Source organism: Dermacentor silvarum, chromosome 10 (genome assembly GCF_013339745.2).
Source record: "Dermacentor silvarum isolate Dsil-2018 chromosome 10, BIME_Dsil_1.4, whole genome shotgun sequence".
Classification (NCBI taxonomy): Eukaryota; Metazoa; Arthropoda; class Arachnida; order Ixodida; family Ixodidae; genus Dermacentor; species Dermacentor silvarum.
The window spans coordinates 69,053,361-69,125,449 of NC_051163.1; the positions used below are offsets into that span (position 1 = coordinate 69,053,361).

General features: G+C 44.5%; 2 long non-coding RNA genes across 2 annotated transcripts; both read left to right on the top strand.

Moving 5' to 3' along the window:
- The first annotated feature begins 33,784 nt into the window (after positions 1 to 33,784).
- On the top strand, positions 33,785 to 43,670 carry LOC125940579 (uncharacterized). The gene is made up of 4 exons (XR_007463770.1): positions 33,785 to 34,884; positions 36,673 to 36,975; positions 40,390 to 40,554; positions 42,188 to 43,670. It is a non-coding gene; the product is annotated as an uncharacterized LOC125940579 (long non-coding RNA).
- A 9,890-nt stretch (positions 43,671 to 53,560) lies between these two features.
- On the top strand, positions 53,561 to 66,881 carry LOC125940708 (uncharacterized). Its single transcript, XR_007463910.1, has 2 exons — positions 53,561 to 54,292; positions 65,047 to 66,881. It is a non-coding gene; the product is annotated as an uncharacterized LOC125940708 (long non-coding RNA).
- Positions 66,882 to 72,089: the final 5,208 nt, after the last annotated feature.

Below are 72,089 nucleotides of genomic sequence, written 5' to 3' on the forward strand. Positions count from 1 at the left end.
CCCTCATTAACATGACGTGATCACTAGTGACTCATGCGACGTCACCACGGACGTACTCTTCTACCCTGTCAATATGAGTTTCAGAAGAAATGGTTTTCAGATTGTGACTGGTTGCTCAATATTATTTAGAAACATTATTAACGGCGCTGCATGAAACTGGGGTTATCCATTCAAGAATCGAAACGATTCGCGAAAGAAAAAACAACCGGGTGTCTGACGTCGACCGAGCAAGAATCATCGAAGCCTCTAGGCGTGGTGGAGATTTGAAACAACTCGCCGAGACGCTCGGCCTAAAGGTAAAAACTGCGAGGTCAATTGCCGCGACAGGCCGTGAAGTGTCTCTGAAAACGGGGGGCTCCGTCAGAAAGTTTGGCGCCGACGTTGTAACAAGAACTGTCAACGAGCATCCAACGTTCACGCTGAAACAAATGCGGACCGTTGAATGCCTGGTCTCACCATAAGCACTAGTTCTACTGACTGCCTCCTCGACGTACACATCTGCTCCATAAAGCTAGCAACCCAGAGGCCGGTGGACCGCAACCGCTTTGATGTGAAGAGGAAGCGAAAAGAGTATGCGCAGTGGTTACAGGACCAATGGGCCCCGGGTTTGCTGCTTTTACATAGATGAAACAAATTACAATATATGGTGTTCAAGAAAATTCGGCCGCGCAAAAAAGGGCACGGCAGCGCTCCAGACGACGACTTAGACTAAAGGTGCGAACATCAACATCATTCCCTACATGTCGGCTAACGGCGTGCTGCAGTGGCACATTGTTGAAAGGGTCCATTGGATCGTGTTCAATGACTATCACTGACGTGTCTGCCGAGGTTGACTCCGAGGAGGCGGAAACAGAGTCCGTCTTCATTTTCGACAACGCTTCCACTCACAAGCACGCAGAACAGGCAAATCTGGGCAACTCGAACCATTCCATCAAGGTGCTGCAGCCATACAGTCCCTTTTTTAATCCAATTGAGGAAGTTTTCTTCGAATTCAAATGTCAACTTAAAGAGTACTTCAGTGAGAAGCATGACTCGGTGCTGATGACTCCACAAGGAGTCACACAAGGAGCACAGGCGCTCGTTGCTTGTGAATGCCGCACAACACGCAATGCCACTTGTTCTACGCGTATGTTGCGCGGCATTCGATAGGCACAAGATTTATTTTGTTCAAGCTACGCTCAGAGAGGAGGACATGTAGTCGTTCTCTGTTTGTTTGTATAAACCCATCAAGAAAGTGCCCTGGTCTCTTGTGCAGTCAGATACTGCATTGAATAAATTACGTTTTTGTTCAGGGGATCTCACCATATCTTTATACTATGTTGTCGAGGGAGATGTCTTATTAAATACATCACGACGCTATTTTGTAGGTGACCTTCTGGCACTCCATCCTTGATCTTTATATGAAAAGAATGCGTACTCAGTCGCACACGTTTGAGATTCAGCTAGGCTCTAGTTTCCCATTCATATTTGACTAAACCGCGGCAATCAACAAAATATCATTGCATTGACTTACACTCTGATATGCAGGTCGGTAGCATATAAAGAAGTTGCTGATCATAATAGAACAACGGTCAACGATGCTTCCCCCCGCAGGGACGCCTGCGTAAGCAGGCGTTTGGTGGGTTGCGACACCACGGACCCGAGCACATGGGGGTCGGACCCTCCCACGCTTAACCGTGCGTGGCTTAGCCGTGTCCGGGGAAAAGGGGATCCTGGGGGTTGAGCCAATGCTGAGTGCTTGGACCTTTATGGCCCCTCGGTGGAGGCAACACACCTCTTTGGCCTCCGCTTCACGTAGACGGCACCCCCGGACTGACCCACCCGGGGGAAAACGGTAGTTGCCTTTTCCTGTCTCTCTCTCTCCAATCTTCGCCTATCCCTCTCACCTTCAATCTTTCCTGTCTTCTTCTCTCTTCCATTTACTTCCAACATTCCTGGCAGCAAGGGTTAACCTTGTGTGTTATGATCTACCTTGATTATAACATATGCGGTTATAGTAACAATGTACAGTTGGCATGGCAGTGCTTGCTTCATAACAATCTCTGCCGTGTCCCCTCGTTGGGCTCGGTGGTGGGTGACTGGCATTGATACCGAACAAACAACTCATTCCATGGGACCCTCGAAACCCTTCTCACCTGATCGTCCCCCAAAAAGGGGGCGCACCGATGCAACCTTCGAATTCTTTTTGAAGAAACGAGACACATTCCCAAAGTATCATGTGATTCACTGTGAAAGCACTGATAAAAAAGCAACAAACATTTCACCCTTCTTGGTGTCAAAATGTCTCACGGAGGTAATTGGAAGTGGCTACAAAGCCACCAAGATGGCAACTGGGGACCTTCTCATTGAAGTAAAAGACAAGATGCAGTGCGAGAAACTAACAAACCTGGTGGCATTTGGCGATAAAACCATATCTGTTAGTCCACACCGAACAATGAACACCGTCAAGGGTGTGGTTTCAGACGACGACCTCATGGATTTGACTGATGAAGAACTCCTGAATGGATGGAAAGAAGAAAATGTTATAAATGTACAACGCATAAAAATCAGGCGCGATAACAAAGAACTACCAACCAAACACATAGTACTTACTTTTGGCTCTAGCACACTCCCGGATGCAATCGAAACAGGCTACCTCAAACTGCGTGTTAGACCCTACATCCCAAATCCACGACGCTGCTACAAGTGTCAGAGGTTTGGTCATGCCTCTCAAAGCTGCCGAGGACGACTAACTTGTGCGAAATGTGCTACAAAAGATCACTCTGCTGATGACTGTACTGCTGAGGCCCATTGCGCGAACTGCGATGGCAGCCACCCTGCATATTCCAGATCTTGCGTAGCCTGGAAGAAAGAAAAGGAGATCATTACTATCAAAGTCAAAGAAAATATCAGTTTCCGGGAAGCACGACAGCGTCTTTCACCTGCATTTTCGATGAAAACTTCTTTTGCCGAAGTGGTGCAACAGGGGGCAGCACCACGACGGACCCCGGCGGTCGCCCAAGGCACGCGCAGCGTATTGAGGCGACTTCCACCCGCCCCCATGGTGGGAGCAGCTGAGGCTGCCCTGCCTCCCTCGAAATCGGCCACACCAGAGGCCTCTACTAGCGCTGGCAGCAGCCATCGCAGCTCAGAGGCTAAGGAGGTTCCATCGGCCTCCGGGCTGGTGAGGCCACAGCCTTCGTCCCTCGAGGCGAAGGCTACACGACGTACACATCGCTCGTTAGAGCGAGTGTCCAGCGCTTCACAAGAGGCTATGGACACTACCCCAAGCAAGGTGGTGCAACCAGCACCTAAAGAGCGGCCAAATTCTTTGGACCGCTCTAGAAAAGACAAAACCAAAATTACAGGGCCGCAAACGGCTCTGTAATCTAAGGCAACACTTCCTTTTGTCCACACAGCACCAATTTACTTTCATTATGGATACACAAATCATTCAATGGAACGTCAGAGGCCTTATTAGGAACCTCGACGATGTCCAAGAACTTCTTTACCAACACAATCCAAAAGTGCTGTGTGTACAGGAAACGCACTTAAAATCGAAACATACAAATTTTCTCCGACAGTATGTTACGTTTCGTAAAGATCGCGATGATGCTCTCGCATCATCAGGCGGTGTTGCCATTGTAATTCACAAAAGCATAGCATGTCAACGTTTGCAGCTACAAACGCCCCTTGAAGCAGTGGCAGTTCGACTTGTCCTTCTGAACAAACTCATCACCATTTGCTCGCTTTACATACCCCCACATTACCACTTACACAAACATGAATTTCAGTCCTTTATAGACTAATTGCCAGAACCTTATCTTGTTCTTGGCGATTTCAATGCACACAGCAGTCTGTGGGGCGACTCTCGTATCGATGCGCGAGGCCGTCTTGTTGAACAATTTCTTTTTTCCTCTGGTGCGTGTCTCCTGAATAAGAAGGAACCTACATTTTACTGTATCGCAAATAGAACCTTTTCTTCTATTGATCTTAGCATAGCTTCCCCGTCTCTATTTTCAGAACTTGAATGGGAAGTTATAAAAAACCCTTACGGGAGCGACCATTTCCCAGTACTGCTGAGAGCAACAAGACAATATGAGTCACCACCACATGCCCCCCGGTGGAAGGTTGATGCAGCGGTCTGGGATAAATTCCAAACTCTTACCAGTAAACTCTCGTGGGCTGACATTTCATCGCTCGGAATTGATGGTGCCGTCGAGTATTTTACTAAATTCATAATTGATGCAGCCTCTAAGTGTATTCCCCAAACAAGTGGACTTTCTAGCAAACGTCGTGTTCCGTGGTGGAATGAACAATGCCGGAATGCACGTAGGCAGCAGAACAAAGCATGGAGGCAGCTTCGCGATTATCCTACTGCTGAAAACCTTGTAAATTTCAAGAAAATCAAGTCCCAAGGTAGGAGAACACGCAGACAAGCCAGGAGAGACAGCTGGAAAACATTTTTATCAAGTATCAACTCGTACACGGATGAGGCCAAGGTTTGGAGCAGGGTCAATAGAGTAAGAGGACGACAAACACATCCACCTCCCCTGGTACACACGCAGGGAGACAGCCTTGAGGACCAAGCGAACCATCTGGGTGCACATTTTCAACATGTGTCCAGTTCCTCACACTATTCACCAGCATTTATAAGATATAAAACAGCTATAGAAAAACAAAAAATAGACCGAAAGAGCACTGGGAACGAGCCATATAACCTACCTTTCTCCCTAGCAGAGCTGCATGCATCACTCACCTGTTGCAAGCAATCTGCCCCAGGCCCTGACCGTATACTATATGACATGTTGAAAAACCTACCCTCTGAAACGAAGAAAACCCTTCTCTGTCTCTATAATTCTATATGGACCTCCGGCGAGATCCCCTCTGCCTGGAAAGAGGCCATAGTGCTCCCCATCCTGAAGCAGGGCAAGGATCCATCGTCCGTATCGAGTTACAGGCCCATAGCTCTAACAAGCTGCCTCTGCAAGGTCTTCGAGAAGATGATAAACCGCCGTCTGATACATTTCCTAGAATCAAACAAGCTCCTTGACCCATACCAGTGCGGTTTTCGCGAAGGTCGATCCACCACTGACCATCTGATACGTATTGAGGCACAGATACGTGAAGCTTTTGTTCACAAACAATTCTTTTTATCTGTGTTCCTAGACATGGAAAAGGCCTACGACACCACATGGCGGTTTGGTATATTGAGAGACCTTTCCCACTTTGGTATACGTGGTAATATGTTAAATGTCATTGAAAGTTACCTGCTGAATCGCACATTCCGTGTTCGGGTTGGCAGCGCTTTATCACGACCTTTTGTGCAGGAAACTGGAGTCCCACAGGGTGGGGTGCTCAGTTGCACTCTCTTCATTATAAAAATGAATTCCTTGCGCCTATACATACCACGCAACATGTTTTATTCAACGTACGTCGATGATGTACAGATTGGATTTAAATCATGCAACCTTGCAATCTGTGAGCGGCAGGTTCAGCTTGGTCTCAACAGGGTGGCTAAATGGGCAGACGAGAATGGGTTCTGCCTAAATCCACAAAAGAGCACCTGCGTCCTTTTTTCTCGAAAGAGAGGACTGTACCCTGACCCCGACATTGACCTGCAAGGACAGAGTCTACCTGTAAAAACGGAACACAAATTCTTAGGCATAATTCTTGACACAAAGCTAACATTCATACCACACCTAAAACATCTAAAAAACAAATGCATGAAAACAATGAATATTTTAAAAGTGTTGTCACGCACTACATGGGGTAGTGACAGAAAGTGTCTGTTAAATTTGTATAAAAGCCTCATACGAACACGCCTAGACTACGGGGCCATAATTTATCAGTCAGCCACCCCAACCGCGTTGAAGATGCTGGACCCCATCCACCATCTAGGTATTCGATTGTCTACAGGTGCCTTTAGGACAAGCCCTGTGGAAAGCCTTTACGTGGAATCCAATGAGTGGTCCCTCCACTTGCAGAGGACATACACAGCTTTCATGTATTTTCTTAGAGTGAATGCAAACAGTGAACATCCCTCATATTCCACCGTAAATGATTTGTCCAGCTCCCACCTCTTTCATAACCGACCTGCAGTAAGAAAGCCCTTCTCGTTGCGTGTGAGAAGTCTGGCTGAGGAAATGGATGTCCCACTCTTTGAACATCGTCTAATGACACCCACTATACAGGTCTCACCGTGGCAGTGGCAGATTGTCGACTGTGATTTGTCATTTTTACATGTTACGAAGCACGCCCCGGTTGCACACATTCGAATGCATTTCCTCGAACTGCAGCATAAATACTCCTGTCCGGAATTTTACACCGATGCATCAAAGTCTCATGCTGGCGTCTCTTATGCAGCGGTTGGCCCATCATTTTCAGATGCCGACGCCCTGCACCCACAAACGAGCATTTTTACAGCAGAGGCTTATGCAATACTGTCGGCTCTTAAACATATCAAGGACTCTAAAATACCCAAAGCAATCATTTACACAGACTCGCTGAGCGTAGTAAAAGCTTTAAAATCTCTTAAAAGGCACAAAAATCCCGTAATAGTATCGCTTTATTCATTCATATGTAGTATTTATGCGTCTGGGCAGCATGTTGTGGTGTGCTGGGTGCCAGGACACCGAGACATCGAGGGAAATGTACTGGCAGACCAGCTTGCCACATCCATCGAGGCAAAAGCTGGCAACACATCTATGCCCGTCACTGTTCATGATATGAAGCCATATCTACGCAAGAGACTTCGGGTCCATTGGCAGAGTTTGTGGGACGGCCAGACTCATAACAAGCTCCATTTAATTAAGCCCCATTTAGGAAACTGGCCATCAACCACGAAATCTAGAAGAAATGATGTCCTATTCTGTAGGCTCAGAATAGGACACACTTACAGCACGCATAATTACCTGCTGTCTGGAGGCGAACCACCAACCTGTACTAGATGCGGGGAAGCACTTACTGTACTTCACATCCTAGTACAGTGTCCATTAATAGAACCTGAAAGAAAAAAGCACTTTGTTCAAGCCTATAAAGAGAATATACCCCTTCACCCAGCTATGTTTTTACATAATGACCCGATATTTCCGCACGATTCAGTTTTAGCCTTTTTAAACGACCTCGACATTTTGCAAGTTTTTCGCCCGAGAGATTCGTAGTGGCATCCTCTTTCAGAGGACGCCGCTGCGACAGCATATTTGAAATGCACTCTCCTCCAGGCCCTTGCTTCTAAGGGTCCCTGTGAGGCAGTAGTGCCTTGTATCCCTTGCAACTTTTTTATACTATATTATATTCATTGCGCCTCTATCACGTCATTGTCATGATCTTAGTATTTTGTCTTTTACGCACCTTTAGTGCGCAGGATTTTAGGCCCCTTTACAGCCACCCTACACCTATCCACTGTCACTGATCATACCATTGCTCACTCAGTACACCACGTCTTGGCGCTCTTTGGCCATAGCTGGCCCTTGCGCCACAAAACAACATATATCATCATCATCATCAACGATGCTTCAATTCATTTGTAGGAAAAACGTATTACTAAATGCATCTATGTTGCCCTGTAAAAATTATTTTTATATCGATGCAGTCTTTATGGGAGAGTGCGTACTAAGTATTTTTCAAGAGGACGTCATGTGAGTCACCATGGCAATACGGATTGCGCCTGTAAATTTGCCACTCTTCTAGCCCGGTCCCTACTGCAAGCGCCCAGGAGCAGGACACCATATGTAACCGTCTGCATGTTCGATCACTACAATCGACGCGTCATGCCTGGCATTTTTCTTTGGGTCATGACACCGCACCGACACCAAGTGCCTTTTACCCGTCGCCCTCTTTGCATTTCAGTCAAGCGCCATCACGTCGTCCTCATTCAGCGCCGTGTGGGGCACTACGAGAGGTGGAGGAAGAGGGAGGGGGGAGCAGCCTGTATGGTCAAGCTTGTGGAAAGCGTCGGCCTATGCGGTGGTGCCGCATCACAGCAACCTTGAGATCAGGGGCGCATCTGACGTATGTAATAACAAGGGCGCAAAACGCACATCGACTCTGTCATTTTTAACTACTCTAGCCGTGTAAGCACGCAGTTATTGTTCCCTCTTCGGCGGGCTACGCTACCACGATTTGAACAGGTGTCACCCCAGTCTAGGCTGTTGGGTTAATACAGGCCCCCAAACGATAGAATAATATTGCTCTGGTAATGGCACTCTGAGAATTGCTTTTCTGGATATGAATAGAGGACTGCACACTAAAGTGTAAGTATGATGACACGGTTGATTTACTAGTGGTTCAGTAGTTCAGTCACTAGTGACTCAACAGCAAATCCAGCTCGTGACGTTTTGTTTGATTTACATGTAACAGTCTAGGAGAGTGCAAGCTAAGGCAAAAGTGTAGTGATGTCACCTGAGCCACTACGGCTACCAGCTACCTGCCTTTTGAAAACCATTTCGTTTGATATGCATGCCAGCAGGTAAAGGGAGTTGATGCTCGGGTGCGACTGTGGTGACGTCACTAACGGTCATGTAACGGGACTGAGTGATAGTGAGCAAGGTTGTTCACCTTTGAAAGCCATTTTGTTTGATATGCTAGTTTTGTTTGAGATACTAGGAATCCCACCGATGCTCCAAGAAAACCACCACCAAGGTGTATGCTTTGCTAGTGCCTGGGGCTTCAAGCTCATGAATGTCGCAACCCAGCTAAAGAAGTGACGAAGTGCAAGTTCTGTGGGAAAGTTGGTCACAAGAGCGATGACTGCTGGAGCACGAAGGTGCAGAAAGAGAAAAGTTCAGCCTGCGTGGTCAACGAAAACCGCTATGATTTTCCTTTGTGTGACCAAACTGGAAAACACAAGAAAGGGGAAAGTCATGACACTTTTCATAAAAAAAACGGATGAAAGAAAACCCATTTTTCTGGTGGAAGGAATGTCAGTAGTTGAAGGGCAAGTGCTCAGTCGAACAATTGGGGTTCTTCGTGATACGTGCAGCAAGACTGAAATTATCCGAAGAGAGTTCCCGATCAGCGTTTAACCAAAAAGATTGGCAGAGTCCTGCTTATCGATAGCTCTGTAATTGATGTACCAGAGGCTAAACTCCACGTAAATACACCCTATTTACTGGAGAAATAACAGCCTTATATATGAACAAGCCGCTTTATGATCTTGTGCTCGGAAACCTACCGGGTGTCAGACGACTTCGCGAGCCAGATATTAACTGGAAGCACGCTTCAGTCAACAAGAGACACTGCGTCGCTAAACTCCAGTGTGCAAGTGATACCTGTGGAGCACCCTCAATATGTTTCCGCCATGGTCAAGCCACAAGAGGATAAGATCACTCCATTGTTTGCACCAAAGATAAAGTGGTGCGACGTTACCAAAGACCAATTTGCAGAGGAACAGCACAATGACAAACTTTGAAATCTGTGTTTGCTAAAGTCGACAGAAAGTTCAAGTCACTAAAAGGCCACTGCTACTCGTTCCTTGAAAAAGTTAGGCTTCTCTACCGACAGTACTGTCTTGCTACCGGCAGGACATTTAACCAGCTCGTCGTGCCAAAGATGTTTAGAAGACCTATCCTTGAAGTCGCACACGAAGGTCTTATGGCCGGACATCAAGGCATTCGGCGCACGACAGATCGAGTCTTGGCGGATTTTTACTGACCAGATCTGCATGGCGACGTGAAACGTTTCGTCAAGTCCTGCGACAAGTGCCAGCGAACTACACTAAAGGCAAAATTGGTGTTGCGCCTCTGGGCAACATGCCTATCATACGTACACCTTTTGAGTGCGTTGCGGTCGATTTAATCGGTCTTTTCTCACCGAAATCGGACCGTGGCAACCGTTATATTCTCACCCTCATAGATTTTGCCACTCGATATGCGGATGCCATTGCTCTCCCTCCACTTGATGCGGTGCACATGGCAGAGGGAATGATTGAGATTTTCTCTCACATTGGTCTACCGAAAGAGATCAGTAAGCGACCAAGGAACAAGTTTCACAGCGGAACTCATGGAAGAGGGGGGGGAGGGGGTCTACTCGCCATCAGGTTTCTTCGAACTGACTCCCTATCATACCATGGCAAATGGGCTCTTTGAGAAGTTCAACGGGACCCTGAAGACCATGCTGAAGAGGATGTGCCGGGACAAACCTCGATCCTGGGAGAGGTACTTTGCTCCACTGCTATTCGCCTACAGAGAGGTGCCGCAAGCAAGCCTGGGCTTTTGCCTTTTCAGTTGATTTATGGTCGACACGTACGAGGACCACTGACGGTGCTCAAGGAGCTGTGGACCAATGAAGATATCGACGGCGAAACTCGCACAACCTACACCTATCTTGTCGATCTTCAAGATCGCCTTGAGGAGAACTGCAAGCTCGCCCATAACGAGTTCAAGAGGGCACGCACAAAGCATAAAACCTACTTTGACCGGAAGAGCCATCCTCGCAAGTTAAACGGCGATAAAGTACTTCTACTGCCGACTGATTCCTACAAATTACTAATGCACTGGAAAGGTCCATTTGAAGTTGTCGAACGGAAGAATGAGGTCGACTACATTTTGAACATAAGTGGAAAAAGAAATATATTCCACATCAATATGCTTAAGAAGTATGAGGAACGCGAACCTTTACCAGTGCAGCAGGTCTCTGTTATAACCGAGATCGAACCAAGGCCCGTCAGGAAGCAAATGAGGAGCCGTTAAGTGAAGAATGTTCACACGAGATTCCCTCCCCTAAGTCTCTTCCATACACAAACAGCGGCTGATGTGAAGTTATCTACGAACCTAAGTGCTGAACAACGTTCAGAGGTGCTTGCCTTGTTTGAAGAACTTGAGAATATCTTTTATGACCTACCAGGAAAGACTGAACTCATTCAGTGCGTACTACGCTTGACCTCTGATAAGCCAATCCATGTTCCCCAGTATCCTATCCCACTAGCTTTATGAGAAAGCGTCGAGAAGTAAGTGCAAGAAATGCTAAAATTGGGCGTCGTTGAAAAGTCGCAGTCACCCTATCATGCTCCCATCGTAGTTGTCAAGAAACCCGACAATGCGATCCGTTTATGTATAGGCTTCAGGGAGCTTAATAAGACCTTGACTGCTGACAGTGAGCCCACATCGCGCATCGACGTGGTTCTTGCCCTTGCTGGTCAGTGCAAGTATTTCTCGAGAAAAAACAGCATTTTCCAGCACATCTGACCTGTATCACTTTGTATACATGCCGTTTGGTATCAAGACAGCTCCGGCTGTTTTCGCACGCCTCATGCGAGCCGTTCTTGGTGACCTACAAAATGTTCATTATTTTGACAACGTTGTCATTGCTACAAATACGTGGAATGAGCATTTGGTCACTCTGCAGCGTGTGTTTGAGCGAATCCAACAGGCCAAGTTAACGATCAAACCCAGCAAGTGTGAGATAGGAGAGCAGACCATCTTTTTCCTGGGATATCAAATCGGAGACGGTAAAGTTGAACCTCTTCTGAAGACCCTAGACAAGATTCTCGCAGTCAAAAGACCTAAGACGAAAAAGACCCTCCAGTCTTTTCTAGGTCTTAGTGGCTACTATAGGAAATTGATCCCTAACTATACTGAGATCACCAAGCCTTTGACTGATCTCACACGGAAAGGACAGAACAACATTCTTGCTTGGGGACCGGCTTAAGAGCAAGCTTTCACCATTCTGAAGAATAAGCTTGGCGACGCTCCCATTCTACAAGCACCCAATATGAGAAAGGAATTTGTCCTCCGCACCGATGTCCTCAAGCACTAGTCTTGGTGCCGTACTGCTCCAACTAGGAGAGGATCAGGTCTTGCATCCTGTTGCCTATGCTAGCTGCAACCTGTTGCCTCGAGAAACAAGGTATTCCACCATTGAACGGGAATGCTTGGCACTTGTATTGGCAGTACAAACATTCCATTTGCACTTGTACGGCAAACAATTTGTCATACAATCCGGCCTTTACAATACTTGCAGTCCGCCAAACACCTTAACAACAGAGTTTTGTGATGAAGCTTACTCTTGCAAGAGTACTCCTTTGCCGTTGATTACATCAAAGAGTCGGATAACGTCAGAGCTGTGTTTAAATCACTGAACTAACAAGTGTATATTACCATAGAGTTGAAATTTTTAACCTTTGGAGTACGGAATGAAAAGAAGGCATTTACCGACTTTGCTTTTAAAACAATAGTTGTATATGTAGTGAACTCGTTTTGAATGTGGACCTTCATGCAACACGTTGGCATTTGTTTTCCGCCTTCTGACCCATTAGAAAAGTTGAGAACAACTTTCTTAAAACCGGGGGTTGTCATGATATGTCCGTAAGCACGCGAAAAACAAAAAGACATTGCCGTGTTCGCCGTGCGGGGGCGATGACGAAGTGGTGTGGCGCTGTAGCGTATGGCGCGTGCGAGTGTTTTGAGCTGCTCGGCGTTGAAGGCCAGCCGGTTCTCACTGGACGCCCGGTCCAGAGAACCCAGATCGCCCACTACACTGTCCTCGGACGCAAAGGACCTAAGTTCCTGCTGGGCAACCGGTCCAGGGAGCCAGGCGAACGGGGCAACTCGGTCTCGGATGCCAATGACCTGCTTTCCTGCTGGGCAACCGGTCCAGAGAGCCAGGCGAGCGGGACAACCGTTAGAGAGAGCCAGACGAGTGGAGCAACCGGTCCAGGGAGCCTCAAGGGCCTGTGTTCCTGCTGGACAACCGGTGCAGGGAGGCAGGCGAGGTGGTCATTTTCCCGGGCCACTGCCACGACCAGCCTGCTGCCGGAGGCGAGCAGTAGCGAGAGCAGTAGCGAGAGCTGTTGCATGGCTACCATGGCTGTGTCTGCTATCGTTGCCTCTACAGCTGCAGATCCCATGATGCCATGGGTAGGCCCATGGTGACGTCGTCCAGCCATCAGCCGACCCTTCGGGACCAACATCGGACTCTACGCGTCAACGGGCTCCACGCAAAGGGAACGCACGGCGAGAGACTTTATATTATATAACAGGACACTCTAGTAGCAACTTTGGGACTGCATGCGTTAGCATAACTTAAGTACATGGCCATCGTGAAGTCTGTACGTCTTTGTGCTGTTAATATATATTCTGTGTTTGTGTGCACTCGAGTGGTCGATTGTGTTCCTTGGTGAGTGGTCCTTGGCCCAAACATCATTACATTTTTCATCACAATCTAACATCATTACATTTTTTCATCACAATCTGGCGCACGTGCCACACGATCACACCACTTCGTCATCGACCCCTGCACAGCGAACACGGCAATGTCTTTTTTGTTTTTCGCGCGCTTCCGTACATATCTTGGTAAACTTCGTACACTTGTCTTGGTAAAGTTTCTTTCACATGCGAAAAGAAAAATATGGAATACTGGTGTCATGCAGTGCACAAGGAAACAAACTAAGTAAGAACTGAAACTAAACTGAACTGCAATAGGTAATATCAGAAAATAACAGGCATGTCAGAAAGTTTTTCCCTTTCTTTCCTTTTTCCCCCTTTCCCTTCATTTATTTTTCCTTCCCCCTTTTTTTTTACAAACAAGGCATACAAAAACATCAGTGTCACAGTAATGTTTTTTTCACGTGCGAAAAGAAAAACATAGAATGCTGTGTGATGCATGCAGTATACAAGGAAACGAACTAAGAAATGCAAAAAGACTTCTGGGTTCAAAATGGTATCCAGACGTCTGTATCTAGATTCAACTTATGTGGTGTTGCGCTGCTAAGCACGAGGTCACGGGATCAAATCCCGGCCACGACGGCTGCATTTCGGTGGGGGCGAAATGCAAAAACGTCTGTTTCTCGTTAGCTAAGGAAACCCTGCACAATGTAAAATTTGCCACATGACTACACACCTGCGCTCAGAGACGACAGCTCTCTTTAACGAGCACAGTGGGAAAGTAAAAGTCTTGACTCTAGTGTGTCATCCTGCATAGCGTGTCGTGTTTCGGCTGGTTCTGCAGCGTGGGGCACGTGCCAATGCTGCATGCATGGCTAACTGGTGTGTCACGAGCAGTGTTAGTGAAACATCAGAATTCATCATAGAGCTTTGCAATCTTTACTTTTTTGCCTACATGTTGCATAAAAACCATGCGCCATGCTGTTCGCATTTGAACAAGTGCCTGCTAGTAGTTAATGTTTGCGCATTTCCTTCATCAATATTACTATTGAATAAAGGGTTGTATCATTTAAATTATGTGTCTGTGGTCAGCATTCTTTTTAGTACATTCTGCATAACTGACCTCAAAAATGTTTGATAATTTGTGCAGAAAATTCGCATGTAAATAATGCTGCCCTCTCTAGTTGGCTATTAATATATTGGTGCAGATGCATGTGTGACAAGCACAGCATTGTTCCTCATTCTAGCGGCCTCACTTTCTTTCTTCTTGCCTTTTCTGTTTTAGTTTAGTGGCATGGACTTGCATTATAAAGCTCTTTGGTAGTGCTAGAAAAAGTTTTTGTTTGATCGATAGGTGCATCTCTCTTGCCGTATAACTTAGGCCATGCCGTGCCATATAAAATTACGTGTTGCCTAAAAACATAGCCTTGATCATATTATTGTCTGGCCTGCAAGGTTAAAGTATTTGTTAAGACAAGTACCAGGTGATGAGCTAATATGCTTTGTCATGTGCATACATAAATGTGTTACCTTGTGATTTGTACCCGCCGCAGTGGCTGAAATGCTGTTGCAGCTGCGAAGCACAAAGTCATGGGATCAAATCGCGGCCGCGACGGCTGCATTTCGATGGGGGCAAAATGCAAAAACACGTGTTTCCCGTGCATTGGGAGCATTTTAAAGATCCCCTTGTGGTCAAAATTAATCTGAAGTCCCCCATTACGGCATGCCTCATAACCAAATCGTGGTTTTGGCATGTAAAACCCCAGAATTCAATTGTAAGTTTGTGCGACAATGTTGCTGTGTTGCATTATCCATACCTAATTTCGTTGCCTCTTCAATTATTACTTAACTGGTCACTACAAAAGTGGCTCAGTTAGCTGTTTTCTGATTATTTTTGCTGTGCACATCTCAAGTGATGTGCTTACTCAATTATACGCACCTGTCAATAGAAAACATGGAAAGATAGGAGACATAGAAGTTGATGTAAACGTACGTTTAACACAATTGTGCAACACCGAATGAACCTGATGCTATCATCCAATGTTTCTAGGTTGCTAGAATGTGTCAGAGGTTGCTATGGCTTTTAGTAATTATCTCACTCCTCAAGTGAAGCAATGTTGAGAGGAAATGTCCATAAGAGAGCCTCGTCTTTTTCCTCTACATGTTAGTCATTGCTGTGTTTTGCTGGGAAGTGTTGTGGCTGGTGAAGTTCTTTCAGCCATGATTTTATTGATATCAATCGTAATTGCCAAGAACTGCCGAGCTGGTTTTTATGTCATTGTGTATCCTTTTAATTGCAATCGCAATTGTGTGGACACTTAAGGTGCTGTACTGCCACCCTACTGTCAACCGCTTGATGACACATGCCCCGCCGATGTGTGAAAGATTAGGTCTCTAAGGCACGAGAGATTCACAGTGTGTTTTTCTGCAATAAACGAGGAAGTCGAGTAGGCGCGCTGTGCAGTGGAGCCAGGGCAGCATTCTGTCCTCCCACTGCGGGATAGAGTGTTGTGTACACAAGGGTTCCTGCTGAGGAGCTGTGCGCATACCACACTGTGCATACAGTGGTCTTAGCGGGGCTGACAATATACTTGAAGCTGCAGATGCTGATGGTTCTCCTTTGGTCTCATTTTCGTGTACCATTAAGGTGCAATGCCTGCAACGCTGGTGACGGCACACCTCAACATTGCAGCATTGTGAGATTCCTAGTAGCTGCCGGAGTGCTGTTTCTGCTACACAACAGCAGTAGCATGGTATGCTGTTTTGCGGCATCATGTCGCCTCCCGTATTCTACGGCACTGTTCGAGAGGCATGAGTGCAATACTTAACCTTGCTATTCTTTTCAATGCTGTGCCCCTTGGGCTAAACTCCCCCCCTTCTTTTTTTTTTATTTGAGCATTTGTTTAATTTTATGATGACCTGGACTTCAACCAAAGAAAATATGTTATATAATATGGCAAACATGCTTTGAAATCTCAAAATTTTTTATAATGGAATATCTTGATAACAATGACTGCAGATAGAGACACTGACAGAACTAGCCCATAATCAAAGGTTACATGGTTACTTTACAGGTATGATGCATATATGTTGCTCGTTTGGTGAAGTGTTCGGAGGCTGGTATTAGCTTCATGTTTTCAATTTAACTCTGCCAGTGGTCTCCATATGTTTGTGTCTTTGCTAGCATTGGTAACAATAATTTTGCGCGCACTGTGCCACAAGGTACGCCACTCTGAAATTCTCAGTTAAGGTTAATCGCTAACAGTTAATCGCTAACAATAGCTAACAGTAAAGTTAATCGGATACGATTTTGATGACTGTGTACAAAGGTACTGAATTGGTAGGGTAGGTCCTTCTGATCATTAAGAAACAGATTTAGGCACTCCGTTCATGTAATTATTAAGGTTCTAAAAATGTGCTTCGCTACCGATCACATCAGCGATGCTCTTCTATGTTTTTAGCTGCCCCTTCTCATGCTACGTAGCAGGGGAGAATGATGTCACTCGAGCGAGCGATCCAATTGGGCTACCCGCATCGAAACGTGCCGCTTCATTAAGGTTATTTTTAGTACCATATATTCATACTAACTTGTGTACCTTTAAAAATACGTACACAAATGCAGTGAATAGAGATGTTTCATCAAACCAGTGGCCCACTTCCGCCTGAGAATGTAGATTGTTTGTTAAAGCTCTGGCAGTGGGATGTGGAGGGGTTCTCGCATGGAAATAGGAGCAGCAATGTCTTCTGTGGTGGCAGAAACATGAATGGTACAGCTCTGTATTACATTCATCTTGCACTACTGGTGGTGGAGGGAGTAAACTGCAGCAACTGCACGCTCTAGAAGACGTGAGTGCTGCATGTCAATGTCAACACCGACATCTTCGGTCAACACAGCGATCACCTGCAGTTTTGAAAAGAAAGGCATTTTCAGTGGCAACCGCAGGTTCCGCATTTTTTAGAAAGCCAAGTTTTGCGTATAATTTGCCTAGAATCGTAGGAGAAAAATATGCTAACAAACCGATACCTGTGAAAAAAAGCATTGCAAAGGCAATTAAACGTGCGTCAAACGATTCAAAACGTCCACCAAAAAGCCGCCGTCTGGAGTTAGACCTTTGTGTAGTGGTACTTTCGCAGCCTACCACGCAGAAAGTGCGAGTTCGATTCCCTATGTTGATGTACTTTTTTTTTCTTGGGTATAGGAAACGTCATAAATAGCCCATTTCACCACATTCACAAGTTAGCAGCAGCTGTTGTCTAGTTGCGGCAGCGCTTATTTTTTTCTGCCGATGGCTACAGAGAACTCTTAAAAGTGTAATTTAGAGACATTCGTATATTTACTTATTAAATATTTGCATGTTATCAGGGGTTTATCAAACCGCAATAGCACTGGAAACAGCTACTTTGTAGTTTGTACATTGAACATATGCTTGCAGCAATGCGTGAGCACCTGCAGTGGCATCTGTCTTTTTTCGATTCATGTGGTGCAAGCCCAACAGTTGCATCATAGCATGAAGGAGGCAGAACGTAGTGATAGCTGCACAGTGTAAAAGTCAGGGAAGTCGTATTTTTAATAAATGTGGACAGCAGTAAATTTGACGAGAACTTTTGTCCAAACTGCAAGGTCAGTGATAGCTGTTCATTCTTGTTCGAGGACCATTTTTCTGGGTGATTTATGGGGTGTCGCATTCGTTTACTCTAGAAAAGCCTTCAACAGTCCTGACTCATCACATTTTTAATCCACTGAATGAATGCTAGCAGCAGTATGTTGAGACGTAATGCTATAATTCAAGCTTCAACCCACACTTCTTTATGGGGCATGTGTTTCAAGGAGGGGACATTGTAATGAACACTCTGGGCAGATAGAAATATGTATTCAGGAAAAAAAATAATTACTCCAACCCTATTAAGGAGGTTTGGCATGATTAAATAATAGTGTGTAGTAAATAGATGGCGTCACATATTGGGGAGTATAACACTGAATATGTTTATTGATAGAAAGGGAAAATGCTTGTTTGAATGTACTGTTATTTTTTGTGCTGGATTTGAACAGTGATCTTGGTGCTGTTACAGATGTGTCCATCCCTCCTACAGGGCGTTCAAGTGCTTCGGAGACTTAGCCAGGAATCCAGCTCACCAGATTATTTTTGGGAAGCATCCACTTGTTTGCCCTGCAACATGACGTAGCAGTTTGATTTATTATTGATTTAACACTGTGACGGTGATGTGACTTTGTTTACGGACTGCCATCTCAGCTTGGTTTGTATGCAATTAGTGAAATTGAAAATCTGCTTGCTCCCCTGTCTATTGGAATCATGAAAGAGAAGAGCTGGTTTTATTTCAAGTGACTAAGGTGTAATCATCTGGGTAATGATGAAAGGCAGTGCAATGTACTGTTTGAGAATCTAGGTTCCTCGAGGTAACACATGGGACGGAATTGTGTCCGTCTTCATAGACTTGTGCAACAGAGATGTGCAAGTGGTCACAGAGGTTTGCGTGGAAGTGTCGCCGTGAAAAACTAATTGCAGATAAGTTACCTCAGCACTCTGTAGCAACATTTTACTCTCTCTGCACTTATGAAAAAATGACAATGCAAGAAGTTTACAGTATTTACCAATGACAGGGAAAGATACACACAGGCATAGCCCTGTTTATTGCTTTGCTGACATTGATTTCGAGTACATTGGGCCTAAATGTTCCTGACATTCCTTCACTATAGTGGGTGCGGTAATTCATTGCACACATTGTCCTGTAAACTTGTGTCTCTGTTATTGTTGTTTGTGCTGTGCTTGAGTCGGGGCATCCTCAAAATTAACATCAATCAACTAGCTTCGTTTATTTCTCTGTTTGCATTGCCACTAATGGGCAAGCAATCATTTCCCTGATGCACAGATAGGTGTCTGTACTCTCCTCCACCATCAAACCTAAGGACGTTCTCACATCAATGAACACTTGTTCTTTTTTTTTTTCCATTGTCTCTTGTATTATTTCATGTTCATTTCTTTCACATGCTTTCATATGGTTATATATCAGTTGGTGCTTTTGTAGTGTTGCATAGTTAAATACTGCAAAACCTGAAGAGTATGTTGTAGAATAGGTGAGTTAAATAGATTGCTACACATACAAAGTACTTTGACCATTTAGGCATGTTTAAAAATTGCATGCCAGATATGACCTCTATGTATTGCCAACACAAGTTTGTATTAAGGTTAGTTATTTACGCACAGACAGATAGAAACTTGTGCGAGATATGCGCTGCATAAGTGCACTGCTGTCCCAACAGTAATGCTACTTGGTTTGAATAGTCCCAGATTATCACACATTTTGCCTACAAGTGTGGCCATTCTTTTTTAATTGCCAGCTGTGGCACTTTAGTTATGTGTTGGAACTAAACATTGCCATTGGAACATCACATTGCCTTTCTCTGCTTCATGCAACTTTGTAGGTTCCTTGCCATCGGGATCCCTGGAGCAGGATCAGATGCCCATGTCTGTGCGTGGCACGCTGCATTCCTGCCGGCTTTGCCTCTATGTGACTGAGAGCAAAGGGCACATGAAGATGCACCTCCGCACACACACGGGCGAGCGCCCTTTCAAATGCCACCTCTGCCCGACCACGTTCACTCAGAGCTCCAGTTTGGCACGGCATGTGCGCAGTCACACCGGAGAACGTCCCTTTTCCTGTGTGCATTGTGGTGCATCCTTTACGCGGAAGAACAACCTCTCCAACCACTTGTCCTGTCATGCATGGAAGAATCCATAACAATCATAGGCGGACAGCCTTTTTTTTTGTAGATCAACTGATAAATAAAGTTTTAATGGCAGATGGGGATTTATGAACTGCATTGAAAGGTTTCCCACTCAGCCATAGTTTGTCATAATGTATTACATACAGGGACGTGCACATTTCACTTAAAGTGTTCGAAAAAAGATTTTGTGCTTACCACGGCACTGTTTTTACTCAAATTTCACAGAAAGGTTGCATTTTAGGGTCTACGTCATTTGGTGTAACATTTGACACAGTCACTTGCCTGTTTTTTTTTTTTAAGGAAGGAATGATAAACTGTTTTATTCTGTGAGGAAAATGGCTTCTGAGGAGACGGCACTAGCGCAAACGTGTTGCCGCTTGCCGGCAGCTGCAAAAAGCAGCCGTTCAGGGAGGGTTGCCATGTGTTTCAGGGGAGTGGGCAACACTTAAGTGTGATGCCCGCTCACAAGTAACTGTGCCAAGTGTTACACTGAATGATGTAGACTCTGAAACGCGATATTTCTGAGAAATTTGAGCAAGAGCAGTGCAGCAGTAAGCGTAAAATCTGTTTTCTAACACTTCAAGCGAAATATGCACGTCCCTGTAAAGGGGAGTTGACTCCACCATTTATGAGAATTTAATAAAGAGAGTGCCTTAATGTGACTTCACAGCTACGCCAGCCAGCATATTGAAGATTTGGCTTAGTTTTAGTAGATTGGCCTAAAATGTGCCTAAAATATAGTTTGTTACATTGTGAATTTCATTAAATCGAGGTTCGTTATATTGAGGTTTGACTGTAGTAGCATGGGCCAAATTTCTTGTCTTTCCTGCAAATTTATGAACCAATTGATGATAGTTTCCATTTGCCATTATTCTGCTTTCACATTAATTTGCTTACATGTTAATAGCAAGTTCTTATTTATTAATTCTGGAATACATGTTAGATATGTTAAACAGCAAGACATCGGTTGAGCATTAGCAAACTCCATGATACTGATTGGCATCAACACACTAAGGCAATGACATGATCAAGTTGGCACTCTTGAGAAGCCATCGGTGATGTTTAGTGACGTCATGTGTAGATACCAACTCAAGCTGGTATTAGGTCTTGAAATGTTTTAATGGATGTTGCCTTAGGCCAGAATCAGCTGCCGAGATATCCAGATATGCAGGCTGGCAAACAAGGTGTTGTGGAGGCTTACTGGTGCCAGCACTTTAATTAAGTTCAGGACTTCAATTAAATTAGGAGCTGGATCGAACCTATCCCTTTGTGTAACATACCACACTTATCTAATTATCACTCAGAGCTGCTCAGAGAAAAAAAAAACATGGAAAAGTAAGAATCCATCAGCAGTGTGTGGAATGGGCACTGTGTAGACTGATATTCAGCACTGCTTTTATAAGCATTCATTCAGTCATATGACTGGTGTTCACAGGCTGAGATGAACTGCATGCCTATCACCTACTCAAGGCTGCAGTTTCTCTACAATGTTTTCCCCTCACTTTGACTTAATTGCGTTTAGTTCCCTTCTATGTAGGTAGAATGTGATGTGCAAGTAGCATGTAATCCGTCCAAGCAAGAAAACAACCTTTCTTTTTACACTTTACTTTTTCATCCAGTGTCACAATCGTGATGTACCTTTACTGAGGCTGAAGGCTTGGCTTTGAACTTACAATTCTTGTGCTGCTGTCGATTAACCTGCCATATAGTGGGCACAGCATGAGGCTCTGGAAGGCAGTTGTGTGACACTATTTTATAACGTGTGCACTTGAAGGAGTTGACATATCTCTGTGGCAGAGCACTTGGCTGGCATGCAATGAACCAAGGTTGTAATCTTGGGGCAGTTTGTCATCTTTTTTTAAAAGGGAAAGGCATTCTAGCAGCCATTGTCATCTTCCTCGGCCGCCTTTTATATATGGTACGCTCCAGTGTGTGTGTCTTGTGCCTCGTGCTGCAAGCTGCGATGTTAGAAGGAAAAGGAAGAAGAATAAAAGAGAGCTTCTGCTCCTGCCATTGGTCCGAACAGTTCTCAGGTCTTTCGCTCGCCGACTCACACATTGTAGTGGACCTAACCTCGGTACCTATAATGTGGTGACCTGGACATGATACGTACTGTGAGCACGACGTCATGGACGAGGCCACGAGCAAGAGACTGACGACCAGTGCAGAGGTCTCACCGCAGTGCAGATTCACCTGCCCTCCTTTTGGCCACAATATCCTGCAGCCTGGTTTATTCAGGTGGAGGCCATCTTCGACCTTCGGCATATTACCTCACAGCACGCGAGGTTCTTCCATGCTGTCTGGCACTCTCTACAAGGTGGTTGATGAGTTCCAAGACGTGGATGCACCCCACGACACCACCCCCATGAGCAATTCAAAACAATGGTGCTGAAACGCAAGTCCGTGTCTGTGAGCAGGTGCCTCCTGCAGCTTCTTAACGAAGAGGAGCTCGGCGACCATCGACCGTTGAAACTTCTACGTAGTATGCGGTGGCTTCTTATTGACCGTAGGCTGGACGCGAAAGCCCGCTGCTGCGTGAACTGTTCCTTCAGAGGCTGCCGCAGAATCTGGTGGTCGCCTTGGCTACCACACCAGAAGACATGTTCCTCAACAACCTTGCCAAGCTGGCTGACCGCATTGCTGACTATTCAGCTAGAGGTACTGTGGCAACACCAATCGTTCCATTGTCACACCTCGAGCATCGGCAGTCTCGCCTTGAGCAAATGATTGACAAACATGCTGAGACCGTTACTGCACTACGGTAATTGCCCCACCGTTGTCAGCGCGATCGCCATTGCTGTTCCAGATTTCCTTTTCGGTCCAGCTCCTGCTCTGGCCCTCGTCACGGCGCATACCGCTGTATCGGTGCCAGCGCACTCAAGTGCTGTTCCCCTTGCAGCTGGCAGGGAAACTTGCTGCAGAGTCACTGATGGCCAGTGACTCTTGCCGTACGACAAGACTTTTGTTCTATGTTAATGACAGGATTGCTGAACAGTGATGTCTTGTTCACACAGGTGCAGAGGTCAGTGTTGTTGCTGCCGCGCGTCAAAACCAGCAGCATGCTCAAAAAACCGTGCCCCTTCAAGCATCCAAAAGCTCTTCTATCACCACATATGGCCAGTGCTCTCTTACCATTGACTTGGGTCTCCGATGCACATTGCAATGGGTGTTCATTGTTGCATGACCATATTGGGTGCAGATTTTCTGACCTACTTCACTGTTAGTGTTGACCTCCGCGCTCGTCGCCTTGTGGACACGACGACTATGCTGTCTATACAAAGCATCCTCATGCCTATGACATCAACCACTAGAACGGTACCCCAGATACCATCATCTGTGTTCACCTCAATTCTGTCAGACTTTCCAGCCATCACGAAACCTTCTAATCTTGAGCTGCCAGTATGTTACAATGTCACGCATCATGTTGTCACCACAGGCCCCCCAGTGTTCCGACTGCCCGGATGCATTGCTGGTGACCACCTTGTCATTGCAAGGGGGAAATTCGACCACATGCTGCAACTGGGCAGCATCCGTCCTTCGTCGAGCAGTTGGTCTTCTACTCTGCTCATGGTACCAAAGCTTGACCCAGGGGATTGGCACCCGTGTGGCAACTACCGTGTGCTCAATGCGTGCACTGTCCCTGATCGCTATCATGCACGACTTTGCTGCTAACCTAGCTGGAATGGTAATATTCAGCAACATCGATTTAGTGAAGGCCTGCATCAAATCTCTATTGAGCCAGTGGACATCCCAAAGACTGCAATTGCCATACCATTCGGGCTTTTCGAGTACGTCTGCATACCGTTCGGACTGAGAAACCCTGCTCAGACGTTCCGGAGGTTTATCAACGAGGGCATTCGGGGACTCCCCTTCATCTTTGCATACCTCAGTGACCTCCAGGTGGCTAGTATTTCCCCCGAGCAGCATAGCAACCATTTTCACCTGTTATTTTCTTGGCTCCAGGAACATGGCCTTCTCATTCATCCCGCAAAGTGTGTCTTTGGTGTCCACGACATTGAGTTCCTCGGACACCGCGTGACTCCTGAAGGAATCGCACTGTTGGAAAAGGAAGTTCAAGTCTTGTGCGAGTTCCCTTGACCAATGTCACTACGAAAGCTCTGTGAGTTCCTTAGGCTACTCAACTTCAACCGTCGTTTTCTTCCCAACATCGCCTGAATTATTATACCACTGACTGAGCTTCTCAAGACCACTAAAGCTCCATCCTCTACACTGTCTTGGACATCTTGACACCGAAGAGCCCTTCCAAGCTGCCAAAAATGCATAGGCAGATGCCACCCTGCTTGTGCATCCTCTACATGTTTCACCAATGCGTCTCATCACCGATGCATCTAGTGCAGCTCTCGGCGTCATTTTACAACAATAGCATATTTGGCTACCCTACCTAACGGATAGATTTAATTTTGAAGCAATTTAATTTCGAAAAATTGCAAGCGGCAATGGTGGGCAAATGCTGCTAACCATGCCGCCGAGCCAACTCAAGATATCAAGCGCAAGCAATAACGGCGGACTGCGAGCATACCGTCAGTGACGTCATCCTCTCCGTCGTGTGTGTAACCTCGTGTGTGTGATCTCGTAATTGAAAAACGCGTGTGTAAGCTCATAATTGAAAAATACTTCAATAAACCCTCTGGATTAACCCAGTGATAAACACCGGGGCCACACGTTTCAGCTTTGCTGGTTAACCATCTTCACAGAGTGGAAGGGCCGACAAATTTTTTAACGTGTAGCATTTGTTGGCTACGTGCCTGGGGTCATTTTTGGCTCCGTTTCGTTTGGCCTTCCGTTTTGTGTACTAAAAGACTTGTACTGCTATCTAGGCTTGAATAGGTTAATTTCTGTGACTACTCAAACTTCCGTATGCTTACCACCGCCTACTCCTGGTGTCACGAACCTCGAACACAATATTTTGTAAGCCAGCATGGGAGTGATGGTTAATAGTACATATATTTGCCTAAACTTCGTCCTCCTGGCTTCAAACGACTTTCTAATATTGTCATTTTAAACCAAGTACTGTTTCATAAATAATTAAATAAACTCCATTAAAATTGTCCGACTGCAGGATTTGAGCACACGACATCTAGTATAGAAGCCCAATATTGAAACCATTACGCCACAGATGCAGTGCATCGACAGGCTGCATAGAACACCCGTATGATTTCCTCGTAGGCAAGCGAGCGCATTGAGATGCTTGGTGCATATCGATTTCGCCTTACTGAGGCACAGTTAGAATGTAGATGACAGTTCGCATGGGCAAGGAACACATGGATAACGCAACTAACCAGAGAATTGCGTCTGCAACAACAAAGAGAAGCTTCTGAAGAGGACGCGTTGGAACGAAGGTGGAGGTGTCGGCGGGCAAATTATGCGAGAAAAAAAGCACTACAGCAACATTTCTTTCATTTACCAAACACTAGATTGGCAGTAAAAATGAGTTTGCTGCGGAGAATTGTCATAGCATGCATAGTACTCTGTGCAGTTTTTTCCTCTTAAAATATGGCAGTCTTGGTTTCAGAGGTACAGTATAGGCTTCATAAGTAATGATTACAAAGAATGCTACGTACTATATTACAATTCCCCAGTGGGGAGTTTCTGCCTAAATTTGTTAATGGTAGCAGGTGATTTTAAACTTCAAGAGGGAAGTTAACGTCACTTTCTATGAGAATTTTTCAGAGTGTCTTCATGTGACTTTGCAGGTATGCCAGCACATTGAACAATTTTTTTACCGTGAATGTGGATTGACCTAAAATATGTTTATGACTGTGGAAATAAGTTTATTGAAAATACACATAATATAAGAAGTTAGTATAGAAAAACAGAAATGTACAATGGAGACCAGGACTCTGTAGTATGTGCCACATTTCCCGTCCTACCTGCAAGTTTATCAACACATCGGGGTACAGTTCACATTTGATATAGCTGTGCGTCCTAGTTCAGGTGCTTATGTTTTAATATCTTAATTGCTAATACAGCAAGACTACCATGTTACACACTGTGTTAGTACAGACTAAATCACTGTGCAGCTTTATTGCTCTCAAGCTGCTCACAAGGTGCAGTGCATAGCTTAAGTGCAGTTTGTTCTTGGGCTCAAAATGTCCAGTATCAGTGTTGTGGTTGAGCATTAGCAAACCCCCATAATACCGGTCGGAATTTGCGCACCAAGGCAACCACATGCTCGAGCAAGTGGGTACTGGAACTCTTGAGAAGCCTGGCTTGAAATGGTGTAGTGGGTGATGCCTGTGGCCTGAGTCACCTGCCGAGATATCCAGATATGTAGACTGGTGTACAAGATGTTGTGCAAGCTTACTGCCCTCACATGGCTCACATAAAGTGATGACAGTATCATGTTTCTCTCAAGTTTACTACTTAAAAGCACACGAAGATTATCATAATGTAGCATACCACAGCTATCGGGGTTGCTGTGTGGACTATGCAGTGCTGTGAGAAGCACACTGCACCAGTTTTGCCAACCTTCGAAACCAGTTTTCCCCTTACTTGAATTTTTGAAATTCTCTAGGTTTCCCTAGATGTTCGCAAGATGCGGTTGTTCAGTTTGCTAATATGGTTCCTGTGAAGATAAATTTGGCCATCCCTAACCCTTGCACCATAAAACCGCATATATCATCATCATCATTATTGGTTTATGTATTAAAAGAAATGTGCCTGCATCCAGTCGTCAGCATCAACTCCTTATCAGTAACCCATCCAGACAACAGCATTTAACTTGCAATTCTAGTTTCTGAACAGTGTTATGGAACCATATCGGGTGCTCCAGTCCAAACCTTGCAAAATATTGCCTAGTGGTATGAATTTAACTGCACGATTGTGTGTCCACTTTAGTGATTCATACATCTCGAGGGCCAACAGGCTAAAAATCTATGACAAGCAACTAGAGTATTAGGCAAACTATTAATCAGAAGTGGCAAGCCGGAATGAGCTTATATCAAACAAGACTGTTCAGTCTTGTTTAAAGCTTCCCTTGTACCCCTTGTGATGTTATAAATGGTTTTCCCAATTCTGTTGATCTGTGTGTATAGAATATCTGGAATTTATGGATCTACCAATCTTTAACTTCTAAGATCTTTATGTCCTAAGGGTGTCTTGTTTTCGGTCACATTAGATCCACCTCACCCTAAACAGTGTTGAGTATCTTGGGCATGGGCAACACGAAGTGCATACTTGGCTGTGAAGCCAGCTTCAGTATTATAGCAGATGATTTCCTTGAATTATCTGTTAAATAGTTCCTTATGGCAGACCAGGGGTCAGAGGCATGTTGGGACACATTCTTTCACCCTAGCCTTTCCATCACAGCAAATATACAGTTTCCATGATCTTGTCAGAAAAACAGCGCTTAACATGTGTGGCTGTGTGTATTTTTAGGCCTCAGAGTAAAACCGCATGAGAGGCGTTGCACAGGAATGACCAATTTCAAGAAATGGACTCTGGTTTGAAGTGGTTTTAGCCATGATCAAGCTGGTTATCGGAGTCCGGCCTATACTCTCTAGAGAAAAAAAGAGTTTTAGAATAGGGGCCCCGAAGGTTTTGGGGCCCCAAAGAAATAGTGTCGTAGACACTGTACATGCGCGAGACGCAAGCTGTGTTTGGGTTTTTTCGTCGGGCACGCTATTTCACTGATTTAGCGGGAGCCCCAAAAGCTGCCCCAAGAGCTTTGCATCAACAAACATGGCGGCACCCATCGAAGCGACGGTTCTAACCGAGCACCAAACTGGGCTCGATTCGTGGTAACGCGTGAAGTTCGTAAGCTAGGAGAAGTGACTGTGGTTATCGCTTTCTTTCAACTAACGTATGTAATGAAGGTTGATTCATTAGACGCCACTGATTCCGAATTTGATTGTTGATTTCATGGCTCGTAGGCCTAATGTGGATTAGCTTGGCTGGTGAAGGCACATAAAGTTGGTTACTCAAAATTAAGCGCAACAAATCGCTTGCTGCTGATAACCTCTAAATCATAATTAAGTGCAAAAAACGAAATTCAAAATTACTCTTCTTATTATAAAATGGTATAGTTTATTTTAATATTTACAATAATTTTTCTTTCACACCGTATAGTGGCACTGCTAGTCCAAGACAGCTATTCGCAAAAGCAAAGCCCTAATCTAAAACTTTTCATTCCTGCATGCCCCAACGTTAACACCTGCAAAGCTCTTTGGGGCCCCTATTCTAAATTTCTCTAACATTGCAGTTAGCAAACTGTTTTTTTACCAAAGTTGCTAAAATTGTCATCCCAAGATTAGAGCATGTTGTGCTAAAAATACATCTATTGATGGATATGTTTTACGCTGACATGAAAAATAAAGTATTGTGGAAGAAAGCTTGCGCAGAATAACGATGATTATAAGTAGTAGCAGTAGTAGTGCTACATTTTATTTTTTTTGAAAGCAGTGCATCATCCATATGAATGCTTCAGAGAACAGCTAGGCTATTCTGGCCAGCCTAGGGCTGTTGAACGTTCATTAGATTTTACGAAAATACAGTGAAGTGGGGCATTTCAGTTGCATGTGAACCAGTGAAACTTACTATGGCAGTGTTGCAATCAATGTGAACTGGAGAGCATTGCCAGGAACTTTTTGTTGGTTAAGCATGTATATTTTATAACTTTCTAGGCTACAGATATGTCGAAAAGGTGTTTAACTGAGCGAGTTTTTTCATTCTTCGAGGTTTGTAAATTGTGGAACACAGAAAGGAACAAACCGACATGGACATAGCTGCACTGTCAACTGATATGTCAACTGATGTCTGGAGGTGGGCCAACAGACATGTCCTGTTGACTGGTGTTTTCAAGCTAGCAACAGCAACACCTGTGTACTATGTTTGGGCCTACTGTGCACACATTATATCATGTTTGGACTGCAAAAGGTAATGCACGTGTGGTATTAATGCGTTTAGCATTCTTTGGCGAGTACCTCAGCCCCTGTCTCGTAAAAATTGTAATGCCTTGTATCTGCACAAAAATGCTTCATTTTCAAAGTTGAGACATTTAATCATTTTAATAGCGTAAATGTAGATGATTGGTAGCTTTGTAAGCTATAAGGAACAATTTAAACAAACCAAGAAATTTATCACAGAGTATTGACCCTTTTCGCAGAGCAATTTGTTTCAGAGAAACAAGATGGCGCTCACGGCGGCGCGCCATACCTCTCTCCTCAGCGACCGCACACGAATACGAAACCATTACCGCTTCTACCTCGCTTCTGTGCAATCAGCTGTCGGAAATGCAAATGAGTTTTCGCTAACACACTGTGCTCCAATCATGCTAGATTGAATCACGTGGATTGAAGACGTGTCCAGTAGTTGGCTGCAAAAATAGTGACTGGCATGTTAAGGAATAGAATGAATCTGTGTGGCCAAGTTCGCGGACCGCTGCTGCAACTGTCCGAACGTGTTACCGGCACCTCGTGATGTACGGCTTTCCTCGAGGATACAGAAATTTGCTCATCCCCCAGCCTTGTATCGCTAACCTTCAAAGAAAGGGCTTCATCCCCAGAACGTCGGCAAGAGTGAGTACCACTTGTTAAACAATGATAACGGGAGTAGCGCCGCCTTCTGTCATAGTAGGTTTCGCGCACGGTATTTACACACATCTACCCCAACCAGCACGGAAACTTACACCCACTTTTTCGCCAACGTGTCAAGAATAAGTGAATGGGCGCACACTTTAATATATGCGCACTGTACACGCACAATAAATGACGGACTACACCTATGGCGCACGAATGGTCGAAGCTGAATGTTTCATGACGGTCCACAAGAGTAAGCGAGTTACTAGCTGTAATATATATTTGCTACAAGGTATTACAATGTACAAAACAGCTACGTTTCAAGCATTGTGCGCAGCAAGAACAAATCTATCGGAACTGACCACACCCGCGAGCGATTAGGCAGAAAATAATCAGATAGTGGCCGCACCGAGGAACTTCACTTAGTCAGAAACTGACAAGCCACTGCTTCAAAATATTTGCCGAATAAAGAACAAAGAGCAAAACACATTAATCCTGACTGAATTCATAATAGGAAAGCTGGGATAGCTTGGAATACATATTTAGCCCCACTTTTAGAACAAGCACCATATACGCTGCTTGCGCCGTTTGGACATAGCTTAATCAGCTCCGAAAGCACTTTTGCATGTTCTCTGAAGCTGTGATCAAAGCTTCGTGTGGTCCACTTAGTCACCGTCTACGATATCTCCGAAAACAGAGGTTTTCTAAGCCGTGCCGGCGTCATACACTTCCATTGTAAACAAGGAGGCAACGGAGGCAGTTGAGGCAAGCAATGGATGCATCACCACGTGACCAAACATGGCAGCGCCCATGGGATCGCCGCGAAAAGGGTCAATACCCATAGGGCTCCATTGAAAATGCATGGGGAAGCTCATAGAAGGGTCGGCCAACTGAAATTTGGGGTTGGGTTAACTTAAAATTTGATGAAGGGCCAACTTGAAATTTGGGGGTGGGCCAACTGAAATTTAGGGGTGGTCAACTTAAAATTTGGGAGTTGACCAACTTAAATTTGGGGATGGGCCAACTGTATTTGAGGATGGGTTAAATTGAAATTTGGATGAGGTTCAAACTTGATATTTATGGGTGGGCCAGCCTAAATTTGAGGATGGGGCAACTTAAATTTTTGGATAGGCTAACTTGAAATCTGGGGGTGGGCTAACTTAAATTTGGGGCGGATCAACTTGAAATTTACTCTACGAAGTAAATTTCTGGCTACGTATGCCACTGGCATTTAGGGAGGTACACAAAATAAAGTAAGTCACTTGTTGCAATCAAAATTTGGAATTTTACTTAGACATGGTTTATTACCTTGTACAAAACGAATCTTGTAACATTTTCCTTTGTAACTGCCGGTAATTGGGGCTGCCGAAGGTTTGCGGCCCGAGTCGGGGGGGCGAAGCCTCCTCCCCCTGGATAAGTTCAGAGGCGGCGATGAGCAACCCCCCTTGTTCGTAATTGATTTTCTGATGGTAGGGGTTCTGAAACTGGGTATTGCAGAACACTGGGTTTCGCGAACGGCATTTTAGGTTTCCGCAATCCAATCAGAACGAATCTGACCCCATCCCGTTTTAGAGCGCAGCTCTTAGGCGACCGTTCCTGCATTGAGCATTGGCGTTGTCCCTTGGTGTAACCAATCGAACGAGCACAGTGAAGAATGAAAGAGCGAATGCGGAGCACAGCAGGCGATGAAAGACGGCGATGGCGAAGAGAGCGCGAGGATTGAGGATGGTGCAGCCAGGGCCTCGTGCAGCAGAACCATGAGGCGGAAAGTGGAGGTGGAGGGTATGGCGAAAGCGTGAGAAGAAAAGCATACTGCCGCGCAAGACAGGTTTTGCGTCCACGACCGCTACGAGATGGCACCAGAGTAGCGCGCTGTCATCTGTTCACTGATGGCATGCGGCGAGTGCTTCCAATGATACATGGAAACAAAGTGCTGCATGAGCGAAAGGGTGTCTGTGGCGGCTGCTGTGAATCACGCCCACGCGCTACCTCTCGCGATCTTCCGATTAGCAAGGCAGTCGCGCCATATTTCACTCCGTTTGCAACGTGCCGCACGAGACAGATCGTCCGCACCAGCCAATATAACTCGAAATGAAAACACGTATAAAGCTGCACTCAAATTTCGCATGAGGGAGTATATCGTTGGGGAATTTTTAATGCTTAAGCGTTCTTGGGAGAGTACCCCAGCCCCGTCACGCGAAAAGTGTAATGCCTCATATCTGCACAAAAATAGCGTGAATATAGATGATTGATAGCTTTATGAGCGATAAGGGACAATTAAAAAAAAATACCCATAGGGATACAGAGGGCTCCTTAGAAAATGCACGGGGAAACTTACAGTAGGGGTGGGCCGACTGAAATTTGGGGTTGGGTCAACTTGAAATTTGGGAATGGGCCAACTTTAATTTGGGGCAGGCCAAATTGAAATAATTAGGGGTGAGCGAACTGAAATTTGGAGTTATGCTTACGCATACTTAATTAACTCCAGTGAGATTTCTACATTCTTTCCCCCATTCATTTACCAAATTTTTAAATTTGTAGCATAAATATTGCATTGCATTTCAGATTTAATTAAGCCATCGTGCATACGTATATGTCACATGCGTACTTCGATCGGTGCAGTTTGTGTGAGAGACCCACCGGGCACGGCGTGCCAGAGGTATCACTGCTAATCACTACGATTTGCGGGCAGACGGTGTCCACGCTGAGGGCTTCTGTTTCACATTCGTGCTCGCGAGGGCGGCGGTTCGAAACATGTGCAGTGGGGATCGACTCGGAAGTTTACGAGGTTGGGCTAAAGTCCCTCCATAGTACTACTGCCGTGAGCTGATGGAGAGGCTTTAGGTTGGGCCACTCCTGCTTGGTCTACTCTGTTTCTGATGGAACGGTCACGCTGATGGAACTGCATTTGTTAACTAGGGCGTCCATGGCAGGGGGGGGGATTATGTGCGTCGGCGTCGGCACGGCGCAGGTCCAAACCGGAAGAGATAGCTGATTGGCTGTTTGAACATGCAAAACCACTCGAACAATACAACGCGCCATGTACTACGTCACACGAAAGTGATGCAGTTCTGCGTTCTCGAAGTGTGCAGAAAGGCGCGCCCGTAAAGCTCAACTGCTACTATACACCCCCCCCCCCCCTAACATTTGTCGTTTTGCTTGTGTTACCGAAGTAGGTTTCATCGTTCATTGTGTTCGGTTAAATGTAGTTAAACTCGTGCGACACGCGTTTCGATGCACGGGCAGGGCAAGTGCAGGGCGGCGTGGGCGTTTAGGCTTTTAGGGGCGAAGCACCATAGGGCCGAGCCTTGTCCCTCCCTCGTCGTCCGTAGCTCTGGTTTGCATGGAGACTGCTAGGGGCGCTGCGGTGCACAAGGGCGTTCGTTCCTGACACGCGCTCTCTTTCTCTCTCGTCCGTAGCTCTGGTTTGCATGGAGTCCGCCAGGGGCGCTGCGGTGCAAAAGGGCTAGGAAGCCTACATGCAAGTGCTGTTTTAAAAAAACGGCGTTGCATGTAGGCTCCCTACAACGGCGTGGGTGCGACTGTTTTCACAACAAATCCTTCTAGGGGCGGAGCCTCGCCTCGATGACGTATCACCATTTTCTTTTTTTTTCCCTCTCTGTTTGGCGGCGCGGTCGGTGTGCGGCGCCTCAGTCCGGATCAGCTCATTCCACGTGAGCGAGAAGTTGGCGCGCGTATCATATTCGCGGCGTGCGTTGTTTTGTTTCGCTTGTGAAAGCGCGGAATGCAACGATGAGCGAGCCTCCTGAGCAACAGAAGGTGATCGAAAAGTACCTCCAAGGGTTACATCATCATGAAGACGGCTACTCCCATGGCTATCTGAAGTCAGACGATGAGCTTAAGCTTTTTGAGAGGTCCTTGGCTGCCGTCGAGAAGTATGCTGTGCGGACATCAAGGGACCTGAACAAGCCGTCTAAATGTAAGGATGTATCGACTGCTTCTTAATGTTTCGCTCTGCACGTAGATTTATCATTGAAAAACGCAGTAGTAATTTTAACCAGGGACTCAACCCGGCAGAACGACTTGTTTTCAGTTAAAAAAAAAAAAAAAAAGCTTTTCGATCACATTCTGTCGCTCAGGAGGCTCGCTCATCGTTGCATTCCGCGCTTTCACAAGCGAAACAAAAGAACGCACGCCGCAAATATGATACGCGCGCCAACTTCTCGCTCACGTGGAATGAGCTGATCCGAACTGAGGCGCCGTACACCGACCGCGCCGCCAAACAAAGGGGAAAAAAAAAAGAAAATGGTGATATGTCATCGAGGCGAGGACCCGCCCCTAGACGGATTTGTTGTGAAAACAGTCGCACCCCTAGGCCGTTCGTTCCCAACGCACGCTCTCTTTCTCTCTTCAGCTACGGCGCTTCAGCCATGGAAGATAACGGTCGCTTCTGATAACGGCGCGCCCGCTATGTATGAAAAGGCGAGAGTGGCGGCTCAACTGCAAGCGGAGTCGAGGGCTCGCAAAGCTGCTGCAGCACGGCGACGCAGACAATTTATTAACAAGCGGACCCGGAGTCTAGGCATAGCCTATGGTCTAGGGCGCCGGGAATTAAGCTGCAGCAGCACGGCAACGCCGGCATGCAGACCCGGACCTGAGGGCTCGCAAAGCTGCAGCAGTGCGGCAACGCCGGCAAGCGGACCCGGAGCTGAGGGCTCGCGAAGCTCGCGCTTGAACCGAGCATCGGCGCCATCAACCTCAAGTAGAGAACGCTTCCGGCGTTTTGCCGCCGTTTCCCGCGCTCTCGCCGACTCTGGGTCCGCATGCCGCATGCCGGCGTCGCGCTTGAACCGAGCATCGACGCCACCAACCTCAGGTAGAGAACGCTTCCGGCGTTTTGCCGCCGCTTCCCGTGCTCTCGCTGCCTCTGGGTCCGCTTGCCGGCGTCAGGGGATTCACGGTTAACCGAATGATTCCCCGGTGCTTCGCCCACTCATCATCATTCACTTCGTGGATATGCGGTGATTTTTTCTGGTGACTTGTGAAATGCGTATGCCAAAAATAAAATAAGCTTTCGTGCGTTCGACCCATGCGCGCAGCATGGGAACTGTACGTGTGCAGATTGGCTCAAAAAGATACCTTGTCTATCGTATCACCCCCTCCTTTGTCGGTATTGGTGTTATCTTGAGTTCCTCATCAGTAGCGATGGCCGTTGAGGTTAAAGATAACACGCCGAACTGTAAACGTCAACAGGCCACACGCAGGCGCGCGGCGGCGGTGCTGCGCTTCGGCTATCCCGTTCACGTAGTGACTGCAGATCCAGATGGGATTATTGTGAGTTCCTCGTCAGGTAGCGATGACCTTCGAGATGTAAGATAACACGCCGAACCGTAAACGTCGGAGGCCACAAGCGGACGCCCCGGCAGTGTTGCTTGGGTTATCTCCATCACGCAGGATCTTGAGGGGAGGCCCTGCGGTCACTGCCCCCCATTCCCGCCTTCCTGGACGCTACCCTGGATCCGCCCCCCTGTTCAATAGGCTACAGATGCTCAAACTTCAGGTGAAATTTATTTAAACGCGTTCATGGCGCAACATGATAGTCATCCAGAGGTTCAATGAAGGCATGTGCAAATATTTTCACTTTTAAAATACACGTATAAACCTCAGTATCATCTAGCAAGGAGCTCACTCAATGCTGATTTCTTGTTTATAGATATCCAGTAATTTAATTCTGCTCTTTTTTGTTCTCAATTTTTAATTATGTACCACATTGTAGCCAGTAGCGCACCCAGGATCTCTGCCAGGGGGGGGTTGACAGTTTGCCAATACCATCTAAACAGCACTAATTTCAATTTCTTCATGGGAAATTGTCAAAAAATGCACTTTTTGCGAGTGTGCAGACGCTTGTGTGTCTTACATCTTAGTTTCAGTACTCAAATGCGCAAGGAAAGAAAAGAGGTTAAGCAAAAGGCGGGGTTAAGTCGGCCTCAGGGCGGGGGTTACAACCCCCGAAACCGCCCCCCGTCGGTGCGCCACTGATTGTAGCCATATTTGGTTGATTCATTGAAACACTTGTATAGGTGGAAAGAAGGCGTGGTCCTCTGAGGTCAGAAAGTTTGAGGACCCTTACAGGAATAATTCATACGCTTATTGGAAGGGTATTAGTTTCATTTACTTCACTATCAGCTTACTTGCTGCTCATGAAACTTCATGCAAGTTTCTGAAATGTGTTACGCATGTGTAACTGCATCACTCGGAAGTTGAATATGTTGTAAAAGGTGATACTGGACGACCAGGTCAAGTTTTCAGAGAACTTCTTTCTGGGTCCATTCTCTAAATCGCTGGCACTATATGGCACCGGCTGATCACGACTGTGGTCGGTTTGACAGCTATAGATGATGATTTTGTGGATGGCCCTCACAGACACCGCTTGAGAGGAAGCTTTAGCTCAGGAGCTGCTATCTGAATACATGGGAACGGAGAAATCATTTTTCTTGGCAACCACTGCACCGAATTTGATTGTTTGTTGCATTTAAAAGAAAAAATCCGCTTCCTACAATGTAGTATTGTAGGAAGCGGATTTTTTGTTTAGGCTGGCAGTCTTCTTACAAAAATTTTTTATTATAGCAAAATAAAAAAATCTCAAGTATCAAGTTTAAGCTGTGTGACTCGGCAATAAAAAAAGACTCAATTCTGTTAACTTCACCTAATAATATAGCTGAAGCGAACAAAATTGATGTATTGTACACCGCTCTGAAATGTGCCACTAATTTGTGAGTAGGACTTTTGCAAAATGCTTGTAAACATATTGTAACAATTTTACCTAAGTTGTAAACTTGCCTTAGATGCTCTAAAAGACACAGTTTACAGAACTGCAGTACATGTTATTGATGCAAAGTAATGGGTTTGTAAATTTCTTGCTTCAATTTTTGCATATTACCATGTTTTGATAAGCTTTGTAAAAAAATCCAGGCCTGAAATTAGAATTCTGCTTGTTACAGTCACTAGAAATTAACTTTCTGAAATGCAGCCAGTTTAATTCAAGTCAGTGTTGGCCTCGAACTAAACCTTCCTCTTGTGAGTATGGGCGAATATCAAGGTATGCAACAGTGACTCTTAAGTCAGTATAGATCATTTGACAAGTGCATATTCATAAAGAATGTGTAGTTGTGTAATCTAGGAGCAAGTGTGTTGTGATGATACTTATTTTCAGTTTTCATGAAAGCGAAAAAAAAAATCATAGCAGCTGTGGGAAAAAAGTGATCCCTGCTTTGTCTGGCACGTAAAGTTTTTTGTGTTGCCTATCTTTTGGCACGTGTAAACACTGCTAACTGGATTCTTCACGCAGGTGCAGCCAGCAGTATTGCAACTTCCAAACCCTGTCCGAACAATCCAGTGACTTCAGAGAGACTGCAAGTGCATGCCCACCAAGCCTCCACAGCTGCATGTAAAGCTTTGGTGAAGGCGACAGCCATGACCACAGCCGAAGCCACAGCCTGAGTTGCAACACGTAACAAAGCACATCCTCTCTGACATGCTGCCGCAAGCATTCTCGCCACAGCCTGCCAACCAGGAGTCACAGTGTTATCACTGCATGTTCTCACTGCCTAAATTTGGAATCAAGCCATGAACACTAATCCATCTTTGATAGGTATTTGACTGACGTGCCTTGTAAACCCCTTTTTTCTTGTTGAGTAGTATGAACGTATTGAGTTATATAGCTCTTAATACTATCAAGGTTATCAAGGTGTTCGTCTTAAGAGACGCCGTAGATTTGCTTTATCATTCTACAGCTTCATTGGGCAATGGTCTGAGGTATGTACATTGTGAATGTGTCATGGGTATAACCAGCCCTGCAGTGATAACACAAACTACAACTGTGCCGTTTACACCGCTGTGCCTGCAAGCGTTATGCAATCGTACATAGCACACTTAGGTGGGGTCCTGCATAGTCTTATAGCTGGCCATCAGACATGAGGAGCTGTTGAATTATACTTTCTTTTTTGCATGCTCAGAAAGTCCATTGCCATAGTTGTCCATGAAGGGAACATTGCAGCTGCCTCTTGGAACAGAATTCTTTTACTAGTGACTTGAAAGAAACAAAGAGCACGGTGTGTATGGATGCTTTACTCACTTAAACGTTGACCCTCTCTCCGGTCTCATACGTGTTGAGTAGAATATGTGGGAATCTAGCCAAATTATGATTACTACAACAAATACTGATCTGCTCAACGTAACACATTTGCAAGAAACACTGAAATATGTGCGCTCTTTCCACTTGCAATAGTAATACCATAAAATGCATTTCCTCTTTTAGTTAACTCGCATTATGTTACCTGAAATAGTGCATATTTAGGATTATTAAGACGGGAGCGACAACATGGTGACAGATGGTAGATGTGGTCTTAAATAGTGCTTCTCCTCAGTGTCCTTTAACATTGCGGTTATATTTCGATGATTGTGCTGCCATGTTAGCAATGCGTGGTCTTGCATTTGTTATCTTGAATTTATGGTTTTCAGAGAAAGCTATGCAATCTGCCTAAAGGATTGCAGCTACTGCACTAAGATTGGATGCTTCTGGATCCAAGAAAAGACTGTGTTATCTGGCTACAAGTATAGGACCTTTTTTTGCGTTGTATACTATGTCCCATTTATGAATGAATTTAGTTCCTTGTAGCACAATATTCTCACTTTGCATATCTCTGGTACTTATTATTTGCCATTACATTAGCACTGCATGGCGTAGATCGTTTTTTTTTTTTTTTTTTTTGCTGTCTGAGAAACCAGCGTTGTTTACTCTACTTTAGCCAACGTGTTTGATACACCATTCATGTCTGAAGTTGCCATAAGTGCATGGTTCTTATGCTGTGTTTGTAGCAACCATCATATGGCTTCATTTCAGCCTCTATTATACAACCTTGAAGTGGTACTAGAAGTGGGTGTTTCTAGTTGGTTTTTGCGCCATACATTGACTGTACTGTCTTTTTATGCATTTTAGTGAGTCTGTAGCTGTAGGTTACATGGTGGCTGTGCTCTGGCAGTCAGACTACATGCGCCAATGTGCACTAATGGTACTGCATTCAATAATTACCATCCATGTAGCAGCCGATGAAGGACCTAGGCGGGAGATGTGTATTTTCTGGCAGGTTGCGAAAGGACGACAAGTGCTTGTGCATCCTTGTGCATGTTATGATGCTCTATAATCTGTGGTCGTCTTTAAGAAAATCATATTAACATTTGATTTAGCCCCTATATTTGCTGCATAATTTCTTGAGGATATTTTACTGCCTATGAACAATTTTCTAAGTGTTATTTCATGTCACTGTCCAACAATGGACTTAAAGAGAAATGAATGAAGTATTAATTTTGAGTCAATATTTTAGAACATTTTTTAAACATGTGCATTGCTTTCTTGAAGGCAACTTTTCTGATTATCATACTTTAAACAAGAGGTTAAAAATACGTTTTTGCCCCCAGGCAAACAAAATACTGCTGTGCTGCTGTCACTCGTTTCAGAAAAATAATGCCAGAACTTTAAAGTGAGAACGCGAATGGCAAAAGTCTAACCAGATAGTTTTGGTTTATCACACAAATGTAAAACAGTTGTATATAAGTGACAGGGCTTCTTTGAAAGTAGTCCAGCACATGCCACTTGTTTTGTCCGAAAGAAGAGTTGAAAATTTTATCTTCACCTTATAAAAAGTATGTTTATATTACATTATACACTCATTCTCATGCACTTTTACAGAGGGGTCCTAATTTAAGAAATATTTTGGGAAAGTAGGCAGAATCTGGTCATCAGCATTGACTCCTCTTGGGTAACCTATTTGGGCAGTGACGTTTAAGCTGCATTTCTTGTTTATAAAAAGCTTTAGGTACCCAAATGGATGCTCCAACCCAGGCCAAACCAAATATTGTCCTGTGATGTGACTGTCACCTATGCTATTATGCATCAATGTATGGATTCAGATATCTTGAAGACCAACCAGTAATATAACTAAAAACCAGCTAGAGCATTTGTCAAGCTTCTCATTGTAAGTGACAACAACAAGTGTTTTGTTTGATAGTTATATCAAACAAAACTGTTCAGACTTGTCTAAAGCTTCCTTTGTGCCCCACGTGATGTTATGCATGATGTTCCAAATCTATTGATCTGTATAGATTGATTTTCTACCGCCTTTTTACATGTAATGATCATTTCGAAATTCCAGGATTTTTAGGTCTTTGATGGAGTGTTCTGTTTTTCGTCACTTAATCCACCCCACCAACTGTTTATCACTTCACGCATGCGCAACATGAAGTGCATGCTGATGTGTTAGGCCAGCTTCACGGTTATAGTTAATGACTTCCTTAAATTTTGTCAAATAATTCATGATATCAGGCTGAACGTAAGAGGAGCATCAAGACAGATTTTTACCCATGCTTTTCCTAAGCAGCATAATTATAGCTTCCATGAGGAAACCAGTTCCCCATGAAACGGCACGAAGGGTCTTGGAAACTGATGTGCCATATCAAAAGTTGGACTCTTATCGAAAGTGGTTTTATCCACAGTGCAGCTGGTCTGCAGAGCCTCACCTGTGCTCTCTAGAAGAAACATCGCAGCTAGCAAAATTCAGTCAGCGTGAAGGTATCTGTGTTCACCTTCTAGCAAGCTTGCTAAAATTGTCATTCTAAGATAGGAGCATGTAGTGCTCAAGAAATACTCTCACATCTATTGGTGAATATGTTTTACCCACTCTGAAAAAGACTTCTGCAGGATAACGAAAATTATTATTAGTAATAATAGTGTAGTAGTAGTGATAAATGTGGCCATTTATTATGTACTTCTTCCTCATCTCTATATCATCATCATACATATTCAAAACAGCGCCAAAAACACGGACATCATCATCATATAGTGCCTTTCTTCATTGCCTGCGTAGACTCATCATCAGCGTCGACTGTGCCTGGACCCTTCACCATGTCTCTTAAGCTCAATAACAGGTTGGCCCTAACTGCTATGTGAAACGTGGCGTAGGTGCTCCTCATTCATCTGCCCGCCTGATCTACCCACTGCTTCGCTCAGGTCACCACTTGCGTCCAGTGGGGGCCAGCATGTTGCAGAATGAGCAACCTAAACTGGTACTTCCACCTCAGTGGTCACCAACGAGATCCCCATCTATTCACTGACCTCCACTGACGTTCACTTCGCATTGAAGATGTAGAAGACTGGCTCGACGACTATGACCGAGTGAGTTCTAATCGATGGGACAGCCTCCCCCAGCTCGGTCACGTCTCTTTTTATCTCACGGGCATGGCTAAGAACTGGTTCTGGACAGCAGACCTGGACAGCAGCTATGGCAAACTTTTGGCACACCAACAGCCCCTTCCGCCCTTGCGAAAAAGACCCTCGACGCTTGCAAGCACCTTCATAAGTCTTATACATCGTACAGTACGGAATGTTATTGCACTTTGTCTCCGCATTAACTTTGCCATAACGAATCCAACAGAGTTCATCACATGATCAAAGGTACTGGGGCTTCGGCCTTCTGTGCACTTGCCATCAAAAACCTAGCTACTGTCGCTGATATCGTCGCAATGTTTGAGCTCCTTGACAAATTGGAATTCATACGGTTGCAGTCAATTTTACCGAAAACCATTCCACGGCAGATCCATCGTCACATGCAACAATTCGGGCAATAATACATGATGAGCTGCATTCTCTTGGCTTGTCATAACCTCCGGTTTCTTTTGCTCAATCTTCCGGTACCATTTTGCTTAACATCAGTGAAGAAGTTGGCGTCCATGAATGTTGCTGCGCATGCGAACCCTTGCACCCCTAGGCCCCTACCAACATTTGCACAGGTTGCTACCGCATCTCCGGCCATTGTTAATCAATGCGCTTAAACCTTTACCAGCCCACCTGGCCACATTCTCTCCCAGCACATTGAGCTACCCATACTATCCATCCTGGCGCACCAGTGAAACACACTGTGCTAGTGTTTCAGTCAAAATGAACTGGTGTGCTGTGCCAGTAACTTTGTCCCATTTAAACATGTATATACTTATACACTTGCTAGGCTGCAGGTATCTTATACTAACTAGTGTTTTCAACCCAATCACAGCTACAGCTGTATTTCTTTGGACGTACTGTGGATCAAATTATGCTATTCTTGTACTTTGCGCAAAAAGCTCATGTGGTCTTGTAATGTGTGCAGATCTTTCGCCAAGCATAGTGTGAAACCTCATGCAAGTTTATAAAGTCTTTGTGTAGGTCGTGCATGGTGCTGTAGTCTCGACTCTGCATTCCAGCATGGCAAATTTCCTTTGTGGCTCCGAAGTTTTTCTCAATTGAGAATGTCAAGTAAATTGTCATTGAAATAATTGTGCACAACAGTGACATTGATGAGTGTTTATATCCAAGCTGCAAGCTCAGTGACATCAGTTTATGATTGTTTGAGGATAATTTTTATCTTAATTTAGGTGCGAAAGATGGATCCAACAGATGCCATGTGCAGTGACTATAAAAGAGCCTTCACCAGTGCTCGTCAGTCACACTTTTGATGCACTGAGTGATGTGCTGGAAGGAGCATTTTTTGTTTGAAAGAGGAGCCAATGTGACCAAGACTGAGGGTGTAAAAAGATTTGTGTTCAAAACAATGATGGGTCTTTCAAAACAAGAAGTGTTCCAGTCTTATGAAGTATGTTTGGCATGAGTTCGTGAATAATTGTTTGTAATAGACATACGAGATCCTAATATACCATGAAGTGTAGCACGATGCTCATAATCTTAATATGTTTGTCGATTCGAAGATTAAAAACTTTGTGGTGGTGCTTTGTTAGTGTTTGTGCTGGCTTTGACAGTGATCTCTGTGCTCTTACAGATGTGTCTATGCCTCCTACAAAATGTCCAAGAAGTTGGCTGGGTTGTTCGGGCTTTGCCAGGGATTCAGCTCGACCATCCTCTTCTCGGAAAGCATCCACTTGTTTGCTCTGTTACATGACACAGCAGTTTGATACACAATTTATTTACAATTTTGATAGTGATATGACTGTTTGCTGATTGCCACCAATGCTTTTCTTGTCTGGAACAAGTGTAATGGCAAATCTGCTTTCTGCCCTGCCACTCTACTGAAATGATGCAAAAAAAGTTATAGTTTAAGTAACTGATATGTAATAATCAGGGTGAATGAAAAAGGCAGTATACTAGCATAGAACATAATATATAGCATGGGATTGTGCCTGTCTTCAGAGATCTGTACTCGTTTCAGTGACAGAAATGCTAAATGGTAGATAAGTCAACTTCAGTACTTTGTAGCTTCATCTACTTTTGGTAAAGCACTGGAAAAGGGTCATGGAAAATATTAACAGTGTACAAATAGAGTAAAATTGTTGTTTGTTTAATGCACAGAAATACCCGTCGTGATTGCTCAGTGGCTATGGTGTTGAGCTGCTGTGCACAAGGTCGCGGGATCGAATCCTGGCCATGGCGGCCGAATTTCGATGGGGGCGAAATGCAAAAACACCCATGTACTTAAATTTAGGTGCACGTTAAAAAACCCTAGGTGGTCCAAATTTCTGGAGTTCCCCACTATGACATGTTTCATAATCAGATTGTGGTTTTGGCATGTAAAACCCCATAATTTTTTTTTTTTTGATGCACAGAAATGTGGCAGTCTTCTTTACCGCCAAAAAATGTGGTGCCTTCTAACCTTTATAAATGCTGTGTTCATTTATTTATTTATTTTAGTTTCATATTATTTTCTTTCATATTAATTGCTTTCATTCATATTATTCTGTTAATTCATATTGTCGTGAATGCAGCATTATTCATATTTCATTTCATCTGCTTCATGTGTTCAGAAATTAATCGATGCTGTTGTTGTGCTGCATTGTATGAATTTAATGTGAGAAAAAGATGTAGTACTTTGCTTAATAGATGGTTGCATATTACAGTGTTACATAAACAAAGTAATTTGACGGTTTAGGCATAATGTCAAAATTGCATGCCAGATCTGACCTCTAGTATTGCCAGAGGGAGTTTGTATTCAGAATGTTTATTTACGTATACAGAGATAGAAACTTGTTTGACGCATGTGCTGCATCAGTGCTCTGCTGCCACAACAGTAATACATGGTTGGATAGTCCAAGATTATTGCATATTTTGCCTACAAGTGTGGCAATTCTTTTTGGTTGCCTAAGTGTAGCACTCTAGTTCCATCAAGTGTGTTCGCATTGTTCACATTGCCTTCGTGCACTCCATGTAACATTGCAGGTTCCTTGACGCCGGGGTCCCAGGAATGGTACCAGTTATTCGTGTCCGTGAGTGGAAGGCTGCATTCCTGCCGGCTGTGCACCTATGTGTCCGAGAGCAGGGAGCACATGAAGACACACCTGCGCACGCACACGGGCGAGCGCCCCTTCAAGTGCCACCTCTGCCCGAGCACATTCACTCAGAGGTGCAACCTGATACGTCACGTGCGCACCCACACCGGAGACCGTCCCTTTCCCTGCGTGCACTGCAGCGCAGCTTATTCACAGAAACACGAGCTCCTGTACCACATGAGATCTCGTCATGCACTGGTCAGTGGCTTGTAATTCCTTTGTAGATCAACCAATTCATGTGTATTTTTTATGGCAGTAGGACACTATCCTGGACACTATCCACCACCTAGGGAATTGCCTGGCACGAGGTGCTTTTAGAACTAGCCCTATTCCAAGCCTTCATGTTGCAATCGAATGAATGGTCACTTCACATGCAACAGTACTTTTCGAGTTTGGAACATTTCTTAATGGCACAATCAAACCCAGCACATCCTTCTCTCCAGTTATAAATGATGTCTCGAGCTAAATTTTCTTTGTCAACCTACCGGGAAATACTCCACCATTTCCACTCTGTGTTAGGAACATGACAATCGACATGAATGTCCCACTTTTTGAGAATGAATTAGCGCTCTCGTACCCACTAGTGCCACCCTGGAAATGACATTGCATAAACTGCGACACATCCTTCTTGGAGGTGAATAAACGAGCTTCGGAGGCACAAATACAATTGCATTTTTTAGAACTCCGGAAAAAGTACTGCTGCACGAAGTTTTAAACGGATGCTTCGAACTCTGCTGTTGGAATGTCCGGTGCTGCTGTCGGACCGTCTTCCTCATCGTTGGAAGCTTTCAACAGACACACGAGTATCTTTATTACTGAAGCATATAGGATGAGCAAAACTCAACAAAGCAATCATTTTCATACTTTCTCAGTGATGTTAAAGCCCTTAAGTCACACCGAAGAAGACAGAATGCTCTCCTTAATCTTGTATGCTGCATATGCAACTAAGTAAAAAAAAAAATAATTTTGCCAGGTGCCAAATTTCCATCAAGGCATACAAGGTAATATGGAAGCAGACAAGCATGCTGCACTGGCAGCTCTTGAATGCTCCAGGGGAGTTTCCCGCAATCCATATATATGTGTACCTCAAAGCGAACCTGCGTAAGACACTGAGGGAACAGTGGAAGTGGGACTGGGACAAGGAAACAGACACTATAACTGCCCCCTGTACAGCCACAATCAAAAAAGAATGATGCATAAAAAGTGAGCAAGATGACTGGATGTTTCATTGTGCAAATTTCGACTAGGTCGCACATATACCTCTCACTCATACTTGCTCACAGGTGGTGAACCGTCCACGTTGTGATAAAACACTGTCATACATGTCCTTTTGAAATGTAGAGAAACAGAGGTGATAAGGCCCAAACGCTTTTTTCCAGCATATCACAAAAACCTTTCCCTTCATCTCGCACTCTTCCTTAGTAGTGAACCACTGTTTAGCACCAAAGAACTTCCTTAATTCTTAAAGGGTGCAGGAATAAGTATTATTTGTCCATGAAACTAAATTATAGCATCGCTTCATAGAAGTTGTAGCTGTGATAGCGATTTTTAACAAACAGCACCGGATCCCAGCCGCGGGGGCCGCATTTCGATGGAGGCAAAATGCAAAAACGCCCGTGTGCTTGCGTTGTAGTGCACGTTAAGGAACCCCAGGTGGTCAAAATTAATTCGGAGCCCTCCACTACGGCGTGCCTCATAATCAGAACTGGTTTGGCATGTAAAACCCCGAAAGAAGAAGAACTAAACAGCACCGGCATCCAATCTCTTGCCCACGAGGGATGTATTGGGAGTGTGGTGCTCTGTTAAAGTAATTTTAACATGTTGCCAAATCAAAACACCAAGTAAACAACTTTTTATTTTCTTAGTACTTATCACTGACCCATCACCATATAAAACATGTTAAGCACCTTTTTGTTTTTTATTACTTCTGTACCTCTTGTACCTTATTACTACTGGTACCTCTTTTATGTGAATATACCTTTTAGGCATTTATACAGCCAATCAATTTTAGGTCCGTTACAGCCATGTTACATATTTCTATTTGAAAATTCCATTTCTATCATCCCATTACCACATTACCAAGCTTTTCCAATTTGCTTTTTACAAAACATTGCCTTGGCACTCTTTGGCCATACCTGGCCCTTGTGCCATAAAAATGAACATATCGTTATCACTGTTGCCACATAATTTGCATAAATGGACAACAGCATCATGTTTCTGTCAGGTCTACTGCAAAATTCACAAACGTTATGGTAAGATTACTTAGCACTGCTATTGCGGTTGCTTTGTGGATTATGCAGTACTGTAAGATACACACGGCAGTGAGCAGCCTTTATCATGCATTCTAAATCTTTCATTCCTTTTTTTTTCTGCTTCAGTTACCTTATGAAACTTAGTTACCTTATACCTATACCTTACAGTTACCTTACCTTATATAACTTACTTTATGAAGGAAAGAAGTTTGAGAAAGCATGTCAGCTTATTTTTGCACATTCTGTAGGATTTAGCTGAGTATGCATAGACTAGCTGCTAGACTGCTCTGCCTGTGTATGACCTCGACCTGTCATTCATGATTAAAAAAAAAAAGGAAGAAAATGAAAAAGGACAGATCCAGCAGTCCTGTGCAATCCACACTGACCAGACCAATTTTCAGCGTTGCTTGCGTGAACCTTTATTTGGTCACATGACTTGGTTTCATAGGTTGTTGACTCCGGGCTGCAGTGTCTGCTGCAATTCCTTCCCCTTCACTTTGACTTAATTATGTATGGAGAGATTGGTGTGCCAGAAGAAACGCATGGCTTTTCCATGCAAGGAAATTACACAGCCAGCATTTTTTTATTTGTTCCTTGTTCACTTTACTGTTTTGCATCCAGTCTCACAATTGTAATGTTCCTTCACTCCACTATTCTTCTGCTGCTGTCGACTAACCTGCCATCTAGTGGGCACAGCATGAGGTTCTGGAATGCAGTTATGAGATGCTGTTTTACAAAGCACACTTAAAGCAGCTGATGTAGCTCTGTGGTAGAGCGCTTGGCTGCCAAGCAATTGACGCTAGTTGTGATGTCGACATGGTGTGAGATCTTTGTCTAGCAGCCTGCAGTTCATTTTGGTAATGAACTACAGTTATGGACATCATTCCAGTAAAAAAAGTAATCCGTGGTACTTATCGCTGAAGAAGCAGAGGGCCATTATTGTGTACAGAGGTGTCTGCACTTCAAGGAAACACTCTAGTGCAGAGCATATCCGGAATTGTACTCTCTTGCAAGAGTACAGTTGCCTAGATTTGCAGAAGATAACTTGTGGTTGGTAGCTCTGACTCCTTTCGACGCACCTGTGCAGTGCACTGACATTGCTTCCGCAGCCACTTGCAGCTAGAGTGCCGGCAAAGTGAGAGGCGCACATTTGAGTGTTCCTTTTAACAGTGGACAGCACTATACACCAAGTAGATCCAGACAAATACTCACGAGATGTATTCCAATCATAAACATACCCATTGAAATATGCTGTATATACAGTTGTATTAAAAAATTACCAGATTGCCACTACGTAGTACCTTCACATCTTGCCTAGTGCCAGTGTTCATTTGTTCCAGCAATCCAGGCATCTGCATAATTTTATTGCAGCAGCAGTTCAACATCTTCAAACTGTGTTTACTGTGTCCAGTTATTTGTCAAAATCCAGATGCAGTGTGACTTCCTCCACCACTTCAGGCAGTTTCAGAAATTCTAGTGCCACATTCTTTAAAACGAAAACATTGGACCCAAGCAAAATTATATCTTCTTTTCATCTATCTGTCATGCCACACTACCACGGCACACTTTTTTACATGTCACAGCAGCCAAGGGGAAAAGTTGTCTGTGCTTTGTCCGGTATCTAAAGTCTCTGCTGGTGTAAATATTTTTCCAGGTGTAGAATGCTGCCAACTGGACTTCACACAGGTGCAACCAACAGGTTTTCGACTTCCAAATCCTGTCCGAGCAATCCAGTGACTTCAGCGACTGCGAATGCATGCCTACCAAGTCTCCACAGCTGCACGCACAGCTTTAGTGAAGGCGACAGCCAGTACCACACCTGAAGCCACAGCCAGAGTTGCAACAGCTAACAGGGCACATTTTCCTCGACAACATGCTGCTGCAGGCATTCTCGCAACAGCCTGCCAACCAGGAGTCACATGTGTTATGGCTGCATGTGCTCGCAGCCTAAATTTGGAATCAAGCCATGAAAACTAATTCATCTTTGATAGATATTTGCCTAACGTGTCTTGTAAACCTCTTTTTCTTGTTGAGTACTATGAATGTTTTAATACTATCAAGGTGTTTCTCTTAAGAGAGCCTGTAGATTTGCTTTGTCATTCTACTGCTTTATTTGGCTATGGCCTGAGGTTTGTATACATTCCGTGAATGCGTCATGGGTGTAGCCAGGCATGCAGTGTGAACATAGACTCTTAAACTGTGCGTCTGTGCCTTTTATACCACGGTGCCTGCAGACATCATGCAGCCATACATAACACACTTGCATAGTGTCCTGCAAAGTCTTATAGCTGGCTATTTGACATATTTAGCTTTGATTGAATTTACTTATGTTTTTGTGGGTGTGGAAAGTCTACCGCCAGGGCTTTTCATAAGTAAAAAATTTTGCAGCTGCCTCTTGGAATAGAATTCTACTAGTGATCCGCAAGCAACAAATAGTGGGTACTATATGCGTGCTTTACTCATTTGAACATTGCCCCTCTGTCTGCTATTCTGTGTGTTTAGTTGAACAAGTTGGAATCGGTAGCCAAAACTGTGGGCATTACACTGAATACTGATCTCCCCGAAGTAACAGATGTGTGAGAAGCACTGCAACACGTGCACTGTTTTCGCTTGCGACAGTGATACCTTGAAGTGTATTGTCTTTATTTGCTTATGGTGTTACTTGAAATAGTAGATACAGTGGAATCTCGTTGATACGATTCTGCATAATACGCTTTTGGGATAATACGTTTTTTGTTCATTTCCCAGCCAGTGTCTTATAGGAGCAATGTATTTAGGATAATACGGTTTTCATTTTATTTTCCGGTTCTCGTGGAGATCGTATCGACAAGATTCCACTATATTTACGAATACTATAATTTATGGCTGGTATGGTCTGATATAGCGCCTCTACTCAGTGTCCTTTAAGATTACGATTATGGTACGTGATTGTGCTTTTGTGTTAGTAATGCATGTTTTTGCACTTGTTATGTTGAATTTTATGGTGTTCAGTGATAGCGATGAAATCAAGCCACAGGAATTGCAGCTAGTGCACCAATGGTTTGACCTTTCTTGATCAAACGGAAGACTATGTGTTACCTGACCATCAAGACCTTTTCACATTGTATAGTATATGCCTTAGTTGTGAACTTGTTTCCTTAAACTGCATTTGCTTTCATTTTGCACATTACTGGTATGCAATGGCTGTCATTACTGTAATACTGCACAGTGTATCTAGAAATAGTCTCTTCTTTTCTTTCAATTTTTTTCTGTTGGAAAAGCCAGTATTGCTTATGTTATTTTAGTAGAGATTTTTCATATACTGTTCTTGTGTGAAAGTGCCATGAATGTACGCTTCTTATGCTGTTTTCTAGCAACCATTATTTGCTATCATCTAGCCTAGTCTATTGTACAACATTGAAGCAGTACCGGAAACAGTCATTTCTACTTGGTTTTTGTACCCTACACTGGCTGTACGGTCTTATAGTGCATTATAGTAGGTTACGAGTGGTTGTGCTCTGGCAGTCAAACTGCAACCAGTTATGTGCACTAATGGCTCTGCATTCGATAATTGCCATCCAGTTAGCAGCCAATAGAAGAACTAGGTGGGAGACATGTGTATTCTCTGGCACATTACCAAAAGATGAGAAGCGCCTGTGCATTTTGAATAAAGGTTGCCTTATTTGTGTTATGATGCTCCACAATCTGTGGTCATATTCAAGAACATCATGCTGACACTACTTGATTAGGCTGCTGTCAGCTGCATAATTTCTTCAGGACATTTAACAGCGCAAAAACAATTTCTTTAATGTTGTTTCATATCAAACTATGACATAAGAGTGAACAACACTTTACTGCATTACATCTTTACTGCATTAAAAATTTTTTTTAACATGCGCATTGATTACTCGAAGGCAATTTTTCTCATGATCATACTTTAAACGAAAAGTATATGAAAAGGCTTTTGTGTCCAGGCAAACGAAATCTTATTACTGCTGTCAATGTCTTGTATTGCTGTCACTTGTGAAAAAAAGCCAGAACAGCTAAAGTGGGAGCACCACTGGCAAGAACAGTGTAATCAAATGATGTTAGTTCATAAGATGAATAGAAAACAGTTGCATAAAAGTGGAACATCTTTGAAGATAGTCTAATACATGCAGAATAACTCATTCGAAGAGTGTTGAAATTTTGATCTTGGCTGAATAGAAACTATATTTGTGCATTATACACTCAGTTTCATATAATTTTACAGGGAGACTTTAATTCAGTTGAAATCTTAGGAAAAAGGTGCCTGGATCTGGTCGTAAGCATCAACTCCTTTTCAGTAACCTATACAGGCAGCGACATTTGAGTTGCATTTCTAGTTTCTGAAGTGTTACCGATCCATATGAATACTCCAGACCAGGCCTGCCAAAATATATTGCTTAGTGATATGACTTTAACTTCACGATTATGTGCGCAAATTATGGATTCAGATAGTTAAACCTCGATATAATGTATTTCGATCAATAGTAATGGAATTATCAATATAACAAAGTATTAAACTTTGTTATAACTTGTCCATAAAAAACACCTTGTCATAAAATATGACGAGGTGTGTTTATACATGATTTCAACAAAATTTCACTGCTGCCGCAAAGGAATACCGAGACAGTTGAAACTTACGCAGATGCAGATGGTCAAACGGTTGAATTACAAGCAGCTGCTTTGCGAATGCACCTCAAATCGTGCGTCGCACGGCGCGACCAAGAGCGATCGTCGAAGCGGAGTAGCATCATGTTCTGCATAAGGTTCTAGTGCAATGAGATCCTATCACATCCCATGCACTATATGCTTTGGGTGCGAGTGAAAGTGTGCAAGAGTGAGCCGAGAAAGGCGTTGATTTTCAGCTTAGCAGTAACGCGATCAAGCGAAGGGGGAAAGGCAGGTTAATGCCTTTTCTAGCGTGACCGTGGCTGCGCATGGCTATCAGCACGGCTCAGCATGTACACAGCCCACATACCTTGTTTTATCGGTAATTTGTCGCATGTGCAAAGAGCGGGCATGTCGAGATGGCAGGGCATCATGTGCACTGTCTTCCCGCACGTTTAGTACTGGGGGTTGCGTACGTAATCTTGAGTTTCGGAGATGCATTGAAGATGCGATACCGCTGATATGAAGGTATCGTCGACACTGCACGCTACTGTATCTTTTGTCGCCGACTCTCAAATTCTACAAAAATGAATTCTTTTTCTAATTAAAATTTGCCTTTTCCAATTGTCCAATATTTCTGAAAATTCTGTGGCTCTTCCGTGTAAGAAAAATTCATCGGCGACTGTACTTAATTGCATGAAAAGTTGAATTTGAATATAACAAAATTTCGATATAACCAAGCATATTGTCGTTTCTACTAACTTCACTATATCGAGGTTTGTCAGTAACCCGAGGGCCAACAGGATAAAAATATTTGATAAGCGACTGGAGAACTTAGCAACCTATCTGTTGATTGGAAGTGACAAACCTGAATGAGCTTATATTGAACAATACTGTTCAGTCTGGTGTAAAGCTTTTCTTGCGCCCCACGTGATCTTATACACAGTGTTTCTATATCTGCTGATTTGTATGTGTAGAGTCTCTGCGGCATTTCTGCATCTGCCAATCTTGAAATTATCAGATTTTCATGTCCTAGGAGTGTCTTGTTTTCGGTCACTTTATCCACCCTAACCAAAAACGATGTCGAGTATTTTGGGCATGCTCAACACGAAGTGTGTACTGGGCTGTCAAGTCGGCTTCAGTGTTATAGCAGATTACTTTGTTTAAATCTATCTCAAATAGTTTCTAATGGCACACCAGATGTGAGAGGAACATCAGGGAATATTCTTTTTTCCATGCCTCTCCATCACAGCGTACCGGTTGCCTCTGTGGAGACATTAAGAAATATTTAAAAATAGTCGTCGTGAAATAAAGGGTTGGTTGGTTCAGAGACATGCTGTCAGCGGTGGCTACCATGTGGTGACGGGTGATACACGGTAATTAGTCTAATTCACAAAAATCCAATAAATAACTTGTAATGTCCACAGGCTGCATCTTTATTTCAAAGTGGCTATTGTTAAATATTACCTAATGTCTTCATAGAAACACCTGGTAAATACAGCTTCCATGCTCCTGTCAGAAAAGCATTGCTTAACATGTGTGGGTGTGTGTATTTTCAGGCCTCATTGTGAAGCCACTCAAGATGCCTTGCACAAGAATGACCAATTTCAAGAGTTGGACTCTGATTTGAAGTGGTTTTAGCCATGATCCAGCTGGTTATCCGAGCCCAGCCTATTCTCTCTAGAAAGAGCATCGCAGTTAGCAAAATGCAGCCATTAAGAATATATTTGTGTGTATTTTGTACCGAAGTTGCTGAAGTTGTCATCTGAGGACTGGGGCACGTTGGGGTGAAAAAAAAAGTGCTCTGACATCTTTCGGTCTATATGTTTTACATAGACATGAAAAAAAGAAGGCGCTGTGGAAAAAGAAACTTGTGCAGGCTAACGATTATTATGAGTAGTAGCTGTAGTGCTAAACTTTATCTTTAAAAGAGAGAGTGATGCATCATCAATTTAAACGCTTTGGAGCGCAGCTAAGGTAATCTGGCCAACTTGGGCTGTTGCATATGCACTAAACTTTACTAGTAAATTTAATCACTTTCTAGCAGGAATGTCTTATTGACTGGTGTTTTCAGCCAAGTGACAGCAACAGCTATATATGTTCTGGCATACTTTGCTAAACATTAGGTCATGCTTTGACCATGAAAGTAACTCTCACGTGGTCTTGTAAAGCATCCAGAGCATCTTTCAATAAGCGGAGTGTAGAAGATTATGTCCCTTTTCCTGCCATGAAGCTTTTGCCTAGGCTGTAGCTAGTGCTGTAGTGCTCTGCATTCCATGACAAGTTGACTTTTTGACAAATGCAGATGTTTGGAAAGTTCTTGAAAAAAAAAAAACATCTGAGAAGTCGTAATAGAATAAAATTTAACATCAACGACATTGGTAAGTTTTTCTGTCCAGGCTGCAAGCCTCAGTGGCATCGGTTTATTTCTGTTTTGAGTACTACTTTTCTTTTGAGCAAGGAGAGATGAAATAAATTTCATGTTCAGTGGCTATATGAGAGCTTTCACAAGTGCTCATCAATCAAACTTTTGATGTGCTGAATGACCATTAGCAGGAGCATTGGGACACTTAGTGTTTAGAGAAGAAACCATTGTGATCACAACTGTGGGTGGATAGCAATTTCTGTTGGAAACAGCAAAGCTCTTACATTGAAAAAAATATACTAGTATAGATAAGCAGGCTTGACACAAGTCCTTGAATAACAGTTTGTGATAGATAAATATATGAGATGGTAATAAATTGTCAAGTGTAGCATCGTGTCCCAACCTAAATATGTTTGTCAATGTGAAGGGAAACATTTTGTTGGGTGTATTAATGTTTGCATTGGCCTAAACAGTGAGCTTTGTGCCGTTATAGATGTGTTCATGTTCATTTCCTCCAGCAACAAATATGGTGCCAATCTAATAATTTATAAATGCTGTTGTTGATGTTTTCCATTTTATTGCACAATAAGTCATTAAAATGTAACAATATTGATATTTCACTTCATATGCTTCATGTGTTCAAATATCCGTTGATGCTCCTGTTGTGTTGCACTATATAAATTCAATGTGAGAAAAACATGCAATACTTCGTTAGTTATGTGATTGCATAATATAGTGTTGGACATACAAAGTAATTTGACTATTTAGGCATAACATCAAATCTTCATGCCAAATTCATCCTTTATGCATTGCCAGAGGGAGTCTCTGCATTCAGAATAGTTGTTTACATATAGAAACATAGGAACGTGTGTGAGACATCTACTGCATTAGTGCACGATTGCCTCGACAGTAACAAGTGCGCTGAGTAGTCCAAGGTTATCGCATATTTGGCCAACAATTGTGGCAATCCTTTTTGATTGCCAGGTCTAGCACTCCCGTTTTGCTAAGTATGTGACACATGATTCACATTCTTCCTTTGCTGTCCGTGATTTTGCAGGCTCCTCGTCGTCGGGTTCCCCGGAGCAGTACCCGTCACTCGTGTCCATGCGTGGCCAGCTTTATTCGTGCCGGGAGTGCTCTTACGTGACCAAATTCAAGTGCAACATGCACAGACACCTGCGCACACACACAGGCGAGCGCCCTTTCTGGTGCCACCTATGCCCGGAAAAATTCCCTCACAGAAGCAACCTCACGCGGCATCTGCGCAGCCACACAGGACAGCGTCCCTTTTCCTGCATTCACTGCGGTGCGTCCTTCTCGCGCAAGTACAATCTCTCCTGCCACATGTCCCGTCACACAGGGAAGAAGCCCTAAAGGTGAGGGGCTTGCAGTATTTTTTTCAGATCAACCAATTTATTTTTTATTGCAGTAGGTGATATCTAAGCTACACTGAGAACTTTTCCGGGTCCCTGAACAAAGTTCGAGTTTCTTGTGATATTACCTAGAGTCCTAGACAGAATTCTGTCACGAGTCTGTGAGAATTTCTGAACAGTGCCTGCATGTGACTTTGCAGCTATAGCAGCATATTGAAGATTTGGGCTACCTTGATGTGTGTGGATTGAGGTAAAATCTGTTCTTGACTGTATAAATGAGTTTCTTGAGCTTACACATAATATAAAAAAAATAGCAACGAAAGCAGGAATGTATAATTGACACCAGGGCACAGTAATACGTCCCAAATTTCTTGTCTTTCCTGCAAATTTAAAGAAGAGAATGGTGGTACCATTAACTTTTCATGTAGTTCTTCTCTAGCCCAAGTGCTAATGCATTCCCCGCAGGGCGTCTGCGCAAGCAGGCGTTTGGTGTGTTGCCACACCACGTACCCGAGCACATGAGGATTGGACCCTGCCGCATGCAGCTGTGCGTGGCTTAGCCGTGTAAGGAACGAAGCCGGTTGCGGTTTATTGAACCAACTGGCACGATGGCGGCTGGCGCGAGCCCTCGTCCTGCGTTCTAAACCTCTTCTTCTTCTATAGTTTTCAATACACTCCCGCGGCCGCGTTGCGCATGTGACGCTTTCAGAAGGTAGATACACGCTGCACAGGACGTCAGTCCTGCTGGTCGATCGACAGTACTATGTATCAGGAACGACCTATTTAGAGCACTTGAAAACATCCGGTCCACAGTGCAGTGAAGAAGGGTGGTACATAGAAACTGGTGTTAGCAGACGACGCTGGATGCTTTGGAAGAATGTCGAACGTGGTGGAGGTTATTGAAGTCGTCTTATAGGAAAGAGACGATAACAGATTTCCAGGAAACGACGGTTGCTGTCGGGGGTTGTGATGCTTCGAGTTGGCAGAGGCACAGTAGTGCGCGGAATGAGATACAACGACGTTCACAGATGCGGGCGTCGGGTTGAAGCATCGTAAGCAAACAACGGGCTGAATTCAGGGGCTTGGGAGGACTTCGGTACAACGGGAGTGCGGTCCGAAGTCTTTTGGTAGAAGGGTGGTTCTTGAAAGAAGGCTAGCTTAACAATGAAAGGACAGGTAGGTGAGCAAGGCAGCAACGTGGTTTTCGATGAAGGGCTTGAAGCATTGAAAGGGAAGGCTGTGGACCGGCCACTACCTGCCAGTAGTTACAGTAGGTCCCAGGGGCTGGCTACTCCTGGGGCACAACATTGCGGTCGTCCAACTTGCCGAATATTTTTCTTGCAACGCAGGTTGTCGCACGAGTTGGCCATGTCGGCCAGGGTAGCGGCGGACGAACCTCGCGCGGCGAAGACTACGACGAGGGCTCTGTGGGATCTTTAGATGCGAAGAGCCTCTTTGGCAGAAGGCTACCGTAGTCTGGGAGCGGCCAGCTTAGTTGCTGAAGGTTTGACGAGAAAAGCCGTTGGGGCACGCTTTCGTCGTGCTCGTGGCATGTTTTCTTCGGAGCAACAGGTGCATTCTCTTGTTTTCCGAGTGTGCAACAACAACCAGATGAGCTGGCTGCTGCGGTGCCAGCGGTTGCTGCTGCTGTCCCACCAGGATGGAACGGAAGCCCATGAATCAACCGACGGCATCCGAGCGATGGGCGGAGCCGCAGTGCTGAGAATGTCGCACACTTTCACTTGACCGTGGCTGAAGTAGAAGTTCGAGTTGTCGGGGGTCTCCGGCTGTGGTGGACTTTCCGTTGTCGGCACGATGTAGCCCTGGTCGATGATGGTGAGCCTTTTGGCCGATAAAATCAGTGCAGTCGCATACGATCGGGTCGGGGTTTTCACGTATGGTTGGGTCACTGACGTTGTGCTGTATCTGGTCTCGGATCTACGGTTTCGAGATCTGATTTGCCGGTGATGGTCAGTCTTCATGTTGGGGTGGCGGTCGAGTGATGAGCAAGAGCTATGTCGATTCAGTTCGCTGTGTTGTATTTGATCACATTGCTCGAGGCTGAACAGCTTGGACGTTCCGTTTCCGGGTTGCTTTTCAAGCAGCGTTTTCGGTTGTGGTCGTGATCTGGGGACCCGTATCGGTGATCACCTTGTCGTTGTTGAGGTAGAGCTGACGAGGTAGAGCTACCTTTGCAACGAGTGTACCACCGCGTTGGTCTGGTGCTTTGGTTGTTAGTACTCGCGATGTCGGTGGTCTGACCCTTGCGCTGGCCTCGGTCTGGAGCTTCGGTTGCTGTACACGAAGTGTCGGTTATCTGGCATTTGCGCTGACGTTCGCCTGCTTACCAGGTGTACGGACTGGGTGTGCAGCCTGCTGTCCTGCCAGAGGGCTGGCGGCAGTCGGTAGTGATCGGGAATGAATGCTGAAAACGAACCCGGCTGATGGCGTGGCGGATCAAATCGTGGTATTCAAGGGCCACGGTGAATTCCGCTTCGTATTCGTCGTCGTCGATCACGAGCTCTTCGATTCTTGCATTGATTTCAGCGAGGCCATGGTCTTTGTCATCAAGTTCGGTCAGGAGCACTTGCAAGTCGGTAAGCGTCGGTTCGGTTTCTTGCAAGACTTCGGTTGCGGCAGGCGATGACACGGGTAGCGGCACTTCGAATGACGTCGCACTGACGGCGTAGTTGGTCCATGGTTGGTTATGTGGACGGCAGTTTTCTTCCCGGTTTCGGCACCATAAATGTAAGGAACGAAGCGACTGCGCGTCCGCTGGTTGCGGTTTATTGAACCAACTGGCACGATGGTGGCTGGCGCGAGCCCTCGTCCTGCGTTCTAAACCTATTCTTCTTCTATAGTTTTCAATAGCCGTGTCCGGAGAAAAGGGGTTTCTGGGGGTTGAGTCGATGCCGGGTGTTTGGACCTCTATGGCCCCTCGACGGAGGCAACACACCTCTTTGGCCTCCGCTTCACGTAGACGGCACCCCTGGACTGACCCTCCCGGGGGAAATCGGCAGTGACCTTTTTCTGTTCTCATCTCCACGCTCTTTTTCTTTATCTCTCTCTTTTATTACTGTCCTATCTTCTTTTATCTTCTATTTACTTCCCATTTTTCTCGGTGGCAAGGGTCAACCTTGTGTGGCTAACCTGTCTTGGTTATGTCGTATTTGGTCATAGCAGCTGTGTACAGCTGGCATTAGCAGGACTTACCTTGCAGGAGCTCCTGTCACGTCCCCTTGTTGGGCTCGATGGTGGGTGGCTGGCATCGCGTCCGAAATTAGGTAAGGATTTATGACATCAGCTAAATTCCCCGAACTACCTGATCGTCCTCTTTTGAAAAGAGGACGCACCGAGGAAACAATGAACTTTTTTGTCCAAAGTAAAGAAACCTTTCCCCACTACCATGTAATACATAGTGAAAACCCCAAAAAAGACTGTCCGAACTCCATTTGTTGTTGCTAAGTGTCTCACTGACTCACTGGGCCCCGGCTACAAAGTCACAAAAATAGCTAGCATAGACCTCTTGCTTAAGGTTCGTGACAAGCTTCAGTACAGAAATACCTCACAGCTCGTGACATTTCGTGACATCCCAGTCACAGTGACAGCACATCGATCAATGAAAACATTCAGAGGAGTAATTTCAGACAAAGATCTCTTAAGCTTGAGTGAAGAAGAGCTTCTAGAGGGCTGGAAGGACCAGAATGTAATCAAAGTGCAGCTAATAATCATCAAGCGTGAAAACAAAGAAATCCCAACAAAGAACTTGATACTCACCTTTGCAACGAGTGTACTGCCGATTCTCTTGAAACCGGCAACACAACGACACGAGTAAGGGCATACATTCTCAACCCACATACATGCTTTAAGTGCCAAATATTTGGCCATGGCTCGCAACACTGCCAAGGCCGACTGACCTGTGTGAAATGTGGACACAATGAACGCAGCTGTACTGGTACACTCCACTGTCGTAACTGTGACGGTGAACATGCAGCATACTCACGAGCATGTCCCACGTGGAAAAAGGAAAAGGAAATAATAACTATCAAGATAAAGCAGAACATTGCTTTCCAGGAAGCACGGAAGCGTGTTTCATTCCTTCATACCTCAGGGTATGCTGATGTGGTGCGTAAGGGGGCAACGCCGCAGCAGACTTCGGCATTTGCCCGTCCCACACACAAAGAGTGTGGCCACGGTCATGCCACCAGCCCCCTTGGTGACAGCAGCCAGCGCTGCTTCGCCTTCCCTGAAGCAAGGCCCGTCGACCTCCGGGTTGGTAGGCTTCAAGGCCCCGTCTCATGAGGCGAGGCCTTCACGACGTACACACTGCTCACAAGAGCAAACGTCCAGAAGAGGCAATAGACGCTAGCCCTAGCCAGCCAGCGCAGCCAGCGCTGAAGGACCGCCGCGAGTCTCAGGACCACGGCAAGAAAGACAAACCTCACATTACGGGGCCCGGAAAGGGCCCTGTAAGCTAATCTACCTTTAACTTCTTGTCTTAGCCATACAGCACATATTCCTTTTAACATGGATACTGCAATTATACACTGGAATGTCGGAGGTCTTTTCCGGAACCTTGATAACGTTAAAGAACTTTTACTTAAGTTTAATCCAAAGGTGCTGTGTGTGTATGCAAGAGACACACCTTAAATCTACACACACAAACTTTCTCCGGCAATATGCCATTTTGCCGGAGAGACCGAGATGACGCAGTGGCATCGTCCGGTGGCGTAACTATAATAGACGACAGAGGGGTGGCCTGTTGGCAACTACTCCTCCGAACACCCCTTGAGGCAGCTGCTATCCAAGCAGTGCTGTTTGATAAAGTGGTGACCATTACGTCTGTATACATCCCCCCGAGTACCAGCTCTCTAGGGCAACACTTCAGAGCTTTATAGATGAGCTTCCCCATCCTTACGTAGTTGTCAGAGATCTAAACGCGCGTAGTACACTGTGGGGCGACTCTCGTTGTGATGCGAGAGGACGGTTAATAGAAAATTTCCTATTCTCCTCAATTGCCTGCTTGCTGAACAAGAAGGAACCAACATATTACAGCACTACACATAAAACATTTTCCTCCATAGATCGTAGTATAGCATCCTGCACACTTGTGCTGTATCTGGAGTGGGAAGTCGTTATAACCCCTATGGAAGTGACCACTTTGCCTATCGCTTTAAACCTTACAAAGCAGGCTGAATGCCCTACATACGTTCCTAAGGAAAGTCGATTCGGCTGACTGGACGTGGTTTCGTTAAGTAACACATCTGACCTGGGACGATGTACTTGCAAAGTACAAGCGCAGTTGTTGGCAGAGTAGAAGCTGCCCCCCCCCCTCCCTCCTGCACTGCCTTCCCGCTTTCCTCCTTTCGCTGTGGGAGATTGAGTGGCCAGTTGCCCTTGTGCCCGGTTGCAAGATACGCATTTGGTGCCGCAGCACAGTGTCGCCCCGGCTCCCTCCCTCCCATACCCCCACGGCCTTTTGCGCAACGGAAGTCGCGTTTGCTTTCCGTCATGCGTTCACTCTCCATGATAGCGCGCGTCCCCCGCGCGCTTTCACTCGCGCATACGGCGCGCGGCGATGATTTTATCGCCCTTGGACTTTATACGGAACCTCACGGCGATGGCGACGCCGATGGCAGAAATCCGCTTGAAGTGTCCATGTAATTGCTAATGCAATAAAATGCATCAGTAGCATCAATTCTTATACAGATGAAACAAAAGCATGGAACAGAGTAAACAAATTAAAAGGCCGGCAATCTCATCCTCTACTGCTAGTAAATATCCAGGGAGGTGCCCTCACAGATCAAGCTGATTTTATAGGTGCACACTTCGAACATGTTTCCAGTTCATCCCACTATTCCGACACATTCTTAAGATATCAACGACAGAGCAACTGCCCTTAGAACGGAAAAGCATGGGAAATGAACCATACAATCACCCATTTAGCATGGCTGAATTTCAGGCTTCACTGAGATGTTGCAACAAGTCTGCGCCAGGAACCGATGGAATAGTATATGACATGATTAAACACTTAAACCCTTAAACTCGCAAAACACTCCTGTCGCTTTTCAATGCCATGTGGTCTACAGGTCACATTCCGTCCGCCTGGAAACAAGCCATCGTAATCCCAATACTCGAAGAGAACAAGGACCCTTCTTTAGCCGTCAGCTACATACCTATAGCGTTGACAAGCTGTTTGTGCAAACTCTTTGAGAAAATGATAAACCCACGCTTGATTCATTATCTTGAAAATAACAAAATACTAGATCCTCTACAACGTGGATTCAGGGAAGATAGATCTACTATAGACCACCTTGTCCATATGGAGGCAAACATCCGGGATGCCTTCATACACAACCAATTCTTCCTATCAGTATTTCTTGACATGGAGAAGGCCTACGATGCTACGTGGCGCTTTAGAATTCTCCGAGATTTGTCTGGAATGGGTATCCGGGGTAACTTGCTGAGCGTTATCAAAAATTATATAATAGAACATCTCATGCAAGAGTTAGCAGCGTCCTCTCCCAGCCATTCACTCAGCAGACAGGTGTACCTCAAGGTGGAGTGCTGAGCTGTACTCTCTTCATCGTCAAAATGAATTCTTTGCATACCGTTATACCACTCACAATGTTTTATTCTGTATATGTGGACGATGTGCAGATTGGATTCAAATCATGTAATCTTACAATCTGCGAGTGACAGGTACAGCTTTGCCTAAACAAACTATGTAAGTGGGCGGACGAGAATGGGTTTAGTCTAAACCCACAGAAAAGTACCTGCATGCTTTTTCAAACAAGAGAGGAATATTACCAGATCCCGATATTTCTCTGAATGGAGAACATCTATCTGTAAGCTCTCACCATAAATTTTTCAGTATAATCTTAGATTCCAAACTCACATTTATCCCTCACCTGAAACATCTTAAGGAGAAATGTTTCAATACGATGAATCTGCTGAAGCTTCTGTCACGCACATCCTGGGGAAGTGACAGGCGATGCCTCTTGAGCTTACAACTCTGCCATCCCCCTGTTCCGACTTTTTTTTCATGCAACCCGGTTATAACAATGATCGGTTATAACAATGGAATTTTCGTGGCAGTCGAATAATGTTATAAATGGGTTTGACTGTACTTCATTACACCATGCGTTTGGCGCTCTTTGGCCAGAACTGGTCCTTGCGCCATTAAACCCATAAATCAATCAAGTGCTCATGTATTTACAAATTCTCTTTTATTAATGCAGCACGACTTCCATGTTGCACATTTTCCTAGCACTGTCGAACCAGCTTATAACAATATTCAAGTGCCAAGAAAATCCCATTGTTATAACCAGCAATTGCATGCAAAAAAACAGAGGTGACAAGCCTTCAAATATTGTGACAGACTGATGAAGAAGACGTTTTCAGATGACTTTGAAGAAGACAACGCTCTGAATTTCGCGAGCTGACTATAACCAGCACTGGGTCAGTGCTTCAGCCACCAGGGGTCGTGTGACAGACCGATGAAGAAGATGTTTTCAGATGACTTTGAAGAAGACGACGCTGAACTTCGCGAGCTAACTATGATCTTGTCAGCCTGCTGCAGTTCTTGTAAATACACTGTAAATATATTTCTTACTTCTTTTTCCCCGTAACATTTTATTGCGATAACAATTATATGGACACTTCAAGCAGATTTCTGCCATTGCCGTCGCCGCCGTGAGGATCCGTAGTTCCGTATAAAGTCTAAGGGTGATAAAATCGTCGCCGCGCCCCGTATGTGCTAGTGAAAGCGCGCGGGAGACACGCGCTTTCACGGAAAACAAACGCATGGCCAGAGAGGGGGTATGGGAGGGAGGGAGGGGGTGACGTTGTGCTGCAGCACCAAATGCGTATCTTGCAACCGGGCGCACGTAGCAAGGGGAACTGGCGATGCAATCTCCCACGCGAAAGGAGGAAAGCGGGAAGGCAGCGGGGGGGGGTGACTTCTACTCTTCTATCAACTGCGTACTTTAATTGCGCCGGTGCGGTCTGTCGCTGCGCACCGTATCTTGAAAGTGATCTCCAGACGGCTCTGACCTTTGTATGCACTGTGCTTTTGCCGCTCAGTTTCCGTTGAAGCGATAGACCGCACGAACCTTCGCTCGCTGCAGTGGCCGCGCTTGTCCACGCCAGCATTTTGACAGTGGTTGTCTGCGGTCATCGAGGGTGACCTATTCATGTTTGCTTGTGCGCTCTGCCACCACGCTTGTTAATTCAGTTAGTAAGTGAATGTGTCCAAGTTTATGCAACCGATAAAACTACTATCCCTACTCCGTATAGCTCTCTACTAATTTGCTATCGCAATTGATGCTTTGCCTTTCGGGTGAAACTGCAACATTTTTTCAACTAGACAGAAAGAAGTACAGTCGAATCCCCTTATAGTATTGCTGGTTTTAAGAATACTCAGATGTAACAATGAGCAGCTGGTGCACCGTGAAATTTTGTATGTTCTATGTATGGTAAAATGAACTACTTACTACAATGTTCTCATGTTGAATTATTGATTAGAACAATTAAATCTGGCTGCTGTGTGCCTGCAACGAAAGGAAAAGGAAAGCGAAATCGAGGAAAAGAAAAAGGAACACAAGCCACTTTGCCAGATCGGCCTTTCTGCTGCACACCCCTCAGGGCGTGCCTTCCTCACCACCTCCTTTCCACCTCTCGTATGTAGGCAAGTCCACAGGAGAGGGGCGCATGAGGCTGGCGAAGCGATGACGGTGTGCCTTGAGGGGTACACTGCACAAAGGTGAGTGTGGCAAAGCGGCTCATGTTTGTTAAATTTTTTTTTCGGGGATTTTGTGTTCTTTTTTCTTTTCGCACACACATCTGGCAGACAGCTTTAAGTGTTAGTATAACCAATAATGTGGCGAAGGGTTTATATTACCATAGAATGCATACAAGACGGTGCATCAACTGCTTTTCGTTATATCCCATATATTGTTGAAACCAGTATCATTACAAGTGGGTTCGAATGTACAGACCAAACCACTGTGGCAGCACAAATCTTTTTAATCTGTTAACAAGCTCAAATGCATAGCTTAAGCAGAGTGTGTACTTGAGCTTTAAATTTCCAGTATCAGAGTTTTGGGTAGGTTTAATCAAACTTTATTTGGCATGTGCACAACATGGCAGTGACATGACCCACTGGACACTGGAACTTTTGTGAAGCCTTCGGTGATGTAATGTGTGGACACCAAGTATAGCTCGTATGCAATATTGGAATGGTGTAATGTGTGTTGCTTCTGGCCTGAAACAGCTGCGGAGATATCCAGGCATGTTGACTGGTGAACAAGGTGGGTTACATGCAGGGTTACTGGCATCATATGGTTTGCATGAACTCATGACAGCATCATGTTTCTCGCAGGTTTACTGTAGAATACACAAACGTTATGGTGAGGCAACATGCTGCACCTATTGGTCTTGCTTTGTGGATTATGCAGCAGTGTTAGATTCACACTGCACTAAGCAGCCTTTTGTCATCATTGTAAATGTCGTCTTTCCTTTGTGTGTTTTTGTTTTTTTTTGCATATGCTATAGAATGACTTTATGAAGGAAAGATATTTAATAAAAACATGTCAGCTTATGTCAGCCTTTTTTTTTTGGGGGGGGGGGGGAGGGCAAGGGGGCGTGCACATTTTGTGGGATTTGTGTGATATTAGTGGCTGGCTATCTCCTAGACTGATCTGCAAGGCAACACTCCTGCCTAAGTATGACTCCAACAAAACCAAAAAAGAAGAAAGTGATAACAGAAGAATATCCAGCTGCCTTGTGCAATCCTCACAACCAAGACCAATTTTCAGAATTGCTTCTGTAAACATTCATTTGGTCATATAACTGGTGTTCATGAATAGAGGTCATTGAATGTGGGCTGCAGCGTCTGTATGATTTTTCCCTCTGGCTATGACTTTTAATTATGCTAACTTGCCTTCTATGTGTGGTGAGGTTGGTGCTCCAGAAGAATTGAAATGGGATGGGAATTTCACCGATAGCATTTTTTTCTTGTTCACTTAACTTTTTGCATCCAGTCTCACCATTGAGATGTTCCTTCACTCCGCTATACTCCTGCTGCTGTCAACTAACTGTGCACAGCATGAGGCTCTGGAATGCAGTTATGAGATGCTGTTTTCTGTGGTGCACTTGAAGCAGCTGACATTTCTCAGTGGTAGGTCACTTGGGTGGCATGCGATGGAACCCGGTTGTAACCTTGAGATGGGGTGAGATCTTTGCTTACTAACCTCGTGGCTCATTTTGGTTGTGAGCTACACCTCTAGATATCATCTCAGTTGAGAAAAGAATTCGTTGTACTTATAGCTGTAGAAGCAGAGAGCCAATACACATGCGAGTTGATATGTAATCCAATCATAAACATACCCTTTGAATTGCACTGTATTCACGGTAATTTTCAAACATTGCCAGGTTGTCATTGCTTAGCAGTTTCACACTTACGTAATGCCAGTGCTCATTTGTTCCAGCAGTCTAAGCAACTGCGTAATTTTATTTGCTGTAGCAGTTCAACATTTGTGAACTGTGCTTGTTGTGTTCATTCATTTTGTGTAAACCAAGATGCAGTGCGACTTCCTTCTTCACTTCAGATGGTTTCATGTCCAAAGTCACGGTGCCACATCCTCTAAAAGTGAAACATTGGACCGAAGCAAAATTATGTTATTTTATATGTATTGTATATGTTTATAGGTTCATATATACTTTTTTTATGTTTGTCTGCTTTTGTATATGTGCAGCTTCCACAGCCTGTCTGTGTAATCCGGTGACTTCAAAGAGTACAAAGCTACATGCACAGCTTTGAAGGTGACAGTCAAGACCACAGCTGAAGCCTCTTCCAGAATTACAACAACTAGCAGCGTACGACCTGCCTGACAACTTGCTTCCACAGACATTCTTCTTTCCGGAGCCTGCCAACCAGGAGTGACATGCGATATCAGTGCATGTGCTAGTAGCTTAAATTTGTAACAAAGCCTTGAGATGTAATCCTTCCTCTATGGGTATTTGCCTGATGTATCCTGTAAAATCCTTTTTTCTGTGGAGTAGAATGAATGTATAAGTCGCACATATGGGTACTATTGAGATGTTTCTTCTAAGTGAACCTGTAGGTTTGCTTTGTCATGCCTCAGGTTTATTGGGCTATGGCCTGAGGTATATATCTATGTTTTGTCAAAGCCTAATGGGTCTAGCCAGGCTTGCAGTGGGAGCATAGACACTAACTGTGCCTTGTATACTGCTGTGCCTTCAGTCCTTATCCAATCACACAAAACACACATATGTAGTGTACTGCATTATCTTATAGCTGGTCATTTGACATAATAAGCTTTTACTAAGGTACATTTAATTTTTTTCTGGGCTCTAAATGTCTATCGTCATGGTTGTCCATGAGAGGGAAGTTTGCAGCTGCCTCTTGGAACACAATTTATTTGCTAGTGACTTACAGGCAACAAAAACAGGGGATATATGCATGCTTTGCTGATTTAAACATTGGCCTTCTGTCTTCTATGTTTTTAGCAAAGCAAGTGGAAATCTGTAGTCAAATTTATGGTGACTACACCGAATACTAATCTGCCAAAAGTAACACATGGGCAAGAAGCACTGAAATATGTGCAGTGTTTCCATTGTATAATAGTGATACCAAGTGCATTTTCTTCTTTAATTAGCTTATACAGGTTTACCTGGAGTGGTGGGCATTTAGGATTATTATTATGAAGAGAGGGAAGTCAGAAAAGTCAATTTTAATTCATTTTTTATTTAAACATACCTTACAGGCCCAAAAGGGAATTGATTAAGGGGGTGTTAGTCATTACAATCACAGCACAAGCAAACACTTAAGCAACAGGTTTACAAAGTAAGTGAACAAGAAATGCAACAAATTAAATCGCAAAAATACCTTGCAAAATCAACTACCAAAAAAAAAAAGGTTCTAACGCAAGTGAACAAAAACACAACAGAATACATTTGCGACATAAGCAATGAAAAAGAGTTAACTGCAAGTGAAGAAGAAAACACAACACATCACAAAATAAAGTGATAGCTTAAACGACGAAACCACGTTGCAGCTGCTATTGCAAAAAACGTACCTCAAGCTTGTGGCGAAACGTATTTGGGTTATTATCAGAGACGATATCATCGGGAAGATCATTCCACATGTGGATGGCTTGTGGAAGTGTGCGTGTGTTAAAAGCGTTCGTGCTACCAAACATGTCTGTGAAGCTGAGGTAATTATGTAGACTGCGAGACGTGTAAAGGGGGCGTTGTGATATAATGGGTCTGATATAGTGCTTCCATTTGGTGTCCTTTCACATTACGGTTATCATTACATGATTGTGCTTTCATGTTAGCAATGCTTGGGACTTTTTTTGATCCAACAACAGACTGTGTTATCTGGCTTCAAACAGCACCTTCTTGCATTGTATAATGTACGTTACAGTTGTAAAGTTGGCTCCTTGTACCGCATTATTTTCACTTTTCATTTTACTTGTAATCATTGTCATTACTGTAGTACTGTAGGGTGCACCTCGAATTTTTCTGTTTCGCTGTTAGAGAACCCAGTATTGTTTACATTTTTTTTGTAAACACACTTAATATTACTAATGTTCTGTCAGGATGCCATGAATGTATGTTTATGCTGTGTTTGTAGCACCCATCATATACATTATTCCAGCCTCTATTGCACAACTTGAGGCGGTACTAGAAATTGGCCCACCAATGGCACAAGACTCATCATTGAGCTAAAAAAAGCTAACTCTTTAAAAGTTTTTGCTTTCAGACAAGCAAAATTTCACTTTGCTGCTGTTTTTCATTTGAGTAAAACAGAGCTGATACTGCTAAAGTGGAAGCAAAACTGGCAAAAGCAGTGTAACTATAGAATAATTGTATATCAGTGGCATTGCTTCAAAGCAAGTAATATGCACATAACATTTTGCCCTATGAAAGTGTTAAAAAACTTGATCTTGACTGAGTAAAATATACTATTTCTACATCATGCACTCATTTTCATGCACGTTTACCGAGTAGGCTCAGTTGATAAGTTGTTTGCAATATTAAGAAAAAAACAAAACTCTGAATCCGGCTGCAAGCATAGACTTATTAAGACATAGACTCAGTAACTTATTCGAGCTTGTAAATAATGAACAACCAGTTTCACTTTTCTGAGGCACCATGGCAATTAACAGTAATGAAGCAAGGGAACATTTTACTAGAGTCACATATGGTGTTCTATTTACTGCAAGAGATAACTAATCATAAGAAGCCAACAAACAAAGACACCGAGGGCAACATAGGGGAAATTACTTGTACTTACTAATTGAATCAAAGAAATGATAAATTAATGGAAAGGAAAATGGATGAAAAAACAACTGTCCGCAGGTGGGGAACGAACCCACGTCTTTGCATTACGCATGCGATACTCTCGCCATTTAGCTACCGCAGAGCCGTTTTCCCATCGACTTTCTGGGGTATTTATGTTTTACTAACTAGAACTTATTTTGGGAGTGTTAGCCAGCGCCACGTGCCACTCACAAACCATAGGGCGGATGTGGAACATCCTTTCTACCACAGGCGTCACGAGCACGTGATCTTTTTGGGTGATGGCAACTGGTCATTAAACTACCTGAAGTCTACCTGGTCAATATGCTACCTGAAGGCATCATTGTTGCCGGTGGTGGCGCTGGCTAACACTCCCAGAGTTAGTTCTAGTACTGAAACATAAATACCCCAGAAAGTGGATGGGAAAACGGCTCCGTGGCAGCTCAATGGTGAGAGCATCGCATGCGTAATGCTAAGACGTGGGTTCGTTCCCCACCTGCGGACAGTTGTTTTTTCATCCATTTTCATTTCCATTAATTTATCATTTCTTTAACAAGTAATTTCCCCTATGTTGTCCTTGGTGTCATTGTTTGTTGTTGGCACACACACACATGCACGCACACACACACACACACGCGCGCGCACACACACACACACACTCACGCACACACACACACACACAGTTCTATCATTGTTGTGTCTCCCTCAAGTCTACAATAAGTGCACATGCACTTATACTTATATGTTCGGAAAACAAAAAGCAGACACCTTCAGATGTGAATTTTAGAATTGAGTATGAATCAAATAGAAGTGACTATTCAATTATTCAATTCGCATGGCAGCAAAAGGAGAAACGTGCTATGTATTGCTACATGTGGGCAAAAATTGCTTAATTTGCACACAGCTAGCGCCAGAACATTGTTTTTACAGTCTTTCGGAGCAAAATAAGACACAAGCGCTCAAAATTCGCCTTTCTGTATCCCACAACGATAGGGCAATTTGGAGCTTACGACTAGTGGTCGTGAGAGCAGACAGGCAAGCAATCTCGAGTAAAAGAAAAGATAAGGATATGATAATGTGCCACGACATCTCTGAAGGCCAGTAAATATGTACTTGAAGAGGATAAACATTGGATTAGTCTGATGGTGATGACTAGCTAACTGCACGGAAGAGGGCCTGTACCATGATGAGTAAGCAAATTGCAGTTGGCCATTGTAAGTGCCTTCGTATCTGACCATGGGTGTGCACACTGATAGTCTGATATGAAGGCGCACATGATGTGCATCGACAACAGAACTCTCAAGAGGCGATGCCAGTGTCGCTGCCTATATCGTGATGCATGCCCTACCACAAACTGCATCATTGTTCACTTCACAAAGTGAGAGTGCTCTTGCGAGATTTGCTCATTGCACAAATGGCTGGCTGCGTGCAAGAACCCACAAACTTGAACAAAAGTTTCACGTACTTGCACTGATACGCACTAATCATCATTCAAGATTACGATGACCGGTGTGTGCACCATGCAAGGTCAAAACCAAGGGCATATTTACTATACGTATCAACAACATGCCTTTATTTTGTGAAAGAATTAGTTTGTATTTTATATGAAATCTGCATATGAATTGCAGTTTTGTTAGCATGCAAATAATAAACGCTCCGCCTGGCCATGATGTTAAGTGAAACTGAGCATGTGTGGGGCACGAAACTGCAATTGAATAGCTCAAGACTATAAGCGTGCACTGGTGGCACAACACTTGCTTTTTAAACGATAAAGGGCAATTTTAAGTGAGTGCATCTGTGGCTGCCAATGTTGAGTACTGCAGTAGTTGGTGAGTTTGATTCTAGCAAGCAGATAGAAATTGAAGCACCTTTCACTTTGCTTGTGAATGACTTCCGCGGGCACATTACATAGAATCAAAACGAAACTATAGATGCCCACCATTTGGCACGAGTACCTCATGTACATGGCACTATGCACACCACAAAATGGAAGAAAAGCTGTAGCAGTCATACGACAACTTCTTTTTACAGTGAAGCTGTTAAGGGCTCAGTCTTTGATGGTCGCGTCCGGATGTAGAAAGCTCTCATTGGCTGTATGCTGTATGTGCGAGTGACGCGCGCTTTCACGGGGAGCGAACGCATGGTGGAGAGCAAACACGACTTCTTCCGTCACGCGAAAGGCAGTGGGGGGGCGGGAGGGAGGGAGGGGAGGCGATGTTTAGCTGCGGCACCAAATGCGTATCTTCCGCCCGGGCACAAGGGGAACTGGCCAATCTCCCACACGAAAGGAGGACAGCGGGAAGGCAGTGCGGGAGGGAGGGGTTGCGGCTTCCGCTCTGTACGCAACTTGTACTTTGCAAGGCGCCGAGCGGTCGTGCGCACCGTATCTTGAAAGCGATCTGCAATACGGCCCATACCTTTGTATGCGCTATGCTTTCGCCGCTCAGTTTCCGTTGAACCGATAGACCTCATGAACCTTTGCTCGCTGCTGCTGGCACGCTTGCTCACGCCAGCGTTTTGACAGCGGTTGTTTGCGGTCACACAAACAACACGCAGAACTGTTGTCGACGACGGCGGCGTTTTGCCCGCGTTCGCACCGAACGCGCGCGGCATTGGTGACGTGTTTATGAAGACCATGCCAACCTTTGCCGTACACCCTATGGCGGTATACCGTAGCGACCATAAGGCCATGGTCCCTGTGGTCGCTAAATAAATGAAAACCACCGGATCATATATATTTCTCATTCTTTACTACTTAAAATAACCAATTACACCATGACATCTTAATAGTTATAATTGAAAATACATAATTCCCACCATATAGTACAGCTTTGCTGGTCTTCCATCTCCATCCCAGTGGAAGGGCTGACAGTTTTTTTTTTCCAACAATACGCCTAGTTTCGGCTGGATGTGATAGGTGTGCTTTTGAGTTGCACATACTTTCACGATTTACCCTGATCCCTGGTTTTAGGGCTTGGCCTGATTAACAGATGCACAATCGACTGGTACGTAAACCAATCGTTAATGAACAGATGTTTATGCCGTGGAATACAGAGGCACGGAGAATACGGAGAATCCGAATTATTCCATTTACTGTATCAGTTTTGCAGGTTGTGCATGCTGTGAGCATGCATATACAGGAAGTGTGAATTTTTCATTAAAAAAAGCATATGTACCATATTGCAGGTTACTTAGCCAAGTCTATAGAAAGAATATAATGTTATGAAGAAAAAAAAATACTTCATACAATTACAGGTTTTGTAAGATGGAACTTAATTCCTTAACTCAAGGTTTAATCGCATACTATTACTATTATATATGTCTGAAGTGACCAAAGGTGCACATACTTGAATGCATCACTCTCCACTTTCGACATTGTTCATTTCATCGTGCTCACTGCCACTGCATTTTCAAGTTTGTGTGCGAATGGGTGCCTGTGCATTTCACTGCAATGGCAATTATATGGACCTGCCAGGCGAATTTTTGCCGTGGGCGTCATCGAGGTTTCGTGTTTATAAAATCCAATTGTGATAAGAAAGCGGCCGCCTGCCGTGTGCTGTAGGTGCTACTAGCATAATTACTATAGAGGGAACTCAGCCTCCATGGGAATAATGGGCACGTAGTACATGGATTTGTCTGATCATCGTCCTTGTGGATTCAGATGTCCTTGTGCCATTGTTTATTATGCTTTGTTTGCCTTTATTGTCCTAAATTACAGAGCGATCTATACTTTTCCAACTGCAGAAGACTCTGCGAACATGCACAATTGCTACTGTAATTGCAGCGGTTCAGTCTGTCGAGGTGGCCAAATCAAAACGCGCAAGCGTCTCAACGCGCTGGCATGCCCCAGAGAAATTCATAAGGGCGTTTTATGCCGAATGCTGATGGGCATGCATCCGTGGCGTAATAGTTTATTGCATAGCACTACTTCGTTGAAAATGAGTTTACAAAGTCACAAAGTTATTTGAAGCCAGAAGGACAAAGTTTAGGCAAATCGATGGACTACCCATAATTCCCATAGGCACTGGCACCACAGTTTTCTTAGTATACTAAATTATTGTATGAAACTCTATGGGTGCGAGGGTGAGCCTGGAATTGAAGGTGGCTTGATGCAGCGGCGTCTTCGCGAACGCGCAAGGGGGTAGCGGGGTGATGTAGGCGCGTTAGGAGGGGGAGGGGGGAAGGTTAGCGGGCATCTCCTCTACTCCGGCCGCGGCTGCGCATGACGCGGTTGAGCGCCGCCGGCGCGCTCTGTCTTGGAGGTAATCTGCTGTGGATGCAAGTCTCGGCGCTGACGGGTTAGGCCTGCCAGCGCCGAGACTTGCGCGCGGGACCACGTGTGACGTGGCAATTAATTTATGCGCCGGTAGCGGGTATACAGGGCAAGACAAAAACAAGCACCGTGCAGTGCCACCTCATCGTAGCGATAAGACCCATGAAATAGAGCTGTTGCAGACGGCAGCGCGAGCCG